The sequence below is a fragment of the Schistocerca gregaria genome, chromosome 4 (genome assembly GCF_023897955.1).
Source record: "Schistocerca gregaria isolate iqSchGreg1 chromosome 4, iqSchGreg1.2, whole genome shotgun sequence".
Classification (NCBI taxonomy): domain Eukaryota; kingdom Metazoa; phylum Arthropoda; class Insecta; order Orthoptera; family Acrididae; genus Schistocerca; species Schistocerca gregaria.
Window position 1 is genome coordinate 362,398,622 of NC_064923.1, and position 72,089 is coordinate 362,470,710.

Genomic DNA, 72,089 nt, shown 5'->3' on the forward strand with positions numbered 1-72,089 from the left:
CTTTACTAAATGACCAAAGTACAACAAAATAAAACTTGAAATAATGAGAAAACACAAGTCATCAGACAAATCAGATGTTTACAGCACTTCTGATCATGAAAGTGATGATGATTATGATAACCAGCTTGCTGACATGTTAAAATCACTACCTATGGACAGTAAAAAAACCTGATGAGTTCTAGTGCATCTGCAGAGTAGGTAAAGACAAAGAATTCAAGTGTCTTCAGTGCTCTGAATAAAATCAAGCTGCATGTATTGGAGAAGGCATCCCAATACTATGCTTGTGACAACTGATAATCCACGAACTGAATATTCTAAAATGGGTTGTAATGTGAAAATAAAATAATTACATCTCCCATGTTACTGTTTAAATAGTTTCAATATTTTAATTTCCTAACAGAAATTGACATATAATTTAAAGGCAATTATTTTCTTTCATTTATATTTGAAACATGCTTCCCTTCTCAAGTGCACAATTCTCCAACCAGTGATAGTAGTTATAACATGGGGTGGGGAATCTCACATTGTCACATCTTTGTGATATTTGTAGTTAAACTTCATTGTAATAATTTTATATTTAATTTCATTTAGTACAGTGAAAGTAGAGGAACTACAGCAATTTTATGTACAGCTTGTTTTAGATTGGCCAATGGCCTTGCAGCAGTGGTAACCCTGGTTCCTATCAAATCACTGAAGTTAAGCACTGTCAGGCTTGGCTAGCACTTGAATGGATCACCGTCCAGTCTGCCAAACACAGTTGGCAAGTGAGGTGCTCTCAGCCCTTGTGAGGCTGATTGAGGAGCAACTTGACTGAGAAGTAGTGACTCCAGTGACATAAAACTGACAACAGTGGGAAGAGTGGAGTGCTGAACAACACATGCTCCTCCATATCCACACCGAGTGATGCCTATAGGCTGAGGATGATATGGCGGTCAGTCAGCACCATTAGGGTCTTCTGAGACCTGTTCAGATGGAGAGAGAGGTGGTTTTAGGTTGCTCATCATATAGGTGTCAAGTTAATAATTTTGGCTCAAGGGCAAACTATTCCCTCACCTTTCCCTTATGTTGAGCTTCACAGACTCTTCAGAACATGTGTGTGGAATCTATTATGGAGTAAACTTGACAGTATATTATAGCATCATGCACCTTCAAGCTATTTCTCTACTGTTCTACTGCTAAACAGCATCCCAGAAAAACAAACACTTTAATCTTTTTGTGCAAGTTCCGATTTCTCTTTTTTTCTGATGATCATTCTTTCCTACTCAGATCAGAGCCAACAAAATATTTTCACACTCTGAGGAGAAACTTAGTTATTGAAATTTCATGGACGATTTACCACAATGAAAACCCCTTTGTTTTAATAATTGCCACCCCAATGCACATATCATATCTGTGAGAGACTCTCCCCAATTCTGCAACAGTACAAAACAAGCAGTGAGTGTTTGAACTTTTTCTATTCCTTTGCCAATCCTGTTTGATGCGGATTCCTCACTGCACAGCAGTACTCCAGAAGAGGATGTACAAGCGTAGTGTAGGCAGCCTCTTTAATAGATCTGTTGCATTTTCTCAGTGTTCTACTGAAAAATCATGGTCTTTGGTTTACTTTATCCACAACTTACCTACCTGATTCTGTTTTTATCATATTCAACCCTGCCACTCGGATGTGCTTCAAAGTATATTTCTTTTAAAAACAATAAATTCTCATTGATAGGGCCAGTAGAGGAAAAGCAAAAGGAATGTCTGATAACAAAATAACCAGAAATAAATTTTACATTAGTATTAATCAAATGTTATTTAACTGTGTGGCTCACATGTGACCAAACTTTAAATATAATGAGAGTTATTTTAATTAATTACTGCTGTTATAATTCTAACTATTGATCTTTCTGTTTTGTACTGGAGACTCATAGTGTGCAGCTAGATTACAAAGAAAACTTATTCTGCCAAATTGTAAGATACAATAAACTTGTATGTGCCAAGAGAAGATGACTTTTACTGGTGGAAAGAAATGCAAGTTGGGAAAAATAATAAATCTCATTATTCCTTTTCTGCTGATTGCTACCAAGTTGTTCTCTCAGAAATAATTCTAAATTAAGCTTGAGAATTAATCAAAGTTTTCTTATGTAATTAATTATTGCAATTAGAAGTTCTTGTAGATTCAGTATGGATGTTTACACATGCCATATGAAAAAGATGTTCGACTGACACTAAACTGTTTTTCTTGTACAGCTTCTTACTGTAGTATTAAGTGTTTCCAGTGAGTTACATAATAAAAAAGAGACTGATAATTATTAATTTCATAGTGATGACAGGGATGTAGATTCTTTTTCATTTTCTCAAATTATTTATGTTATGGTAAAGACTGCCCTCCGGACAAGATGGAACATTGTGGTAATAGTGACACTGTCTTTATCTCTGATGTAGGTGAATCAGCCATTCAAGCTAGTCAAGCAACAGATAATTTAACACAATTATTCCTAAAAATGCACATGTTAACATGGACAATGTCTCAAGCATTATACTGTGCAGGCAACCTTACAGCTATGAAACCCACTATGACAAAAGAAACTACAGAGAAACAAGAACAAATACTTAAGGAATTTGCAAAAAAGCTGGATGCATTACCATACACACAAACAGTAATGTTCACTGAAATTAATTAAATTAAACTGGCTAATCCAGGCCTGACGAAAGAGGTAAAGAAATTAACACATGAAGTGTTAAGCATAAACAAAATGCAAGTCATGTGGTTACAAAGTGATTGTCAGCTGGCTTATCAAGTCAATAATATGCCTGCTGAACATGAAGAAAACTATATATGAACAGTTTGATGTTCATAGGAAAAGGCTCACAAATGAATTCACTGAATAGACATTTAAAAAATAAAAATACTTAATGAGAAGCCTTTAAATATGTCTGCTTGTGTCTGTGTATGTATGGATGGATATGTGTGTGTGTGCACGCTCGCGAGTATATACCTATCCTTTTTTCCCCCTAAGGTAAGTATTTCCGCTCCCGGGATTGGAATTACTCCTTACCCTCTCCCTTAAAACCCACATCCTTTCATCTTACCTTTTCCTTCCCTCTTTCCTGACGAAGCAGCTGCCGGTTGCGAAAGCTCGAAATTCTGTGTGTTTTATTTATTGTGCCTATCTACCGGCGCTTTCCCGCTTGGTAAGTCTTGGAATCTTTGTTTTTATTTGTGTGTGTTTGTGTGTTTATTGTCTCTATCAACATAACACTTTCGTTTGGTAAGTTACAGCACATATATATATATATATATATATATATATATATATATATATATATATATATATATATATATATATATATATATATATATATGACCATTGTCTCTGGCCACTGAGACCAGGAGGAATACAGTGGATTCTAAATTTTTTACAGTGGTCAACAGAATACCCATTGTTTGACAACATACATGTTCCTAATTATTTTAATTTATAATTCTAGGAGCTTCATGACAATTGCTGAATTTGCCAGAAGATCATGTCATAATGAATAACTTACAAAGCAGCAGTGATAGATTTGTTTCTAGTGTCTATGGTGACTGACAAAATACATATTCCAAATGCTCAACTGTTCAGTTTATTTACTAAGTAGTCTTTGTGTACATCCCAGTTTAAAGTTTTATCAAGATTTACATCCTGGTCATTGCAATCTGTTTTCATTCTTCTGCTGTAATGGTTGATCTACTGATTGTAATAGAAGATTCAGTTTCATTGAGAAACATCTTGATTAAAATATATAAGTAGTTGAAGCTATGATACTGAATTACAAGGAGAAAACAATTTGTGGTAATTGACAAAATCTAAAAATAGATACCATTCATTGAAAAGCACTCATTCCACTATTTCTGAAACATGTTTTGGTTTGTTGGAAGCTAAGTAATTTGAAAGATATTTGTAATTAAAGCCAGAACCAGTTATAGTCAAATCTTCTCGCCACACCTTTTGTTAGATTCCAAAGATAACCTTTATAATTTTGTAGATTTAATTTTTCTGGGCTGAATGGCATCCTTCATTAAGCAATCAAGCCACAAATGAAAAACTTGGTAAAGTTTAACTATGGCTCCACACTCATAAATAGGTTATATCCCATGCAGATGCATTTGATGGTTCTATGTACATTTATAATTTTACTACTCTTTAACATGTTTCATAACTTTAAGCCTTTCTTAAAATAATTTAACCCCATTCAGAATCCTTACTCTGAAGTTGGATAATAAACATATAACATCCACATAGCTTAACATACCAGTTGTATTAGCAGCCATACAGCATCTGCATATCAGGTCATATCATCTTTCATGACCATCTTTAAGTTGTTCTGTGAAAAACTTCAGACTTTAGAATTGTATTGTATCAGTGACATGGATGTTTATTTGTGTTATACTGTTAAGAAGTATAATGTTTTCACAGCCTTTAACAGCTTAACCTATTTTCATGACATCATTTGGAGTGCACTGCAGTTGTTTTGCCACTGTCATACTGTTCAGCAGGATTCGATTACTGTCTACCTGTGATGAAATTTTATGTGAGATTGCTCAACACATCAAAAGTGAGAATAAAAATGAAAATCAGTGAAAAATATTTAAAGTTGTGTTGTGTACATTACTGGACACTACTGATAAAAAATAGTTTTCAGCAATTAATTGAACTTCCACTGATGATACTTCCAGTACCCTCACAGGTAAGGCATGTTATAGCTCCTTGGGAAATTGTTTTCCAGTTTGAGGAGTAATTGTTTGAATTTGAAGTTACAATTAATATTTGTTTCCTGTCTATTAAGTAAGAGTTAAATGATTGTAAAGCAGGTTCCCTGATTCCATATATATGTAATTTGAGAAGAAATAAGGGCTGGTTCGTTGAATCAAATGCTTTTGTCAAATCTCTGAATATTCTTGTGACCTTTTAACCCCTATCTAATGTGGAGCAAGCATACTGTTTGAGTGAATTCATTGATGAAATATACAGCACTTTTTACCTGTTATAATCAGAACTGATTCTTAAGCATGCTGTAATTTACAGTAAGAAACTTTTTAATTTGTTTTGATGAACTCTTTTAAAACACTTTAAAGAAGATCAACAGAAGAGAGATAGGTCAGTAATTTCCAGTATCTCGTGTTGATTCCTTTTTGAATAATGGTAATTTCAATAATTTGGTAAATGTCCCTTTTCAAAAGACTGGTTTACAATAAGTGATAGTGGCTGTGAAATGATATCATACACAATGTTTCTTACTGATATGGATATTGCAGACCATGCTGATTAGGTTTTCTTTTCTAAAGACAATATTTCATTTTCTACATACCGGTGCTCTGCAAACCGCTGTGGAGTGCATGGCTTAGGGCACATCCCAGTTAACCAGTTATTAGGGTTTTTCCCTCCCATTCACTTATCAATCAGGGGAAGATTGATTGTTTCAATGCCTTCATGCATTTGAAATTAAACAAGTCCTCGGAATCCATATGGGAGCAACATGTAGGGGGTTGCAGTATATTCCTAGAGTCATCATTTAAAGCCAGTTCTTTAAACTTTGTAAATAGACTTGCTTGGGATAGTTTATGTCTATCTTCAAGAGTCTGTCACTTTAGTTTTTTCAGCATCTCTGGATCAAATGAACCTGTGACCACTCTCACTGTCCTTCTCTATATATGTGCAAATCCACTGTTAGTCCTATTTGCTATTGATCCCACATACTTGAGCAATATTCTAACACTGGTCCCATGAGTGATTTGTAAGTAATCTTCTTTGTACACTGATAGCATTTCCCCAATATTTACCAATAAACTGAAGTCTACCACCTGCGTTACCTGTGCCGCAACCTATGTGATCATTCCATTTCATATCCACAGGTATTTGTATGAGCTGACCAATTCCATCTGTGACTCACTGGTACTATAGTCATAGGACACCATATTCATTTTGGTTTGTGAAGTGTATATATATCTTTCTATTTGTATTAGTTGGATTTTCTACTTTTGTTATCATTGTTGCCACAACTGTATGGGTATCCTCAAAGAGGTCAAGTCTGTTTGCTGATCTAGCTACATTTAAAAAAATCATTTAAATAATCTGATCCCTGAGTGAGGTTTTCTGTAATATCACTTTCAAACCCAGTTTTCAAAATCTCTTGACTTGTGAGTTTGGCTCCTAATACTGACTGAAAACATTCTTTACCATTTTCTCAGCTGCCACTACTAATTTCCTGAATTCAGCTTTACTATGTTTAAAATACACATGGAAATCAGGATTTCTGTTTGGTTTTAACTCAATGTGACAATGTACAACTTTTTATTCTGGTGAAATCCCCTTAAGTTTACTGCTTACTTTCTTTTTCCAAGATCTAGGAACAAAAGATTCATCAAATATAATCAACAAGCAGTTTAAGAATTTTTTTTGTTGCTGCTAGTGATTGATCTAATGTTGTCTGCAGAGCTGCTTATAGTACTTACTATACTACACAAAAAATTCATATTACTTTTCCTTTAATTCCTTCCTATATTCACTTCTGAAAGTGTTGGTTTCCTCCTTGCAGGAGTTCAATAAACAGACTGAATGATCTGAAATACTTTGGTGTATGCAGTATTTATTTACAGTTTCAAACTGGTAGTTTGTAGTATTTTCAGTGCAGGTAACTGATCTACTGGTTTTCCTAGTACTTTCAGAAAAGCTTAGTGTGAAAGTAGATTTCTGATTTAATTTGTGAAATTACTGCTTTCAGGCAGCACATCTCGGTTGAAGTTGGCTGTGATCAAAACTTTGTTCTTACTTTCTTTCTTAAGTTTTCCTAGGAGGCAAATGAATTTATCTATGAAAACTTTTGTTACAGCCAGTCAGGAATTCTATATGTTGCTGTAATTAGTTATTCACATCACTTAACTCTACAGAGCAACTTTCAAACACATTCTCCTCATTTAAATAAATAAAATTTTCTTGTGCTTTATAATTTAATGAACAATCAACAAGAATGCAAGTGCTTACAGAAGATTTGTTTCTCCTGAAAAATCTGCTAACTCTCTTAAAATATTGTACACTATTTAAAACTTTTATATAAACTCCTATTAACCAATGTTGTGTACACAGTTCTCAACAATCTTATCAGATCCCATATTTCACTCTTGATTCCTTCCTCACTACTGAGGTGGACGAAGTTTGTACACACATATATTAAAACACTTCTGTAATTGTCTGAATTCTTAGTTTTCATTACCATTTAGACCATGTTCTTTTTTTTACACTCAGTACATTTGGAAAATGTATTTCATGAATTTTTGATTCACGGCATGCCTAGCCTGTTGTGTTTGTGGCACTGCTGGCATTGTCCGATAGTGTAAGATATGAAACTATGAATCTCTTGCTCTGCTATGGAGTCAGTAAATCTGCTGGAAGCCATTGCTATGGCCATGGTAGTTTAAACTGTGGTGCATTGGCAGAAGTCAGCATAGGGTGTGGAGGACTGTGGTGATAGCCATGGTTGACCAAGTGGAAGAACCTTGACAAGCTGGTGAAATGTGGTGTGGTGTTGTGTGCCATATGTCAGAATGGTCAGCACAGGGTCTTGCTGTAGTCTGGAGTCAACAACCTGGTCTAGCAGTGGAACTGTGCTGTTAATTCATAATTAATTCCATGAATAGTTTCCCACCCCTTCCAGTTGACTGTGTTAGCATTGCTCTTGCACTAGCACATTGAAAGGAGGTGCTGCTGGCTGCATCTTTGATGATGATTGCGATGCTGGTGCTGCTCTGAGCCTTGGTAGACATGTGAGAGAGGGGAATGTTTCTCTGGATCCACTTTGAAGGCAGTACATCTAGTGGAAGCCAGTACCATGTCCACAATTGGATAACTGTTCACACATATGTTTCATGTAGCCATTATTTCCACTTCACACAAAAGATACCTGTCATAGCATGGTTTCATCATTCCATACATGGCAAACTATGTAATTTAACCTGTTCCCATTCCAGCACTAAACAGGCCTCTATTCTTTCCTTTCTCACTGGAACTGGAAAAGTGGAGAGTGTTGATGGAAGAAATGGTTGGTACCTTTTATGTAGGAGGGTGGGTTGTGGGAGATTTTGGTACATTCCCCATTTCAGTAACATTTCACATATATTTTTTTTTACCGCTGGTGGCTCATAAACTACATTATTAATGTGCAATGACACATTCCCCCCCTTGCCCTCCATCTAACCTCCTGACTGCACCTAACTGCCCTACCGTCTCCCTACCTCACCCCTGTATGCTTCCACAACCAGCACCTTACTGTGCATGCTTTCTACTCTGCTACCCCTCCTCCCCCTCCCCCCCCCCTCCCCACCAGCCTAGTCTCCTTCTTACCACCATCACACAGACTGCTTCTCCCATTATGTGCTATCGTTTGCAGTCTGGCTTTAACAGCCAGAGACTGTTTCTTGGTTGGTTGATATGGGGGGAAGGGACCAAACAATGAGGTCACCAGTCCCATCAGATTAGGGAAGGAAGTTGGACATGTCATTTCAAAGGAACCATCCTGACATTTGTCTGAAGTGATTTAGGGGAAATCATGAAAAACATAAATCAGGATGGCCGGATACAGGTTTGAACCATTGTCCTCCTGAATGCGAGTTCAGTGTGCTAACCACTGCTCCACCTTGCTCGATGCTAGAGACTTGTGATCGTATGTGTGTAGATTGTGTTTGCAAGTGTGTGTGTGTGTGTGTGTGTGTGTGTGTGTGTGTGTGTGTGTGTGTGTGTGTGTGTGTGTGTGTTGTCTAATTCTGATGAAGGTCTTTATGGCTGAAGCCTTACTTGTTTGACAATCTTTTCAAGGTACTCATCTGTGACTGGGTATCTCCACTATATGCTGAGTTGCAGCTATCATTTTCAGAATATTGTCATTATTTCATCCTGGATCTTACACTGTTTAAAAATCTTTTAGTTCTATTCAATGACATTAACTTCATACTTTCTTCTCATTTCAAATTCTGAAATTAATTTTATTTCTTGAAATTTCCAGCAGATTCCAGGCAATGAAAGATTTGTTATTAAATTCATCCTGTGACACTTTCCATGTGTATGTGTCCTCATGATATTTTAAAAAGAAAAGGACAATAAAAACAAAACAAAAATTAACTGCCATTTAATACCAACTGTTGACAGCATTTCAGTACTAAGTTGTAACCATAAATAATACCAATACCTTCATTATGTGTAAATGAATATTTACATAAAGCTGGGTCTTACACAACTGCATGCATATGTTCTATGCCAGCAGTTGCAGAAAAGAGAACACATGTGCACAAGATTACTTCTATGAAAGACACCAAGTAAAGAATACCACATTCACTCTCACAACCAAATTCCAGATGAATTACATTGTAGAAGTAGTCAGTGACCTTTTGCTGTATAAATCATAATCTGTAGGTGGATATGATCATACAGCATGGTATTATGGGCAAATATTGTTCTAGGCTGCAGCATTACTTGAACTTTAGAAACCAGTTTCCCTTTAAGATGCACAAGTAGAACACCAAATTCAGTGGGTAGTTTCATGACATGCAGCACTTCTCAGATATGATTCACATTCTACTATTTTTCATGGCTTATGTTAATGGTTTCTAGGCAAATGAAACAATCAGTTCCCAAGCATTTAACAAAATGGTATAAATTTGAAGAAAGAAATATGTTCCAAAATAATAAAATGGGACACAACCTACAAAGAACATTCAGCTGTTCTGTATGTTTACAATTTGTGTGGTGACTGTATACATGCTGCTGCTGAAGTGTACTGTTCATGCCTTCTAACATGTCAGATTTATGGTTCCCATAATTTTTAATGCATTGAGTTGGAGTGGTACTATCCATAATCTGCATGAGAGACCTGAAAAAAGCTGCAGATACAGCAACACACTCTTTAAATGAATCAGCATCAGTGTAGGCTTGCACTATAAGAAGATTATCTGCATGTTTCAACATTCTCCAAAGACATATATGACATATGTTACATGCTGAATGCTTGTACCCATTTCAATTACAGTATACACAACATTTTTTTTTTCATTATAACAGTGATAAGGAAGATTAGCTTACCCAATATCTAAATAACAGTCATGATATTCTTCCAGCATTAGTGTTTGTGTGGAAAACCATCTTCAGAAAAAAATCTATATCAATAACAACTCTATAATAATAATAATAGATTATTCTTCAATGATGACAAAGATTTAGACAAACATTTACATATGTGAGATGCAATGGTATGTCCTAACAATGACATTGATGTCCTCATAATGGAACACAGATATGTACTAACACAAGCAACACAACATATTCTCCTGAGATAAAACTGTCTATTAATTTTTTTTTTAGTTGGTATGATTTCTACAAAGCTTTTTTAATGGAGACATTGCATAATAGTTTACTTGCTGCATAAAATTTTGATAAAATCTCAAGGTTTTGCTGACAGCACTGTGAAACATAGCCAACTGGTTAGTTGCCAAGAGGCTGGAAGGACTGGGCAAAGAGGGTCTGAACACCATTCATGATACAAATAAGTACACTTTATTGCAAAAACTAAGTTCCTTGGAAATGTGAAATTAACAGTGAAAGAGAATAATGCCAGCTGGAACCGAAGAGAAAAATTTTAAGCCCCAACATCTCCAGCTAATTGGGGCATTCCACAATTTAGGCTGGTCAAGGAACTTAAGACACCCTTTCCCTCTAAAACATATGACAGATCAAGTTAAGAGGTTACACTCTGTATTTGGCAACAAGAATCTCTTTTTAGACCCTGACTGAATTTATTGTAAGTGCAGTCAATGTTAAAAGTACTTTAACAATACATGAGCATACAAAACAGAGATCAAGATTCATACCTTAACTCAAACATCTACAGATTTAGAATGCAAATTAGATATGCACCAAGTTTAATAGTACAAGGGTCAAAATTGTGGCAAATGCTTTTGCTCTCAAAGAAGGATTAGAATGCTCTCTTTAATCACTTAATATATTTGATAGACAAATTAAATACACACTTAAGATCATTTTAAAACCCCAGCAATTTTAATGAATATGGATGTAATCCCACTAGAAAAAGACAGCCTGAATTAGTTTAAAACAACTGTTGAGAGACAGCAATTAATAAACAATGTATTCGCACCCAAGCTACCATTAGGATAAATAACTGGAATCCAATAAGGATCAACTTCTTTAATAAATGTACTAAATTCCAATCCAGCATGCATGCCAAACCAGTGAATGAGGATTGAAAATGCATGTCCACTTTGTCATATTAACTACACTTGAGGCCTATCCTACAGTGAATTATAGTGTTAAGTAAGAATGGCAATGCCTGTCAACACTCAAAGAGGGAGCAGAATTAACTTGCCCAGTTTTCACAACCTACCCGGATTAAATAGTCCATTCAGATGAAGCACCATAAAATTTAAAAAGAAATAATTCTTTAAAAAATCTTATTATTACAGAAACCAGAAAAACTTGAAGAGAGGTTGAGTTGCACTGCACACATATCTAACAATTTAAAACCTACTTGTTCAGCCCTGGAAAACCAAATTTATAATACGCAGTAACACAAGTAGCAGAATGCATAGTATCATAAGTTGAAGCCACTGAAAGGATTGAATGAATTGGTCATATAGCAAGCTGTCTTGCCCTAAGGCTGCTGTGTGTGACAAAATGAATGTAACCACAGGGAAAGTTCTGAAATGTGCTCACCCATAATGAGCGTCTGACAAGTTGCTAAAGAACACAGGTTGATGTTCTTATAAGAGCCACTTTCACCCAGTGGTTCACTGCTAGCTGTCGCCCAGAAGAACAATGTTACAGTGTAAACATCAGGCACCCTGCTCTGCTCAGCTGGCTAACTCTCATTTGTCCAAATCATTACCATCAGTGTGCCCCACATGCACCAGGAAGGACTTCGGCAGTGAATCACCGACCCATAATACACTGAAGAGCCAATGAAACTTGTACACATGTCTTATGTCGTGTAGGGCCCCTGTGAGCATGCAGAAGTGCCACAGCATGATGTGGCATGTACTCACCTAATGACTGAAGTAGTGCTGGAGTGAACTGACACCATAAATCCTGCAAGGGTCTCCATACATCCATAGCAGTACAAGGAAGCATAGATCTCTTCTGAACAGCAGGTTGAAAGGCAGCCCAGATATGCTCAATACTGCCTAGGGAGTACAGTGGCCAACAAAAGTGTTTAAACTCAGAAGAGTGTTCATGGAGCCACTCTGTAGCAATTCTGGATGTGTGGGGTGTTGCATTGTCCTGCTGGAATTGCCCAAGTCTCTCAGAATGTACAATAGACATGAACAGCTGCAGATAATCAGACAGGATGCTTATGTACATGTCAGAGTCATATCTAGACATATCAGGAGTCCCACATCACTCCAACTGCACATGCCCTACATCATTACAGACCTTCCACCAGCTTGAACAATCCCACGCTGACATGCGGGGTCCATGGATTCATGAGGTTGTCTCCATATCCGTACACATCCATCTGCTCAATACAATTTGAAACGAAACTTGTCTGACCAGGCAGTATTTTTCCAGTAATCAACCATCCAATGTTAGTGTTGATGGGCCCAGGTGAGGTGTAAAGCTTTGTGTCATGCAGTCATCAAGGGTAAATGAGTGGGCCTTCGGCTCCAAAAGCCCATATCGATGATGTTTCATTGAATGGTTCACACAGTGACACGTGCTGGTGGCCCAGCATTGAAATCTGCAGCAATTTGTAGAAGGATCACTCTTCTGTCACACTGAACAGTTCTCTTCAATTATTGTTGGCCCCTTTCTTGCAAGATCTTTCCTGTTTGCAGCAATGACAGAGATTTGATGTTTTACCAGATTACTGATATTCATGGTACACTTGTGAAATAGTCGTATAGGAGATTCCCCACTTCATAGCTACCTCAGAGATTCTGTGTCTCATCACTCATGTACCGACTATAACACCACATTCAGACTCACTTACATCTTGATAACCTGCCATTGTAACAGCAGTAATCAATCTAACAACAGCATGAGATAGTTGTTGTCTTCTATAGCCGTTGCTGACCACAGTGCTGTATTCTGCCTGTTTACATATTTCTGTATTTTAATACACATACCCATACCAGTTCTTTGGCACTTCAGTGTATGAGGCCACTAGAGTGAACATGGACTAAAACTTTGACCCCTTACAGCTCTGTTCCTCAGCAAACCTCACTGTACAACAGCCAAACTTCAAGAGAGCAAGTCCCCTTCTGGTGTGGCTTATCAAACCACCACACACACATTCTGGCCAAAAACGTTGAGGGCACTTGAGAGTGTTATGCAACATTCATCGCACGGATTGCACTGCATTTTGTTAAGTGATAAATCACAGTTCTGCATTACAATGGATGACCACCATCAGTGAGCATGGTAGAGACCTAGAGAGAGGTTGGAATATAGCACAATGGAATTACTCCTGTTGCTACCATACTATTCCTTGGAAAACTATTTTTCTTGTCATTCAACTACATCTAATGCATATATCACTTGTACACAAAATAACCCAAATTATTAGTAATGTATTATTTTAAATGTTGTTCTTATTCACATTATAATTTGCAATTTATCTATATCTTTGTTAAGAGGAACTGATAATTGACATTGTTCCAGCAGCATGTAATCACAAGAATGTTGTTAACTAATAACTGTTTGGTCACAAAGAGATCTATCTCACCAGAAAAACTGAAGTTCACTCTCTCTAATAATCAGTGAAGATCCTCTGAAAATTCATTAACTTAAAATTGATTTATAGCTTTCATTATTAGAGCCCTTAAGCTGCTCTATTTGTCAGAGTTGACATTATACTTTCGTTGCCCTAATTTTTCTAAATCAGATAGTTCCTTTGGTTATCCAAATAAGTCACTAATTACGAAATTACATAAATTAGATAAACCTGATAATTCTACCTAAAATATGAGAATTCACATGTAAGTAAAGAGTGTATCACTCAAATAATACTTTGGCACTGATGCAAAAGACTCATAATCAACAATAAGTAAAGATCTAATGATAGTGGCAGTGAAACTGCAATGAAAGTTGTAGATGAACTGTGCAAGGACAGCAAGTTACTGAATAACCAATGAAAAATTAGGAAGAGGATGCTCTCTTTGAAAGGGCATCATCCAGAACGAGAACAAGAGATCTTATGCATGTTTTCTGGGTTTCAACCAATGGATAGTCCAGTTGGGAATTAGAGGCATCAGAACAAGAAGAAGAACAAGAGAATATGCAGTATTAAAGGTGATGTTACATCACCAGCAGCTGACTCCAAAGATTATAAAAGAAATGTAATCACCTTCTACAATGGCGAATTAAAATGAAAAACAAGATGTTTATTATATCAATTGTATTTTTGTGTGCCACTAAATAATATTATCCCAGAGGACTAAAGCCAAAGAACAAGTCAATCATGAGAATGAATACTCATTCTGTAGAAAAGTGTATGGTCGAATGAAACTTCTTGGCAGATTAAAAACTGCGTGCCAGACCAGGACTTAAGCATGGGATATGTGCTTAATACAAGCAATTGTTCTAGCTACTGAGCTATCTAGGAACAACTCATGACCCATCCTCACAGCTTTACTTGCACCAACACATCTCCTCTCTTCACAGAAGTTGTGTCACATAATTGTGTGGACTATGTGAAAATGAAACATGGTTTAGCCAAAACCTAGGGAGCCTAGGGAGTTATTTTCTGAATGAATTTTCACTCCGCAGAGGAGTGTATGCTGATGTGAAACTTTGTGGCAGATTAAACTACGTGCTGGACCAGAATGTGAAAGGCAGAGGTCCCAGGTTTGAATCCTAGCCTGGCAAAAGTTTTAATCTGCCAGGAAGTTTCACAGTATGTCAGCACCATTTGAACAAAACTTTGAGAAAAAGTCTTGCTTTGTCTTGGATTCAGTACCAGTAATAATAATAATTGGTGTGAAATAATGTTATATAAAATTTGAGTTAAACCAAGCAGGTAAAAAAGGTGGAATTTCTTTTAAAAAGTTTTCAAAAAAGCCAAAATAAAATTGTAGGTGTGATGATAAAAAATGGTCGGTAGCAGTAAAATCATGTTTCAAGTAAATTCCATACCATCTGTTATAGTTTTCTAGAATAATATTGATGACATTTGTCTGGTTTAATGTTAAAAAGAGAATCCTAGTTTCTAAATGAGAGCACCTTTTCAGCCAAAATATGTTAGAGTGTTAGGAAAGCTGAGAAGTAATAATTAATGATGTCAACAGCATCATTTATTAAGAAGAAAGTATGTCACTGAGTAGCTCTTCAGGCTTTAGTAAAAAGAAATATATTGATCAAAGTGAATTAATGTAAGCTTTAAATAATGTTTTGTGGTTATAAAATCAGAAGTTAAGTTTTGTTAATGATGATTTCTGTTGCTGTGAAGTGTTAGTCATTAATGTACTATTTGTGTGAAAACCCAAAGAATGGATGTTTGATAATCAATGATTATTCAGTGAAGAAATATATGGTGTAGCAATAATATGAAGCAAACAGCTTAGTGATGAAAAGCAATAACGTATATGGATTAATGAAGTCCACATCTATATCTGCATCTATAGCCTACAAACCACCCTGTTAAACCTATCTGGTATGGTTCCCACAAACTTGAGCAATTTTTCTATAACTGGTCATATGAGTGATTTGTATGTGATCTCCTTTACAGATTGATTGCACTTCCCCAGTATTCTACCAATAAACCAAAGTCTACCACTTGCTTTACCCATTACTGAACCTAGCAATCATTCCATTAATACCCCTACAAAGCGTTATGCCCTGGTATTTGTATGAGTTGACCAATTCCAACACTGACTCATTAATATTACAGTCAAGGAACACATTTTCATTTTTTTCATTTTGTGAAGTCCAAAATTTTACATTTCTAAATATTAAAACAAGTTTAAAATCTTTGTACCACTTTGAAATCTTATCAAGATCTGACTGAATATTTCTGCAGTTTCTTTCAGACAGTACTTCATTATAGATAACTGAATCACATGCAACAACCTGATTTTACTATTAATACTGTTTGCAAGGTCATTAATACACAACATGAGCAATAAGTGTCCGAACATGCTTCCCTGGGGCACACCCATTGTTACTTCTACATCTGATGATATATAAAAAAATTCCCAAAATTATTATTTGTAAAGTATTTCACTTAATTTATAATTCAGATTATAATTTACTACCTGCTAATTTTAATGGTGTATTTTTTTCCAGTATCATTCAATTGGGAAAATGTTGAAAAATATCATCTTCAAATCAACAGTGTTGTGTTTGCTATTGCTGAATTTATTTGCAAGTCCAAACAGTTTTCAACAAGAGACTAAATGGCTAGGAAGCTATGAATGAACACCAATCAGCAACCAAGTTAGTAACCTTATAAATTCGATTCTTCCAATGTTTTGGAAAGAAACAGAAGTGTTACTGTGGTGTAATGGTGTGTGGAGTCATCATGTGTGACTCCACATCACAGCTGGTAGTGATTGAGGGACCTCTCACGGCACAGTGTCTGAACATTCTGCATTCTCATATCTTACCCCTCATGTGACACTATCAGGATGCAATTTTTCTATAGAACTATTTTGTCCTCACATGACATGTGTCTCTGTGAAGTGTCTGTGTGATACTGAGATATCTCTATTTAGGTCCCCAGATTTTCTGCAACAAAACATTTGTGTGAGCAGCTCAGACATCAACTCCATCTCAGAGTCAGTATCAAGGATGTTGTAAATTTGGCTCGACATTGTAATCACTGAAATATCAAAAATTGAATAGCACTTCACCTGAGAAGTTTCATCCTCCTCTTCTGCACAATGTATATTTAATTTATTTAATGGAACTGGTGGAGTTGACACTAACTGGACCAAAAATGTGCCATGTATCAAGTAGGAGTGTGTGACAAGAGGGCTTAAAAAATAAAATAAAATAAAAATGAAAAAAGCAGAAACTAAACATGAATCATCAAAAAGTCTTTCAAAAGACTGTCATTGCTCTCATGTATATGAATAATCACCTATTACGCACAGTCCAGTCACATTAATGTGAGCACTGCCTATGTCTGATGCCGATGTGCAGCAACCACTCACAGACAGTGGGTGGGAACTCTGGCAGTGATGGGTATACAGTATAAAGCATATCAAGGGACATAGAAAACACTGCAGTCATTGTCATAATGGAGGAGCAGAGCAATTTTTCTGACATCAAAAGGGCTTTCTCATTGGTTTTTGGGCCAAGAGTGGAAGCATTTCTGAAATGGCTAAGTTTGTGAATGCTTCACATGACTCCACTGTTAAAGTACACTGTGCAATGCAAAACTGACACTGAGGCAAGTGTGATACACCCCAGGCAATAGAAAATAGGGACAAACAATGACTGCAAAGAAGTGTGTGGGTGAATATATGTGCAACTGTTGAGCAACTTGCCACCTGTAAGATCCAAGGGGCTACCAACATTGTCTCCTCAATGACTGTTCAGAGAATGTTGGTGCATACAGCCTTCCAGAGCAGCCTCCTGCTTCATGCACCCATGCTGACTGCTGTTCACCAGAGACAAAGGCTGAAATATGTAAGCCTCTACTGCAACTGAACATCCACTGAGTGGTGACAGGTGGCCTTTTCAGTTGAATTAAGTTTTATGCTCCATTAGACAAATGTCCATTGGCATGTACAGTGGAGGAGGTCATAGAAGGGAGTATTATGGTACGGGGGTATGGATTGTCACATTCTCTGGGCTATCTAGAGATTCTGGAAGACACAATGGATCAACACAAGTAAGTATCTATCCTTGGTTATCATGTCTACCTCTACACTCAATTTAACAATGTAAGATAAGATAGATTGCTATTTAGTATAAAGATGACACAGTTGAGTTGCAGACAGGCACAATTAAAAGACACTTATAAATAAGCTTTTAGCCACAGCTGTCTTCAGAAAAAGAAAGAGAAACGCACATCATTCCTTCACACAAGCAAGCAAGCACACCTCATACTTTCACAACTGCTAACTCTGGCAGCTCAGTCCAGAATTCAGTTTGATTTTCATTGGCAGCCTGGTGTCTAACATCAGAACAATGCAACATGTCACACAGCTTGCAGTTTGCATGAGTGGTTGAAAGAATGACAGGAAAAATTTACCACACTCATCTGGCCTCCCGACTCCCTGCATTTAAACACAATCAATAATCTGTGGGACCATCTTGATTGGGATTTTTGTTCCATGGATCTTCAACCAAGAAATGTAGCACAGATTGCCATGGTACTGGAATTGGTATGGCTGCACATCTCTTTAGGTACCTTCCAGAACTTTGCTGACTCTCTTCCTGAATGTTTCAGAGCAATCCACTTTGTAAAAGATGGTTATTCAGGCTTCTGATAGGTAGTCACATGAATGAGGACTGGCCAGTGTATTTAACTAAGGGTGCAGTTATGGGCCTCCACATTTATGCGAATTTTCAAATTTAAGAATCAATATCAATTTAATAAATAGACCCAGCTCCAAAATATTTATAATGTCTGTTTCAAAAAAAGCTCTTGCTAATGTGTCCGAAACAATCTATATTCAGGTACATAAAATGAAAGTGGAGGACCCCCTAAAGAGAATATGAAGCAAAGTTAAAAGTTAAATCACAATTTGCTAAAAGTAATGCTGTACTCCATTTACAAGAATTTTGTTTTTCATTTCATAAACTATTATGGAGATAATAAAATCTGTACAATAAATTATTGCTGCTGCTTTTGAGAGAACAGAAGGGGGTATGGGCACAGGTGGAGAGAGAAAGAGAGAGAGGGGATGGAGAGGATGGAGGGTTATTCAGTGTAAGTGTGATGTTCACTCATGATTATCTTGTTGGCACCTCTTAGATCGTCTACAGATTACAATCAGTTTCACAAAATGTACCAGTAACTTTCAGAAGTGTGGCACTACTCTGGTGGTTCTTTGCCACACATCGGACTTAGTAGTCCAGCCTCATGCCATATTTGCTTAGCTCACTACTGCCAACTGATAATTCATTCTTTGTATATGTACTTGTGTCAACACCTCTTGATTCTGCCAAGTGACCAGATGCCCTTTGCTGACTAACATGGTCTGTAACATAGTTCTTGACCCAGCTAGGCCTCTATTGTCCTAACCTCATTCTCAGTTCAGATCTTCCCTTCAAGGTTACAACATTGGCTTTTGGTCCTAAGCACGCATGCACACACACACACACACACACACAACACACACACACACACACACACACACAACACACACACACACACACACACACACACACACACACACACACACACTCTTCAATGGGCATGTCATGTGGTGAGGCACTTTGTCCGAGGATATTCCTCACAAGGAATTGAGAGTCACGCATACCATACCATGCTACCTCTAATGCTACAACACACAGAGATATTTAAAACAGTGTTTCATACATCAAGGCATTCCATATGACTGGCAAGCTTTTGTGTCCAAGTAGGTACTAACAAAATATCTAGGTCATCCCCTTCATAGTTGGTAGCCTTGCATGATAACTGTATTAATTTATTTGGTGTTTGTTCTGGATATTTCTCCCATGACAGATATTCATTTCCATGTTTCATGTCACCTATAATCATATTCGTGTCCGTGAATAGTTGGTAATGAGATAGTGACTTGTTCTGTGTCTCATATTCACATGGAATGTGTATAGAGTGTTTGTTTTTGGGATGAGTCAGCATTAATGATGCTGTTCTTACCATTTTACTTCTTTTTTTAGTATTATCATATCAACAAGTGACTTTCAGTAAGAACTATTAAATTCTGAGATCATCCAGTGCACACTGTTGTAATTGAGTTTTCTCAATAAACCTGTTATTTTTCTTATCTCCTTGCAATCACTGTAATGTGCAGTATCTGACATGCCTGTTCTCACACTCTCAATTGAAGCAAAATTTTTCTGGTTATTTTATTCAGTTACCTAGCGATGTATTCCTCCTACGCTGGTAACCTGATGATAAACTCAAGTGAATCAGTTTTCAAATTCAGCATGATGCTGGTTACCTTATCCTGTTAGGTGTGCATAGAGGCTCCCACCAGCTCCTGTATGAGAGTGCCTTTATGATCTTCATCCTCCATAATGCCCAAAGACAGTATCATTTCCTGGATGGTATTTTGCAAGGCTGTCTTTGCTGTTTCCCCTGCTTCCGTGACATCCCCATTTTCTCTGTGATGCTTGAAGAATACTATGAAAACCTTGGCATAATCTTTAAATGTGTCCAGGATGCTGGCACTATTGTCATCACAGCAAAGTGTGTTTTTGGTGTCAGCAAGGTGATATTGCTAAGATCAGGCACCTCCACCATAGGCTCTCATCCCTGACCAACATGGCGCAAGCCATCCTTGATTTCCTTCACCCCAAGGCATTCAAGGACCTCCATCATCACTACAGCAAATTAAACTTCTTCTGTCACCCACTGAAGAATGCTGCTGGTATGCAGGTGCCACTCAGCAACACCCTTCACAGTTCAAAACAAAGGGGAACAGTGCAGCACTGTTGACACCACAAGTGGAAGACAGCTATGCTGCCACCAAGCACGACTTGGCAGACGCTAACCTGCTCACCCACCCACAAACCACTGTCCCATTTGCTGCTGTGGCGAATCACAACCAGAAAGTCAGGGGCACCATGCTGCAGTAGTACATCAGCAGCACCTGGCAGCCAGTTGCTTTCCTCTCCAGCAAGTTCTCTACCACCGAGTGGTACTGGAGCACATACAACAGAAAGCTCCCTCCCATCTAAGAGGCAACCAGATACTTTCAGATGTCAGTAGAGACCTATAACTTCATGGTCGTCATTGGCAACCTTCATCTTGAAAGACAACGACCACTTCTTGCAACATCAGTTTACCACCAACATACATCATTCTGTCACAACTGACAATGCTGTCACTGACTGCCTTGGTTGAACCTGCCCCCTCACTTCATCCATGGACTCCAAAGTACTGAGCACCATGCAGGAACAAGACCAGGAACTGCTTGTCTCTGCCTTGATGCCTTTACCAGTCTCCTACTTTCATAAATTTCAGTTCCCAGCCCAGACAGCAGTATCTGACATAACATATCAACCAGCTCACTGCACCTGTCCCCAACCACATTCTATCCCAAGGCTGCATTTGATGAGTTACACAACCTGGCACACCCCAGTGTGAGCACTTCCATCCAGCAGAGTTTCCTGTGGCCAGGTATTCAAAGGGACTACAAGACCTGGACCCACACTTGCCTCACCTGTCAGCATGCCAAGGTCAGCTAGTACATACATGCACCTAATGCCACCTTCCCAAACATCAGGCAGCACTTTGTTTGCTTTCACTGTACATCGAGCTACCATCTGTGAACAGGATTGTGGAACAGCACAACCATACCTTAAGGGCCATCCTTCCCTGACCCAAAAGCATGTTGAGCACTGCCCTGCTGATCGTATTTTTTGGCCTCTGCATCATTCACGTGTCTGACATAATGTCAGCTGCTGACCTCATCTATGGCCAGTTGCTCACTATGCCAGGTGACTTAAGAGCCCACTGGTCTGTCTGTGGATGATATTGTGCCTGAGTTTGTCACCAGCTTGCAAGACTGCATGACTTGCCTGTGAACTCCACCCCCTCCCGCCCCCCGTTCCCAGCTCCATGGACCATACTTTCATTCACAGCAACAACCTAGCCTCATGTGGTCATGTCAGTGTGTGCATTGAAATTCATAGTCCTATTTCGGCCTCACTACTCTAGCCCCCAGCTGTTACTGAAGCAGGAGTGCAAGACATTCAGTCTACATATTTGTGGCACCCCTATACGCATTGTGATTGACAGCTTAAAGCCACTCCATAAGCTGAAACCCATTCTCATCAATAACCCACAGACACCCACTGCTGCAGATAGTGGTGCCACTTCCAAAACCACAATAAGCAATTCTGCCGCCAATGATGCTCACCACAGCAAACCAGCCTTCTGCACCACAGCTGAGGACTCAGCCAGAAATCTACCAAGCTGTGACACTATTCCAGAACTGCCACTGACAATACAGACACCAGCTGACTATGCTGCTGACACCAGACCAACACCCTAACTGCCTTTGCCACCCACAGTTGCATTATTTTATGTATTCACAGCACCAGCCTCAGACCTCCTGTTGCTTGTCTTCTTGCTGGAGACATAAGCAATACACTCTTGCATTGGTCAGCACATGCATTTCCATCTGTCAAGCATGGCCACTCAGCTGTCAGCCTATCCACACAGTAACCTAGCAGTGCTACTGTGCTTCAACCCCCACTACGTTGCACTGGGAACCTCACCCAGCACCTGGTCACTTTTAGACACAGGCTGCTCACCAGCCACTTTCCTTTCACCATGTTGCTCTGCCCAATCTGCCCTGGAACCCCCACCTCGAATGCCACCGGATGACATCTCACTGTTGCTCACTGCCAGCTTCTTGCTGGCTTTCGCTGTCATGCACTGGACTGACACTACTGACAGTTGGCAACTATGCCTACCGCATATCTGGTGCCTTGACATCTGGCACCCACCTGTCACATGACTGGCATCAGCAATGTCAGTGACTCTGCCCTTTGTCTACTGTTATCCTCAATCTCAGTACTAGCCTTGTTTGTCAAATCTCACTCCTCATCCATGCTATGCTCACGAAGTTTGGGGGGGGGGGGGGGGGGGGAGACTGTACAGAGGCCTTTCACCACTCATCCATCTTAGCAGCATGTCTTCATTCCGTATTTCCCAAGCTCTCTACTGCCATCTACTAATGCAGTGAGTTTCTTTCTTCATATCCATGTTTTCACTAACAGCTCTTGATTCTGATATTTGACTGGACACCCATCCACTACAGTCACCTACTGCTGGAACCTAAACAACAGTTCTGGACCTAGCCAGGTTTTTTCTGGCCTAACCTTGCTCTCATTTTGGATCTTCCCTTTATGGTAACAACATCAGATTTTGGTCCTGCACACACACCACAATAGACCTGCCACTTGGTGATGCACTTCATATCTGAGATATGTTAAAAAATGATGAAATTCCTCCAGCTGTATTAAGGTGTTGGTTTTATTGGCGACTAGATGTTGTTACAATATCATCTTCAGGTCCAGTTGTTGACAGCAGCCATATGTACCTAACACTAGATGTCAGTGGTGAGATAGGCATGTTCTATGCGGAAGGCACATGGAACATGACTATCTCACCACTGACTACTAGTGTTAGACACATATGGCTGCTGTCAACAAGTATGGACCTGAAGATGATATTGTAACAACATCTAGTCGCCAATAAAACCAACACCTTAATACAGCTGGAGGAATTTCGTCATTTTTTAACATATATTAAACTAGCTGACGTCCCAAATTGTCCATTTCAATTACAGATATACGAAGATCATATCTGAGATGCTTGCCTCAAGGTGATAGAGACTCACCTGTGCACATGGCCTCTAATCCTGCAATGCAACACAGTATGTAAAACAGTGGTTTGCACTGTGAGATATTCCCTCCAACTGGCATATGTTTGTGCCCATATGGGTACTAACTGGGTTTCAAGCTGGCAGCTATCACAACCAGTGCAATAACTGTATCATTCCTTTGGCCATTTCTTACGACAGGGACTGTCAATTCTGTATCTCCTGTTGGCAAAAATTATGTTCATGCTGGTAGATACTCAGTGATGAGGTAGTGACTTGCTTCTGTTTCCCAAACTCAGATGGAATGTTTATTTCTGGGGTGAATCAGGTTAAGGACACTGTATCACTATAATGCTTTTTAATTAAAGTATTACCATTCAGTGAATGACTTTTGGTAAGAACTGTTAAATTTTTTAGATCCTTCAGTGCTCCTCATTATGAGGGTCATTTTTAAAGTGAGAAACAATTTGTAATGGTGTAATAGAAACGTTATTTATGAATGTAAACTGTATCACAGACTACAACACACTTTTTTTCCACTTTTGAACATAGTCACCATGAATATTTAATTATTTGTCAAGTTGTGCCACCAACTTTTGAATCCCAGCATTAAAGAACACTACCACCTGACCAATGAAGTAGTTAGTAACAGTTTCTATCAACATGTCATCATTTTCCAAGAGCTTTCCACCAAGAAATTCCTTCTTTTGGAAAATGACAGATGTCTGATGATGCTAAGTCAGAGCTTTATGATGGATGATCTAGTAATTCCTAATAAAACTTGTCTAGTTAGTGTCTTTCTTCTTGCCACAATGTGAGGCCAATCATTGTCATGAAACAAAATGCTGCTGCTAGAGACCAGACCCTGCCGGCGATAGTGAATAGCGCACATAATCTTTAATAATGTTTCGCAGTACCCCTCAGCATTTATTGTTATTCCTATTGGCAAGAAGTCTGACAGAATAATGTCTTTCCAGTTCCAAAAACTGGTGGCCATGGTTATCTATGTTGAAGGTTCTTGTTTGAATGTTCATGGTTTTGTTGGGGAGTTTGAATGATGCCGCTCACTGGATTGACATTTATTCCCTAGACTGTAGTGCACAATCCACGTTTCATCACCGGTCACAATGTTACTCAAGAACTCATCACCATCCTTGCAACAACACTCCAAAATGGGCAACAAATGTGCCATTTGTTTTGTTTTGTGTTCTTCTGTCAGCACACATTTTTCTGTAGTGAAGTAACAATATGAAGAGCTACTGATCTTGAAACTTATGGAAATGCTACATGCAGCCTGTCAATAGTGAATCAGCTATTTTGGCAAACTGGCTCATCAACTTTTGTGTCAAGTCTTCATTCATTACAGTAGGCCCTCCAGATCATTCTTTATCACGGACATTCATCGTTCCTTTATTAAACAGCTTACACCATTTCCATCATTAATTACACTTGCACCATAACTTTCAATAAGCTGCTAGTGAATTTCAGCATCACAAATCTGTTTTGCATTTAAGAAATGAATTTCACAATTAGCAGGATTAGTGATTGACGTGGTGACAAATGAAGCTGTATAATCATACAGCCAACACTAGCAGTGATGGGATACTTAATGGTGGCATAGTGACAGACTAGCCAAAAGTGGCTGACCTTTAATGGATGTCACATGGCAAGATGTATTGACATGATGCTCTGTTGGTCCTTACTTTAGAAATGATCATATAATTTAATTATTTGAATAAACCTGTTGTTATTCTTAACTGTCTGTGAACATCACTCTTTGCATAGCATCCAATATTCTTGTTCTCACTCTGTCCATTACAACTAAATAATTGTGATTATTTTATTAAGTTAGGATGGAATACATTCCTACACTAGAACTCTCAATTTGTATTGCTACTTCAGCTTAAGTGGCAGTGACTATGCTGCCATTAAACCCTCTAGTCATTTGCCCATTGATATAACATATTTATCAAACAGGAAAGCAAGAACAGCAAGAAAAATAATTCGTTGAGGACAACTTCACCTAAACTTTGGATGATCTCCTTATCAGAATCATGTAGTATACTGATTGAAGAAGTAGATGCAATTACATCATATTTAAACTAAGCACCATGAAGTATATTGTGAAGAAGGTACCGTAAGTTTGGCATGTTCCACTGCATTGGAATATATCACTATCATCAAATATGGAACAGTTATCCAACTAAATAGCATTCTATATGATGACACAACCAAATGACAGATTAAAATGCTACTCTATTTTTATATTTGCCATTAGACAGATAGCTTTTCTAATGAGTGACAGTTGGTTACTGGTGTTTCTTGTCAAAAAGTAGTGGTAACGTTTGTATAATATATTTCAAATATATCATATCTTTTGAACAATGAGATTTGTATAAGATCCCCTTAATTTTAGATCTTAGGGACGAATTATAGTTCTACAAAGTTATTTCTCAGTAAAAATTTCAAGCATAATCCTTTGTGTACTTGGATCTCCACAGGGAATGAATTTCATGTATAAGAATATTTTTCTTGCATTGGCTGTAATTAACTATTGTTGCTGGTTCCAAAACAACAGTAACTGCCTTAATTCAGAGCAGTGTACATATAAATGCCTCCTTCAGTCATAGAAAATAGCGTTTTATGGATGAAGGTAGCTATTACAGTGTGCATACACCATTCCATATTATCATATACCTTGCTATCAATTTATAGGAACACTAATGAAGTACATGTTTACATGTTTTCTTTTTATATAAAGGTCTGTAGTGAAGGAAATTCTACATTTACAACAGTATCTTTCTTCAACAGATGTGCATCCTTTTGTATAAAGGGTCAGAGAGTAGCAGTGTTGTAACCTCCCGAGAGCTGCTTCTTAACTGCCATTTTACTCTGGACCCTTAACTGGCACGTGTGGGCACTGGTCACATGTCCCATTCCTGATGAAGTTGTAATCTGAAACACAACGTAGATAGCACACTGTAGAAACAGGACACCACTGATTCACTGCAGCTCCATCCACTGTACTGTACTGTCAATGTATGTCATTTGAGGAATGTAGATGCTCATTTGAATGGTTTGTTAACAACAGCATGAGCATATTATGTAACAAAATTTAAATATATCTCAAGTGACTCTATGCTGCATTTTCCAATATTGCCCAGAAATGTTTGAGTACATAAATGTCAATAATTTCATTTTGCAACAGAGTAGTAAGAAACAGAATGAAAATTAGGTTTAAATGCCCCATCATTCACAAGGTCTTTAGAAATAGAACATAATGTTAGAACAGACAATTTTGTAATCTTTTTAAAGTAACCATCCCAGCATTTACCTCTTGATATTAAGGTAATGCATGAAAACCTGAACTTTGATAGCTGTAGGAGGATTTGCACTGTCATCCTCAAGAAAGTGGGTCCAATGTCTTACTACTGTGCCCATAACTTGATAATGATACAAAGAGAGTACATAACTGCCAAAGATCATCAGAGTTCCCTACCAGCCTTGTACCCACATGTTCTTTTTAATATATCATATTTATGGTTTTTTCCAAAGACTGTAGTTCTTCAAACAAGCCTATCCTGTATAATCACTGTACTCTAAAGGCATTTCAACTTACTTGCTGTATTTCTACATATTTAACCCCCCCGCCCCCCAATACTTCTCTCTGTTATTAAAGAAATATATCTGTAATGCCTTGTGATAGGTCCCACTAAGCATAGGGCTATATTCCATATAAATATATTCAGACAAAACTTCCACTTTTATCAGGGACTGGGGCTCAGTGAGAAGACAAGGCTTTTATGCTGCAGGACAGTGTTTTGAATCCCTGCCTGGTCATTTGGATTCAGATGTGCCATAGCCTCCCTTATATCACTTAAGGCACGTTCTGCAACTTTTGGTTTGAAAAGGACAGGGGTGATTTCCTTCATCAGTATGTGCCATCTCTACTGGTGTTGTTGTCAACAGAACATTAAAGCCTATTCTTCCTTTCTTAATATATATAGCTCTTTTCTTGCTATTATCAATCTACATTTTGTAACCTGCTATCATCGGTTACTTAGGTGCCTGGGCCTACATGTCATAGCTTGCCTACTGCTTTCAACATCTCACTTCCTCTTGTAGCTCATCCATCATTACTGGATTTATTTTAATTATACTTTTTATTTTATAATTTTTTAGGACAAAAATAAATTTTCCTATTTTGCCAGTACTCTTTTACCTTATCCCAACATTGTTTTTTTCTATTTTCTGTCTGTGCCGTTTTCAACTTTTCATTTCTTCTGCCTTGAAAGCCCTCTAAATTTAGCATTTCATCCTTTAAAAGTTCTTTATGTTAATTCTCTTCCAGTTACTTGATGTAATTTGTTTCTAGTTCTTTTTTCCATTTGTACCCATGTTATTGTCAATTCCTTTTCCAGGAATACAGAAATATTTCTTTTTCACTTGCTGTTCTTGTTTATTCAGTTTGCCATTTCTTCTGATTTTTCTCTATATTTTTGTAGATCTTGTCATTACTTCTCATTTTCCAACCATATGTAGCTTGTATTAGACCCACTGTTTTCCTAACAATCCATCTTCCAAGTACATCTGTTCTGTTCAGGTTATAGTCTAGCATTCACATGCATGTAAACATTCTGGTCTTACCACTGTGGCATAGAGTTTTCTTTTCTGAGATTCAATGTTGCAGATTTTTTGTTGAATCATATGCATACATCTACAGAGAATAACTAGGGGAAATATAGGTACCACCCACAGGAAAATTAAAGAAGTATTTGGAGAAAAGAGAAACAGCTGTATGAATATCATGATCTGAGATGAGAAACCACTACCAAGCAAAGAAGGGCAAGTGAAAGATGGAAGGAATTATAGAGGGGCTATACAAGTAAACTGAAGTTGAAGGCTGTGTAATAGAAAAGGAAGAAAAAGTACGTGAAGTTGAGTTGGAAGACGTGATACTGTGAGAAGCAATTGACCCAGTAATGAAAGCCCTAAGCTGAAATGGGATCCCTGGAATAAATGAAATTCCCTTAGAAATGCTGATATTCTTGGGAAAGGCAGTCATGACTAAACTATTCCCTCTGGTGGGCAAGATACATGAGACAGCAGATATAATACCAATTCCAAAGAAAGCATGTGTTATGAACTATCAGTTTAATAAGTCTTGGTTGAAAAATACTGACATGAATTATTTACAGAAGAATGGAAAAACTAGTTGAAGCCAACATTGGGAAAGATGGGTCTGAATTCCAGAGAAATGTTAGAACATGGGAGGCAACACTGAACCTATGACTCATCTTGAAAAATAGTTTAAGGAAGCACATTCATGGTAATTGTACATTTGGAGAAAGCTTTTGACAATATTGGCTGGAAAAGACTTTTTAAATTTTTAAAGGTTGTAGGGGTAACGAACATGAAGCAAAGTATATGGAAAACAAATAGCCATTATAATAAGAGTTGATGAGAATAAAAGGGAAGCAGTGATTGGGAAGGGAGTGTTGCCTTTCTCCAATGTTATTCATCCATAGTTTGAGGAAGTTGTGAGGTAAAGTAAGTAGAAACTTGGAAAGGGAACTAAAGTTCAGACAGAAGAAATAAAATCTCTGTGGTTTGCCAGTGACATTGTGATTCTGTCAGAGATGGCAGGAGAGTCAGAAGTGCAGTTCAACAGAATGGACAGTGTTGGATGTTAGATGAATACCTACAAAAGCAAAACAAGTGTAATGGAATGTAGTTAAATAAAAACAGGTGATAGTGAGGGAAGTGTATTAGAAAATGAGTCACTTAAAGTAGTTCATAAGTTTTGCTGTTTGAACAGTAAAGTAACTTATGATGGCTGAAGTGCAGAAGATATAAAATGAAGAATGGCAATGGTAAGAGGAAATTTGTTAACATTGAATACAAATTTAAGTGTTAGGAATTCTTTTCTGAAAATACTGGACTGAAATGTAACTGTGATAAAGTTAATTGTGGGTGATAAGCAGTTCAGACAAGAAGAGAATAGAAGCTTTTGAAATGTGGCACTACAAAGGAATACTGAAGATCAGATGGGAATATGGTAACCTATGAGAAGGTACTAAATGGAAATGGGGAAAACAGAAATATGTGACATAACTTGACTAAACAAAGGCATCATTTGACAGGGCACATTCTGAGACATCAGGGAATCATCAGTTTAGTAATGGAGGGAAGTTTACATGGTAAAAACTGCAGAGGAAGACCAAAAGATGACTACAGTAAACAGGCCCAAATGCTTGTGGATTGTGTAAGTTATTTGGAGATGAAGAGTCTTAGGATAGAGTGGCATGGAGAGCTGCATAAAATGTGTCTTCAGACAGAAGATCTTAATAAAAGAGGTGTGGTCCAGATTTCGCTGGAAAAATTAGGTGACAGGTAACAGTTCATAAGTGCTTTCCAGCCCAGTGAGTGTCTTAGCCAAGTGATATAGGATGTAGGATCACTGTGGATGGGGTTTACAAAGCAAGATCATGTTGAAGTAGTGGGTGGAGTGGGAAACAGTATTGGTAGAGGTCAGGGCTACAATATTGAGTGTGACCCACTAAAAGTAGCATCTGCAACAAACTACACAAATGTTGGCTTGGTTCCTATGTTCCTGCAGTATGATCAGCCCCAAATGTAAAGCTCTATCAGGTGGGTCAATATGGAGCTAGATCAGCTGCTTTGGTTGGCTACTTTGTCAGGCATGGGTTTGGTTCTTGTTGATGGTATTGGTAGGTGGGACTTCACAAGACATGGCCTGCATCTCAGTAGGAAAAGGAAGGGTAAACACCTGGGGTGATAGCAAATTCTTTAAGGAGGGCACTGAAACTCATGGGAGTATTTCTTTTTTAGGCTAAGATCAGCGTCCAGTCAACCAACATTGACTGAAATTAAGCTTAATGAGAAACTCAGACAGGGAGAAACTCATAACAGTACAGTGAAAATTAGTGCTAGTATGTCACAAGATTCTCATAGAAGTATCATGAAAAATAAAGTTAGTATATTGCATCAGAGTATCATGGGATTAAAGAACAAAAAGTAGATGAGCTTCTTGTTTGTTTTGAAGATTTAGAAACCGAGAGTGGAGTAGATGTACTATGCCTGTTTGAACATCATATAGTCTCAGGTATGGAAATGGTAAATGTAAGTGGATACAAGCTTACAGCACATGTAAGCAGAGACACCATGGAAAGAGGAGTTGCCATATATGTTAAATCTATCATAGAGTGAAAAATTTAGAAACACAAATATTTTGTATAGAGAAACATATAGAAGCATGTGAATGTGAAATTAAACTAAATAATAGCACTTTTATAATTGTAGCCATGTACAGGGCCCCATTGGGAAATTTTCAACTACTTTCAAAAAAAATTTGGTTCTCTGTTGAGCTATCTATCAGACAGAGGGAAGCAAATTATTGTTAGTGGGGATTTAAATGTAGATTTTCTGAAAGAGTCTGATGGAAAGCTTGACCTTGAAGTAATACTTGGTTCCTTCAATTTGACATCAGTTATTGATTTTCCTACTTGAGTGGTACAGGGAAGCAGCACATTGATAGATAATGTTTTCATAGACCAAGATAACTTTAATCAAATAAAAACTTCTCCTTTTAAGAATGGTCTGCCCGATCATAATGCACAGCTAGTTATAGTATATGACATAGCTCCATACAGTAATGCAAAAAAGTCCTCCAAAATAGTGTGCTCAATTAATGATTTAACAATTGAAAATTTTAGGGAAACTTTGCAACAGTTAGACTGGGATGAAGTATACAGGGAACCTCATGCTAATTAAAAATTTAATCTATTTCATGATACCGTTGTGAGTATATTCGGAAACAGTTTCCCTAAGAAAATAGTGAAATACAATTGTAAGCAACCACTTAAAAAGCCATGGCATGCTAAAGGGATAAAAATATCTTGTAAACAGAAAAGGGAAATGTATCTCATAGCTAGGAGGAGTAATGACCCCAAAACAGTGAAACATTATAAAAACTACTGCACTGTATTAAAATATCCAGAAGCTGAAATCATTATAGGTACAGAAAGCTGGATGAAGCCAAAGATAAATTCTGCCAAAATTTCCACAAAGACGCAGACGGTGTTAACACCGTTTACAATAATTAATTGAAACAGTGAAAATGTGTATGCTGACATCTGGTCAACTTACAATACAAACGTCTTGTGGATACTGTACGGCAGCTTGTTTCAAACAGTAGCTTTACTGACAACATGACTCGTGCATGTGGTGTGATTTATATGTATTTGACGATGCTGGTGCTGATTCCGCATTTAACATTTGATGATGCCATTATGGCTGCAGTACATTACGACTTTGTTTTTATGAAACAGGTATGCCTCTTCATATTTAAGTGCACAAAGGTAAATTTTGTCAGTACTATTTTACAATGTGATCTATGTATTGTTCTTATGGTGTACACATTTTTGCGAGTGTATTTATACTTTTCCCATTTTGGCTGCAGATCTGATGATAGTCATTAAAGATCGAAACCGGTAATCAGTTAAACAAAAGAGATTGTGACCATAGACGTAAATTAAAGGAAACTTATTATATATACGGGTCAATGTTTTTTTTTTTTTTTTTTTTTTTTTTCGCGACGATGTCGCAGCTTGTGTTAGGAGACCTTACATTTGGGATTGCCCTCGTGTATGCATTCGAAGCCTTCTGAATGGCTACGGGAATTACGTTCATTTGCGTGCAAAGATTTGTTGATTGATACTACTTTACATGCTATATGGCTCAACCAGCTTCATGCAAAGTTACGTCCCGTGTTAGCTGCCGAAACTACTCTGCTACTCACGGATTTAGCTAAGAAGTCGGACACTATCGCTGCTTATTTTAAAGACAGTATTTGTTGCGATCAATTTTCTTGTGCATCAGAGAATGGCCCCAGACCGCGCGTGCCGTGCGGTAACGACCAGCAGTGCTTCAATGCGTATGAATACAATGGACAAAGCTAGCTCTTATGCGTGCTGCTGCCACATGTACACAATTAGTAAGTGATACCTGTGCTGAATTTCAACGTCAGTTCGCATCACACAACAAATCTATACGACGCAAAAAAAACCTATTCGAGCAGTAATGCAAGTGACTCTTCCACTTAGTATTAGTTCCACTTAGAATTCCACAAAATGTTTTGCACAAATGAAAAAAATATATCCTGCATCGTGTACACATGCAAATGCAAGTTACGAGCTATGGTGGGCATTCCTCCTCATCATCCAGACGAAATACGTCCAACCACAACCAGTGCTCTACATTACGTCAACGTGATGGTTGCAGCGCTACAACATCCCAGCAGGGTGTTTATCAAGGACAACAACACTTATTATAAATTTTTGTCAACTCTGGCTCGGAAATTAGTGTTTTCCCATCGCATCTGTGTTCTGAACCAACTTTAGTCACACCCCATACGCTGACTACAGCAAACAATTCCCACACCAACGTGTATGGCGAACACGAAATTCCACTACACTTCTCCCCTTCCTTCTACCCATCGTGGAAGTTCGTACTCGCTGACGTTAGTGGTCCAATTACTATATATGATTTCCTAATTTTTTTTTTACAAGGTAATGCCGGCTGTCTAGTGAGAGTGCACACTGATCATTTTCCACCTGTCACATCATTCACGCCTCTTCACGAACAGTGTGCTGAGCTCACTTTGGCTCGCACAAAGATCTCCACAGCGTCCTGCACTAAATGCGGACCGCACACGTGCCTGGAACGCAAGAATCAAACCGTTCTTTCTGATGCGGTATCCATGACAGATATGAACTCTATGCCGCCTGCAGCGACACTGTTGGTGCTCAGTTATTGCGTGAATTTCTCGCTCTCACAGACCCTGCCAAAGCATATGAAAAACATTTGCACACCACGCATCATCACATCAAAACAATGCCTGGACAACCTATCTACTGTGCATGTCGCTTACGATCAGATAAATTGAAAGCAGCACATCAGGCAACCAACAAAATATTATAAGAGGGCATTGTATCTATGTTAGACAGCGATTGGGAGTCGCTGCTACAGATGGCAAAAAAGGATGGTGCGTGGAGGCGATGGGATGACTAGTGAGTTCTAAATGCTCGTGCCATACCGGAGCGTTATCTGGTCCCCAATGTTGCAGACTTCAGCTACATGCTTAATGATGCATCGTTATTTAGTGTCACTTATTGTGCCAAGGTGGTTTCCCAAATTCCTATGGCCAAAGAATACGTAAAAAAAAAAAAAAAAACGGCCATCATAACTATACCAGTACAACTTTACACTCTATGAATTATGTAACGCCACACAAACACGGCAAAGATTTAAACATTTTTCAGGGTTTTCAACGTCTTGAGGATTACGACATTGTCATCAATCCCGATAAGTGTGTGTTCACCAAACCTGATGTTTCCTTTTCGGGCTACAAGGTTTTCTGTTATGGCCTACCTCCACTGCGGGAAAAGTTTTCTGCCATTCTAGATATGCCATTGACTACAACATAAAAAAAGTCCTACAGTTCATTGGAACGATAAATTATTATCATCATATACCGAATGTACAGGGTGTTTCAAAAATGACCGGTATATTTGAAACGGCAATAAAAACTAAACGAGCAGCGATAGAAATACACCGTTTGTTGCAATACGCTTGGGACAACAGTACATTTTCAGGCGGACAAACTTTCGAAATTACAGTAGTTACAATTTTCAACAACAGATGGCGCTGCAAGTGATGTCAAAGTTATAGAAGACAACGCAGTCTGTGGGTGCGCCATTCTGTACGTCGTCTTTCTGCTGTAAGCGTGTGCTGTTCACAACGTTCAAGTGTGCTGTGGACAACATGGTTTATTCCTTAGAACAGAGGATTTTTCTGGTGTTGGAATTCCACCGCCTAGAACACAGTGTTGTTGCAACAAGACGAAGTTTTAAACGGAGGTTTAATGTAACCAAAGGACCGAAAAGCGATACAATAAAGGATCTGTTTGAAAAATTTCAACAGACTGGGAACGTGACGGATGAACGTGCTGGAAAGGTAGGGCGACCGTGTACGGCAACCACAGAGGGCAACACGCAGCTAGTGCAGTAGGTGATAGAACAGCGGCCTCGGGTTTCCGTTCGCCGTGTTGCAGCTGCGGTCCAAATGACGCCAACGTCCACGTATCGTCTCATGCGCCAGAGTTTACAGCTCTATCCATACAAAATTCAAATGCGGCAACCCCTCAGCGCCGCTACCATTGCTGCACGAGAAACATTCGCTAACGATATAGTGCACAGGATTGATGAGGGCGATATGCATGTGGGCAGCACTTGGTTTACTGACGAAGCTTATTTTTACCTGGACGGCTTCGTCAATAAACAGAACTGACGCATATGGGGAACCGAAAAGCCCCATGTTGCAGTCCCATCGTCCCTCCATCCTCAAAAAGTAGTGGTCTGGGCCGCCATTTCTTCCAAAGGAATCATTGGCCCATTTTTCAAATCCGAAACGATTACTGCATCACGCTATCTGGACATTCTTCGTGAATTTGTGGTGGTACAAACTGCCTTAGACGACACTGCGAACACCTCGTGGTTTATGCAAGATGGTGCCCGGCCACATCGCACGGCCGACGTCTTTAATTTCCTGAATGAATATTTCGATGATCGTGTGATTGCTTTGGGCTATCCGAAACATACAGGAGGCGGCGTGGATTGGCCTCCCTATTCGCCAGACATGAACCCCTGTGACTTCTTTCTGTGGGGACACTTGAAAGACCAGGTGTACCGCCAGAATCCAGAAACAATTGAACAGCTGAAGCAGTACATCTCATCTGCATGTGAAGCCATTCCGCCAGACACGTTGTCAAAGGTTTCGGGTAATTTCATTCAGAGACTACGCCATATTATTGCTACACATGGTGGATATGTGGAAAATATCGTACTATAGAGTTTCCCAGACCGCAGTGGTATCTGTTGTTGACAATTGTAACTACTGTAATTTCGAAAGTATGTCTGCCTGAAAATGTACTGTTGTCCCAAGCATATTGCAACAAACGGTGTATTTCTATCGCTCCTCGTTTAGTTTGTACTGCCATTTCAAATATACCGGTCATTTTTGAAACGCCCTGTAGCACTGATACAACAGCACCTTGAGCAACTTCTCTTGGGCAAAAACACTTCCAGCAGCTGGAAGATCCCATGGAATGCGAAAACAGCCACAGCATTCGACAATCTAAAAACACCACTATCTGAGGCTACATTGCTCGCACCTACAAAGCTTGAGGCACTGATGGTCTCTTTGTTGATGCCAGATAGGCAGTGGTGGGTGTGGCCTTACAGCAACTAGTACATGGTTCATGGAAACCCTTAGCATTATTCGCTGAGTGTGTAAAAGAAGAACAAATAAAATGGAGTGCCATAGAGAGAACTGCTGGCCATTTACCTTGCCGCCAAACACTTTTGACCTGTACTGTAAAGTGAACACTTTACAATGTTTACGCACCATTGGCCTTTCATGTCCATTCTCCATCAGCGAATGGAACATGCCACACCACATCAAGACTGACGTGCAGGCTTCATGGCTCAATTCACAACCGACATTTTCCACATCAAAGGCAAGTATAACATTGACTCTGACTGCCGCTTGCAAGTGGGATGAAGTATTACTAAGGTGGACTGAACAACGACAGAAGGTAGCCAGCACACAGACACCATCATTCAACAATACATCCACAGTGCGAACTCAGCCTCACCTTAATTAGGGTGAGAAGTTTAGATGCTGCAATTTGTGAGCAACTAAAAATTCGATTAAAGAAAAAAAATCTGTGCAGACCATACAGTCTACGTGAGCGAAGCAGCGGGCGTGAAGGTAGTATAAAACATGTACCATTGTAAGCGCATCTTTAGAGAGAAGAGAATGAGAGGAGAGAATAGCTGGACTTACCAGGAGTGTTGTGGCAGTTGTAGTCACGCAGGTGGCACAGGGAGGAGAAGGTGCGACAGTAGACGCTGTCGCAGGTGCAGCCGCAGACGGGGTCCCAGATGTGTGGGCACTTCATTTCGTGGCAAGGCGGTCCTGGCGGCGGCGGTGGCGGCAGTGCGGGTTTGTTCGGTTTGTGGTACTCAACCACTGGGTCACCGGCGGCGGCCATTGCCGACACCACTGCAGCACCAAAAGTCCCACCGGTTCAGGATTTGGTAAAAGAGCGTGCGTATTAAACATCCCGTCGACACTGCGGGTACCAGAGACTATGTAGTAACTCATTTCGACTAGGACGAGCGACAGAATGGGTTCCTGTCTGACGGGACTGCGCCGACAGTGAAATTAAATGATCGTGTGGCATTATTGGCCGGGAGACACCATGTGGCGCTATCCGGCAGCCTGATGCAAGTCTTTCTATTCGACGGCATTTCGACGACGAGAGCGTCCTTACATGAAGAATTAATCAAATAATTAGGACAATACGAACGCTCAGTGCAGAAGCAAAGAAAATCTCCCATGAGACTACGCGCTGACGATGACCATTTGGAATTATTCAAACAAGCCAAACAGGATATAAATCAGAATGACTAAAAGAGCTTTACAGCTTTATCAACGCCGGAGCTGTAAGATGAACAGATAAACTTAGCAGACAGTATAGTTATTCTCGCTGAAATGCTCGAACACTTCGAAGAACTGTTGAAACCTTATTATCTGGAACTGGTGTACACCGGAAGAAAATTTCGTAGTCCCCAGAAGACGTCATGCTTGTACCGTGCAACACTGCATTTAGTCTTGACAATAGCTATGATTCGGCGAAGGTATGCCATATCCAGATGCTGGCATTCATTGATAATTAGGTACCATAGAGCAACAACAGCAGAGGGATTTTGATTACTACGGTCAACCGTCCTTCGAAAAAGACCTAAGCATTGTCTGCGAGATTGAAACGTGTATAGACCAGTGAACATCGCTGTTCTCATCTTGGAAGTTGTAACTGTCCACAGAAATGGATACAATTTCCTGGCTAATGTCGGCTAGTATAATGGCTGAGATGGATCTGCATTCACTGATAGCAACAATTCTTGACGGATTTGATACCCTTTGTCACTGGCAAAGTAAGACCTTCGTCTCCCATCCCTGACGGTTAGGACAAATTTTTTGCGACCACTGTCTTTTCTTTAATTTTGGCATCCGAGCAGAACTCTTACAACCATAATTACGCATACAAGTTTTAATACATTGCACAGCAATGTACAGATTGGATTTAATACATCGGATATCGTAATCAATATAAAATTATAGTAAAAGCATTTTAGAATCTGACGTGCACTTCTAGCAAAACAGCATATAAAAGACGATATATTCTCAAGCGTTTCAAGCAGAGGAGTACCGTGATACCAGTCGGCAAACAGCAACCCATGCTGACTGGACACTGTAGGAGGTGACTTGTAGCTGTGTATCTGTGCATGCAGCCAAAGAATTGACACCGACGTCTTCGCCACATTCACACAACGGAGGCGTAACCAGACCAATACGATCTCATTTCCAAATATGCCACCTTGTGCTTTTACCCAGCACGTAATTTCGTGATTCCTATTTGTAACATCAGAGTCGTGATGTCATATGCTACTAGGTGGCTTGATCTTTCGCTGTGAAGATGTCTTAATACTTTCAGCGCTTATTTCTGATCGTAAAGATAACGAGCTCAGAGCCCAAGCGCCTCTCGAAGCATGGAAGGGTTCGAAGAATAGCCAAAAGCTCAGCTGCGATAATCGCAAGTTCCTTGGGGAGCTCGAATTTCACTCCATTATGGAAGCTGCCTCCCTCCATGAACCATGGACTTTGCTGTTGGTGGGAAGGCTTGCGTGCCTCGGCGATACAGATAGCAGTACCGTAGGTGCAACCACAACGGAGGGGTACCTGTTGAGAGGCCAGACAAACGAGTGGTTCCTGAAGAGGGGCAGCAGCCTTTTCAGTAGTTGCAGGGGCAACAGTCTGGATGATTGACTGATCTGGCCTTGTAACAATAACCAAAACGGCCTTGCTGTGCTGGTACTGCGAACGGCTGAAAGCAAGGGGAAACTACGGCAGTAATCTTTCCCGAGTGCATGCAGCTTTACTGTATGATTAAATGATGATGGCGTCCTCTTGGGTAAAATATTCCGGAGGTAAAATAGTCCCCCATACGGATCTCCGGGCGGGGACTACTCAAAAGGGTGTCGTTATAAGGAGAAAGAAAACTGGCGTTCTACGGATCGGAGCGTGGAATGTCAGATCCCTTAATCGGGCAGGTAGGTTAGAAAATTTAAAAAGGGAAATGGATAGGTTAAAGTTAGATATAGTGGGAATTAGTGAAGTTCGGTGGCAGGAGGAACAAGACCTCTGGTCAGGTGACTACAGGGTTATAATCACAAAATCAAATAGGGGTAATGCAGGAGTAGGTTTAATAATGAATAGGTAAATAGGAATGGGGGTAAGCTACTACAAACAGCATAGTGAGCGCATTATTGTGGCCAAGACAGATACGAAGCCCACACCTACTACAGTAGTACAAGTTTATATGCCAACTACCTCTGCAGATGACGAAGAAATTGAAGAAATGTATGATCAAATAAAAGAAATTATTCAGATAGTGAAGGGTGACGAAAATTTAATAGTCATGGGTGACTGGAATTCGGTAGTAGGAAAAGGGAGAGAAGGAAACGTAGTAGGTGAATGTGGACTGGGGCAAAGAAATGAAAGAGGAAGCCGCCTGGTAGAATTTTGCACAGAGCACAACTTAATCATAGCTAACACTTGGTTCAAGAACCATAAAAGAAGGCTGTATACATGGAAGAAGCCTGGAGATACTGACAGGTTTCAGATAGATTATATAATGGTAAGACAGAGATTTAGGAACCAGGTTTTAAATTGTAAGACATTTCCAGGGGCAGATGTGGACTCTGACCACAATCTATTGGTTATGACCTGTAGTTTAAAACTAAATAAACTGCAAAAATGTGGGAATTTAAGGGGATGGGACCTGGATAAACTAAAAGAACCAGAGGTTGTACAGAGTTTCAGGGAGAGCATAAGGGAGCAATTGACAGGAATGGGGGAAAGAAATACGGTAGAAGAAGAATGGGTAGCTTTGAGGGATGAAGTAGTGAAGGCAGCAGAGGATCAAGTAGGTAAAAAGATGAAGGCTAGAAAAATATTGAATTTAATTGATGAAAGGAGAAAATATAAAAATGCAGTAAATGAAGCAGGCAAAAAGGAATACAGACGTCTCAAAAATGAGATCGACAGGAAGTGCAAAATGGCTAAGCAGGGATGGCTAGAGGACAAATGTAAGGATGTAGAGGCTTATCTCATTAGGGGTAAGATACTGCCTACAGGAAAATTAAAGAGACCTTTGGAGATAAGAGAACCACTTGTATGAACATCAAGAGCTCCGATGGAAACCCAGTTCTAAGCAAAGAAGGGAAATCAGAAAGGTGGAAGGAGTATATAGAGGGTCTATATAAGGGCGATGTACTTGAGGACAATATTATGGAAATGGAAGAGGATGTAGATGAAGAGGAAATGGGAGATACGATACTGCGTGAAGAGTTTGACAGAGCACTGAAAGACCTGAGTCGAAACAAGGCCCCCGGAGTAGACAACATTCCATTGGAACTTCTGACGGCCTTGGGAGAGCCAGTCCTGACAAAACTCTACCATCTGGTGAACAAGATGTATGAGACAGGCGTAATACCCTCAGACTTCAAGAAGAATGTAATAATTCCAATCCCAAAGAAAGCAGGTGTTGACAGATGTGAGAATTACCGAACTGTCAGTTTAATAAGTCACAGCTGCAAAATACTAACGCGAATTCTTTACTGACGAATGGAAAAAGTAGTAGAAGCCGACCTTGGGGATGATCAGTTTGGATTCCGTAGAAATGTTGGAACACGTGAGGCAATACTGACCCTACGACTTATCTTAGAAGCTAGATTAAGGAAAGGCAAACCTACGTTTCTAGCATTTGTAGACTTAGAGAAAGCATTTGACAATGTTGATTGGAATACTCTCTTTCAAATTCTGAAGGTAGCAGGGGTAAAATACAGGGAGCGAAAGGCTATTTACAATTTGTACAGAAACCAGATGGTAGTTATAAAAGTCGAGGGACATGAAAGGGAGGCAGTGGTTGGGAAGGGAGTGAGACAGTGTTGTAGTCTCTCCCCGATGTTATTCAATCCGTATATTGAGCAAGCAGTGAAGGAAACAAAAGAAAAATTTGGAGTAGGTATTAAAATCCATGGAGAAGAAATAAAAATGTTGAGGTTCGCCGATGACATCGTAATTCTGTCAGAGACAGCAAAGGACTTGGAAGAGCAGTTGAATGGAATGGATAGTGTCTTGAAAGGAGGATATAAGAGGAACATCAACAAAAGCAAAACGAGGATAATGTAATGTAGTCGAATAATGTCGGATGATGCTGAGGGAATTAGATTAAGAAATGAGACACTTAAAGTAGTAAAGGAGTTTTGCTATTTGGGGAGCAAAATAGCTGATGATGGTCGAAGTAGAGAGGATATAAAATGTAGACTGGCAACGACAAGGAAAGCGTTTCTGAAGAATATAGATTATAGAGTATTATAGGTATAGAGTATAGATTTAAGTGTCAGGAAGTCATTTCTGAAAGTATTTGTATGGAGTGTAGCCATGTATGGAAGTGAAACATGGACGATAACTAGTTTGGACAAGAAGGGAATAGAAGCTTTCGAAATGTGGTGCTACAGAAGAATGCTGAAGATTAGATGGGTAGATCACATAACTAATGAGGAAGTATTGAATAGGATTGGAGAGAAGAGAAGTTTGTGGCACAGCTTGACCAGAAGAAGGGATCGGTTGGTAGGACATGTTCTGAGGCATCAAGGGATCACCAATTTAGTATTAGAGGGCAGCGTGGAGGGTAAAAATTGTAGAGGGAGACCAAAAGATGAATACGCTAAACAGACTCAGAGGGATGTAGGTTGCAGTAGGTACTGGGAGATGAAGAGGCTTGCACAAGATAGAGTAGCATGGAGAGCTGCATCAAACCAGTCTCAGGACTGAAGACCACAACAACAACATATGGAAGCTGCTGTCCCAGTAAGCACAACAACATCTATTTTAATTCTTCGAAGCGTTGGTGTAGATCAGGGATGCACAATCTATTTTGGACAAGTGACCCCTTTTCCAAACTGAAATGTTACCTCAGACCCCCATGGCCAAATTACCTACTTTTAAGATCAACCCCCTTATTCATAATGGTTCGCTAATTTACAAATACGTTTATACCTATCTATGTAAAATATGTTGTATGTTGTGTTTACCACTTTTTCAGTTACTTTACTTCACTTAATTTAGCTATGTAATAACTTTGTAATCTCTTGAAATAAATGAGTACTTATATGAGTTATTATCGTTCAAGCTCCAACGAATTTCAAAACGCAAATGAACTTTCAACCTGAATACAAGCTCGTTAAATAGTAAAATATCAGGAACATGTTTGGACTTGATCATGAATTCGTTCGTGTTATATGGCGTAAGCGTCAAATAGAGAGCAAGTCAAAATGCGCCTGAGAGACGTACGCTCGAACTCATTATCTTGCACAAACTTGTCCACACAGACTTGCCGAGTATTTCATCTTGTACGAACTTGAGACTTTACATTACTACAACAATGCTATTTCCTACAAAAATATTAATTATTCTTAGTACACGTAACAGAACATAAACAATACAGTACCTACATATCTTGAAAGTTTTAAATAAGAACTTGTGTTAGTTTAATAGGGATCGATTTTTAGACCTCGTCGACCCCCAAAATCATTTTTCGTTTATGTCGACCCCTAGGAAACCGATATCGACCCCAGGGGGTCGATATCGACCACTTTGGGAATCCCTGGTGTAGATGAATCTTGCGTTGCTATGTTTGCAGAGGCACTCCGTCAAAATGCAATTACCTGAATAGCAACAGCTAAGATCCAGGTTAAATACAATTTGTGGTTCCAGTACACTAATACTGTAGTCTACTTCAAAGCAGAGTAATCGCTGTGCAAATACGCATCGTTTTGGAAATGAACTGGTTTCCACGTATGAGGCCACGAGTGGATGACGCTTTTATTGAGCCTGTACGGTATAGATGTCTTGAACATCTGGTCTTGTGCGAACTATGACCGTTTGGATAAAAATTTATCACTCATATACTCGAGGCGTATTTGTAGGGGAAGCCCATTTGCTTCAGCTAAAACTGTATTACTCGGGGTAGACTGCTTTGCCCCCAGACTTACTCTAAGTGCTTTACACTGACATTTTTTTTAATCGTCTTAGACAAGTGTCGGCAGCTGACCTAAAACGAGGATAAGCGTAATCCATGTATGGACTTACCAAAGCATGATAAAAATTTAGTCCAACGTCCGCATCCACTCTGCAGCTCAGACCCAAGATAGTTCGCAGAACATTAGTGCACTTTTCTCAGTCTGCAAAAAATTCTGTGGTACGTGTCTTCCATCGAAGTTTGTGATCGATATGGAGTCGGAGATCTTTGGCTATTCTCTTGATTGCTAGTTCATACGGCAGAAGCTTTAGCCTCTTCGTCGGATTAATCGCGTGTCTCATGAAGACTAGAACCGAAGACTTCCTACGTGATATATCGAAACGAGTTTTTGTCATATAAGTATGCAGTGTGCGAACCTTCAGGGCGAGTACCAATCGCTGAATATATACATAGGTCATCAGGATACCGCAAAATCGTTATTTCTGTAAGAAACAGTCGTGCAGATCCAACGTAAATATATCGAAAAGCAGGGGGGGAAAGTGGTCCCTACAGGAACTCCACGCTTGCTTGTCATCCTCGGACCCGCATACCCATTCCCGCTTCTTACTATCGGCGATCGATGGGAAAGTACGACCACTGTCCTTACACTGTATTACATGGCTGTGGGTAATGCATCTTGCGTTGTAGACATGTTGGACACTTAGCGGGTAAGTTCAGTGGTCTTATATTCGAGACTGGACTACTTTGCTAAGAATTTAGTTACAGAAAAATGAAGCAAAAAAGTACAAATGCGATGAACAGCTGCTGAAACGGAGAGTAGAAGCCTTGTTGAACATCAAAAACATCAAATTTATATGAGAAGAGGCGAAAGAACTTTGCAACGTAGTAGGCATACTACTGAAAAGGCTAAAGGAAGGAAGACATCATAGGGCTCTGCGGAAACTTTCTTCGGCAAAAGAAGTGCTCTTATCGTTCATTGACATGAATGGAGTTGGAGTGGGAGAAAATGAATCCGGTGACGCTATACAGCATGCTACAGAGCCCAGATACTGGCGCAGTTGAGCATTTTCATGAAACAGTCTGCCTCGAAGAAAGTTTTGAACGACCGCTAAACAACAACGTTGCATGGATCGGTGATGAATACACTGAAATAACCTGGGAGTTTAAATCAATTGTACCGCCAGGTCTGTAAGCGTTCTGTCGAAAATTAAACTTGTATTCATACGTCAAGAGTGCCCACTTTCAGTCAACTCAATGTGACGATACACATTGGTGCTGCATTGACTCACTCAGTGTCCATACTGGCACCGTAATGTAAGATAACAGAGAGAAGACAGAAATACTGAATTTTCATCACGAAAGATCGTAATACGGTCCTTCCTTTCAACCGTCTTAAAAGCGTCGAAATGGCAGATATTGCGATAACCGATCGCGGAACAGAGAAACAACTACAATTGCTTAGTACTGGAAAGGCGTCAGGACCAGATCAGATACCTATATCATTCTACAAAGATTATGCGAAAAAACTTGCTCCTCTTCCAGCAGTAATTTATCGTAGATCGCTTGGGCAAAGAAGGGTACCTAGCGACAGGAAGAAAGCACAGGTCATCCCGTTTCTAAGAAGGGCCGTAGGACAGATGTACACAATTATAGATCTATATCATTGACGTCAATCAGTTGTAGAATTATGGAACATGTTTTATGCTCGTGAATTATGACGTTCTTGGAGAAGGAAAATCTCTTCTATAAAAAAAAACCATGTGTTCCGCAAGCAGAGATCCTGCGAAACTCAGCTCGCTCTGTTCCTCAATGAGATCGACAGCACACTACACAATAATGACGCTCAGGTTGATGCCGTGTTCCTTGACCTCAGAAAGACATTTGACACGGTCCCGAAAAAAATAAAAAAAAGAACTTATCGAGTATTGGAGCAGATTCGCGACTGGATTTAAGACTTCCTTCCACATAGAACTCAACACTCGCTCTTAACGGAACAAAATCGACAGATGTAAAGGTAATTTCCGGTGTACAGCAAGGACCGTTACTGTTTACAATATATACGGTTGTCTGTAACAAAGTAGCAACGCCGGAAGAAAGTGACGATTTGCACAGAATGACCTCCAGAGAACTGATGAATGGTCTATGTACTGGTAGTTCACCCTGAATGTCAATAAATGTAACATATTGCGCGTACGTAGGAAAAGAAGTCAACTAGAGTATAGCTTCACTATTGATGACAAACCGTTGGAAACAGTATCTACCGTAAGACATCTAGGAGTAACTATCCAGAACAACCTTAAGTGGAAAGATCACACAAAACAAATAGTGGAAAAAGCAGATGCCCGGCTGAGATTTATAGGAAGTATCTTAAGAAAATGTAACTCATCCACGAAGGATGTGGCTTATAAGACGCTTGTTCTACCGATTCTTGAGCATTGTTCATCTATCTGGGATCCCTGTCAGATAGGGCTAATAGAAGAGATAGAGAAGGTCCAATAATGAGCGGCACGTTTCGTCAAGCGACCGTTTAGTTGGTACGAGAGTATTACGGAGATACTCAAAAAACTCCTTTGGCAGACGTTACAAGAAAGATGTTGTGCATCACGGAGAGATTTACTTTTAAAATATCGAGATAGCACTTTCCGGGAAGAGTCTGGAACATAATACTTCCCCCAATACACATCTCGCGTAAAGTCATGAGGAGAACATTCGAGAATTAGAGCCATTACAAAGGCTTACCGTCAGTCATTCTTCTACGCGCTTTTCGCGAGTGGAACGGGATTGGTAAGCTCTGTTAGTGGTACAAGAAGTACCTTCTGCCACACACCATTAGGTGTCTTGTGCTGTATTATGTAGATGTATACTCCTGGAAATGGAAAAAAGAACACATTGACACCGGTGTGTCAGACCCACCATACTTGCTCCGGACACTGCGAGAGGGCTGTACAAGCAATGATCACACGCACGGCACAGCGGACACACCAGGAACCGCGGTGTTGGCCGTCGAATGGCGCTACCTGCGCAGCATTTGTGCACCGCCGCCGTCAGAGTCAGCCAGTTTGCTGTGGCATACGGAGCTCCATCGCAGTCTTTAACACTGGTAGCATGCCGCGACAGCGTGGACGTGAACCGTATGTGCAGTTGACGGACTTTGAGCGAGGGCGTATAGTGGGCATGCGGGAGGCCGGGTGGACGTTCCGCCGAATTGCTCAACACGTGGGGCGTGAGGTCTCCACAGTACATCTATGTTGTCGCTAGTGGTCGGCGGAAGGTGCACGTGCCCGTCGACCTGGGACCGGACCGCAGCGACGCACGGATGCACGCCAAGACCGTAGGATCCTACGCAGTGCCGTAGGGGACCGCACCGCCACTTCCCAGGAAATTAGGGACTCTGTTGGTCCTGGGGTATCGGCGAGGACCATTTGCAACCGTCTCCATGAAGCTGGGCTACAGTCCCGCACACCGTTAGGCCGTCTTCCGCTCACGCCCCAACATCGTGCAGCCCGCCTCCAGTGGTGTCGCGACAGGCGTGAATGGAGAGACGAATGGAGACGTGTCGTCTTCAGTGATGAGAGTCGCTTCTGCCTTGGTGCCAATGATGGTCGTATGCGTGTTTGGCGCCGTGCAGGTGAGCGCCACAATCAGGACTGCATACGACCGAGGCACACAGGGCCAACACCCGGTATCATGGTGTGGGGAGCGATCTCCTACACTGGCCGTACACCTCTGGTGATCGTCGAGGGGACACTGAATAGTGCACGGTACATCCAAACCGTCATCGAACCCATCGTTCTACCATTCCTAGACCGGCAAGGGAACTTGCTGTTCCAACAGGACAATGCACGTCCGCATGTATCCCGTGCCACCCAACGTGCTCTAGAAGGTGTAAGTCAACTACCCTGGCCAGCAAGATCTCCGGATCTGTCCCCCATTGAGCATGTTTGGGACTGGATGAAGCGTCGTCTCACGCGGTCTGCACGTCCAGCACGAACGCTGGTCCAACTGAGGCGCCAGGTGGAAATGGCATGGCACGCCGTTCCACAGGACTGCATCCAGCATCTCTACGATCGTCTCCATGGGAGAATAGCAGCCTGCATTACTGCGAAAGGTGGATATACACTGTACTAGTGCCGACATTGTGCATGCTCTGTTGCCTGTGTCTATGTGCATTTAGTAGCCTCTCTAAACTCCTAGAAAATTGCTTGCAAGGTCGAAACTGGCCAGTCGACATGTATTATTAAATTCTGGTGTTTGACAAAGCGCTTACAGATTCGCTTGACTCATATTCAGAAGTAGTTTCCACTTTGCAGCGGAGTGTGCGCTGATGTGTTTGGAAGGTAGGAGACGAGGTACTGGCAGAAATGAAGTTGTGGGACCGGGTCGTGAGTCGTGCTTGGGTAGCTGAGTCAGTCAGGACTTAGTTTCTGTATTATTGTCAGTTACTTTTGATTGTTTTCCGATTGTGTATAAGTTTTCTGTACCCGCCGGCACGATAGCTCAGCGTGTTCCGCCAGAGAGTTAAATGTCCTCTGTAATAAAGAACTGAGTGAACGGATCAACGATTAACTTGAAGAGGTGACATGGGACGTCCGCACCGGCCAAATGCAACAAAAATGTTAACGAACAACATGAGTTAAAGGAAAGGTCGGTAGAGCACTTGCCCGCGAAAGGCAAAGGTCCCGAGTCTCGGCCCGGCACACAGTTTTAATCTGCCAGGAAGTTTCGCTGGAATCATATTTTATTTTCAACTTTAATAGTTTCATAGCGACAACTGAAGGAAGTCAGGTAGAAAAATAAAGAACTTAAGAGGAGACGAAGCAAATTGGACGAAAGAAACATTGTAAACAAAAGAGAATACGAACTTTGGATATGTGGTGCTGCAGAAGAATTCTGAAGATCAAATGGGTAGATCGGGGTAACCAATGAACAAAGACCGAGGAATCTGCGTGAAAAGTGGTTTATGCCGCAACTTCAATACAAGAAGGGAGATATTGACAGAATACATCCAGATAATCAAGAAACAATTAATTTAGCAGTGGAAGGGCGTATGGGGGACAAAGATTGTAGAACTGGAACAAAGGATGAATGGAGTAAGAAGGTCCAAATGGCTATAGGCTGCAGTTGTTATGCAAGGTTGATGACAGTCGTGCAGGATAACTAGCATGGAGAGCTTCATCAAACAGCAATATGAATAGTAAATCAGTAGAAATACCATACGGACTCCTTACGTTAAGAATGGGCAGCTCACAAGTATTGAGGTAAAACATCCAGGACAGGAAGAAACAGTAAAAGGGTACAATTGTTCTTAGATGCAGTTATTAGAAAATGTACAAAACATATCAAAGATGTTCGATACAAAAGAGATGTAGAGACGAAAAGAGTTGCTCAAGATGAAGTGTAGCACCAAAGTAGCCTAAGTAGTGATGACAAAAACAACAACAATATAAAATAATAGCACTCCTGAACATAAACTACTAATACAACCAATATTCCCTCTGACTCGGCGTCCATCTTCAATTGAATACCCTTGAACAAGAGAGACGCAATACTATAGGAACATCATCGAAAGAGAGTATATTTGACCATACAAGTTATTAACAGTGGTGAATAAAAAAAGAAGGAGCTGTTATTATTGTCCGCTGACAAGATACCATGTGGCTGATGTCATAAGACCAGACGGAGATATGTTTCCCATTCACTACTAAGCTGTTAATGCTCCAAATGTTTCGCACTCACCTCTCACAGACAATCATTTACTTTATTTCCTTTCTTGGCAAAAAGAAATGGGTTCAGGTTCTAGGTATAATTAGTAGTGAGTGTCGTAATCACGCTACGTAGATTTATTAAGTCTGATGTTACGATTAGTGCTCTTGTATTCTAATTAAAGGAATTACGAAATTAAAGGATTCAGTTTTCACAGTCGAAGTAGTTACTGACATTCGCCACCTCAATTTGTTCCAAGACTAACTGCCTCTTTCCGCAAGGGCATCGAATCGGCCTTTTGTTCGAATCAGTGTCATTTTAAAACGTGTTCTGAGGAAATGAATGCGACTATGCTACTGGACAGTATCATTATAATAAAAATTTGTCATAACAATTTGTTTGTTGGAATACATAATCTTTGTCCAAGCAATAGCGTATCAAATACTGTTGTTCTAGAGCAGGATTGCCATACTGACTGATTGGAAAGAACTTTTCCATGCCGAGGAAATTGATTCTGATGACCTTGCTGCCGACAGGATGTTTTGTAATTAATCGTAAGAAGAAGGAAGCAGCTTATTTAATATTGGCAAAAGCACTATCGAAATTGTCGTTAGTGTGACGTTATTGGTTACTACATGTACTGTTCAAACTTACGAACAAGCAGCAGACAGGTGAGGGCCCTCATGTCGATACGACACTTGAGACAGAAAGGTGAGGAGCACAGTTTATATGGCTGGCACGACAGGCGTAGCTGACTGAACGGTTGAGCGACTGCACGACAAAGATAATAGCGCCACCTCAGGAAATGTTGTTGGTGAAAACACGTATCTTTGTGTTAATGCCCCGTTTGTTTTTACTGTTGCCACGAAGTGAAGTTATCATGTACTTCTGAAACTTGCCTATATGGAATTTGTGTTGTTGTTTTGAATGTATCTTAGTTATGGTCATTATGTTTAAGCTAACGACGGATACTAAGTTCTAATTTAACTTCAACTCATCAGTTGGGTCACACCGTGTCATCAGTGGTTAAGACATAGGCTCTATCTTCTGGAGGGGTAGATCTGAGCTCACCATCCTTCCATACTGATTTTGATTTTCGGTCGTTTACCTAAACCACTCTGAATGAATGAGAGGATCATGAAGTCGCTAATGTTCGTGTTCTGAACTTGCACTTGGGAGGACGGCTGATCCACCTCCAGCCCAGCAATTCGAATTACGTTTTCTGTGGCTTCCCTAAATTTCTTAAAGTAAATGCCCGAATTCTTCTTCCAAGAGAATATTTCCGTTTCCCTCCGTAGCCATCACCAATTCCGAATTAATGTTCCAACCCTAGTGAGCCGTGCGGTTCTAGGCGCTGCAGTCCGGAACCGCGGGACTGCTACGGTCGCAGGTTCGAATCCTGCCTCGGGCATGGATATGTGTGATATCCTTAGGTTACTTAGGGTTAAGTAGTTCTAAGTTCTAGGGGACTGATAACGTAAGATGTTAAGTCCCATAGTTGGGGTTGTTTTGGGGAAGGAGACCAGACAGCGAGGTCATCGGTCTCATCGGATTAGGGAAGGATGGGGAAGGAAGTCGGCCGTGCCCTTTCAGAGGAACCATCCCGGAATTTGCCTGGAGCAATTTAGGGAAATCACGGAAAACCTAAATCAGGATGGCCGGACGCGGGATTGAACCGTCGTCCCACCGAATGCGAGTCCAGTGTCTAACCACTGCGCTACCGGTGCAGACCCCCGTGCGCAGTAGAGGCAGTGATTAAAACCAAAATTTAACAAAAGTGACAAACTGCCTATTGGCAAAGCCTTAACAATTTTGTATTCACAAAAAGTATTTTTTCTAAGTGTGACACATACCACATGCTTCTGTTTTGGTGTAAACTGCCGATCAGTGTTCCGCAATGTATTACATTTACCAGCAATCCATTTGTTAAATTCGTTGAAACTTTAGTCCTATATGATATATATGAATATGGCGTGAAAGATTTGCTAACATGTTTTGTTTGCCTATAGTTTTAATTATTTTCCTGTAAACTTCGTGGAAAGTCCAATACTAATTTATTACGACACTAGAGCCAGTACATTCTCTGACACTTTCCATTGTCTGCCTGACAGTTCTTTAATTCTTACATGTTTTTAATGAAATATTACAAATTTTCCAGATTAAAATGTATTCCTGTACTTTGCGTGGAAGCTACATAGCAACAGGTAAATGCAATATTAGACAAATCGAGGGATGTGGCGCGGTGGTTAGCACATTGGGCTCACATTCGGGAGGACGACGGTTGAAACCCGTCCCGATCTCGGTTTTCCGAGATTTCACTAAATCGCTACGGGCAAATGCCGGGATGGTTGCTTTGAAACGGCATTGCCAGCTTCCTTCCCTAATCTGAGGGAACCGATAACCTCTCTGTTTGGTCCCCACCCCCCAAATTAACCAACAACCAACCTATGATTAAACAAAATAAGTCAGCTTCACTCTCTTTCTTTAAATATGGGTTCGTTACTGCTTTTATAAACAATGAAATCAGTGATAGGGTAGCGTGGTCTGTTAATAATAAAGTAAGCTGATTTACTTCGGTTCTTGTAATTACTATGGAAAAGACTTTCTGCAGAACAGGTATTAACCGCGCTACACAGTCCAGAACTCGGTTATGTGATCTAAAATTCCACATAGTATGCGTTTTGACACAACTGCACTTGGTAATTAGACTTGGTTTTTTTAAGAGCCATCTTTAGTTCTGGAAGTATCAGCAGCCTTTTCATGATTATTTAGGCTCTATTTTTTACTGTCCGGGTGTCAGCGTGCGACTGCGCGTGTGCGTTGTGTTTGTGGAGCTGTGATAGGAAATTTCGAGTCGTAGTTAAATTTTTGTGTAGTTCAGTAGTTTATTTTCTCGTTGTGATGGCCTACAAAGTCAGCGACACGGAGAGGCCAAGACAAGCTCCCACGTAATGGAGTGGTACTGACCAGCCATCATGAGAACTGAGTTGTGTTCTGCTGTCTCAGTACTGCAGTTGTTTAAGAATTGTTGCTTTCAGATCAGAAACTGAAGTACCAAAGAAACTGGTATAGGCATCCGTATTCAAATGCATAGATATGTAAACAGGCAGAATACGGTGCTGCGTTCGCCAACATCTATATAAGGCAACAAGTGTCTGACACAGTTGTTAGATCGGTTACTGCTACTACAATGGAAGGTTACCAAGATTGAAGTCAGTTCGAACATGGTGTTATAGCCGGCGCACGAACGATGGGACACAACGTCTCCGAGGTAGCGATGAAGTGGGGATTTTCTCGTAAGATCATTTCACGATTGAACCTTGAATATCAGGAATCCTGTAGAACATGAAACCTCCAACATCACTGCGGTCAGGAAACGATTCTGAAAGAATGGGACCAACGAGGACTGGAGAGAATCGTTCAATGTGACAGAAGTGTAACGCTTCCGCAAGGTGCTGCAGCTTTCAATGCTGGACCATCAACAAGTGTCAGCGTGCTAACCATTCAACGAAGCATCATCGATATGGGCTTCGGAGCCGAAGGCCCAATCGTGTATCCTACATGACAGCACGCCACAAGGCTTTACGTCTCGCCAGAGCCCGTCAGCACCGGCATTGGAGTGTTGACGACTAGAAACATGTTGCCTGGTCGGACGAGTCTCGTTTCAAATTATATCGAGAGGATGGACGTGTACGCGTATGGAGACAACCTCATGAACCCATGGACCCGGCCTGTCAGCAGAGGACTGTTCAAGATGATGGAGGCTCTGTAAAGGTGTGGGGCATGTGAAGTTGGTGTGACATGGGACCCCTGATACGTCTAGTTACGAGTGTGACAAGTGAAACGTACTTAAGCATCCTGTCTGACACCAGCATCCATTCACGTCCATTGTGCATGCAGACGGATAGGAAAATACGGCACCCCACACGTCCAGAATCCCTGAAGAGTGGCTCGAGGAACACTCTTGCGCTGGCCACCAGACTCCCTAGTCATGAACATTATTGATCATATCTGGGATGGCTTGCAACGTGCTGTTCAGAAGTGATCACCATCCCGTCGTACTCTTACGGATTTGTGGACAGCCTGCAGGATTCATGGTGTCAGTTCCATCCAGCACTGCTTCAGACATTAGTCAAGTCCATGCCACGTTTTGTTGCGTCACTTCTGTGTGATTGCGGAGGCTCTACACAATATTAGGCAGGTGTACCAGTTCCTTTCGTTCTTCAATGTATGTGAAGCGTAAAGTTGTGTGTACGTTTTCTTAGTACCGGGTGCGTGTATTATGTCTATGTACTATATATTATTCAAGACTTATCACATCACGAACACGTGGAAACGGTATTATCGCAATCGTGCTGTATGCGGAGCTTCCAACGTTCTCTATTGTAAACAGCAGAGGGAGCGCAGGCTTGGATTAGGTAAGAAAGTGGAGGTATCCGTCCGTGTTCTTCTCTGTAAGGAACCAACAAACCAATCTGGCAGAAATTCCACACCATGCTGCAATACTACAGAACATAACTGACATACTTAGCGAAGGCAGTCTTATTAACAACTTCTCAGCATTTCTAAGTGTTCTGGCAACAAAATGTAGTCTTCTGCACGCTCCTGCGCGTGACCTAGATACTAACAACAATAACGATATTTCGATCGTTTCTCTGTATCTATAGACAGAACAAGAAATATAGAAAGGGCTGCGTAATTACACTCCTGGAAATTGAAATAAGAACACCGTGAATTCATTGTCCCAGGAAGGGGAAACTTTATTGACACATTCCTGGGGTCAGATGCATCACATGATTACACTGACAGAACCACAGGCACATAGACACAGGCAACAGAGCATGCACAATGTCGGCACTAGTACAGTGTATATCCACCTTTTGCAGCAATGCAGGCTGCTATTCTCCCATGGAGACGATCGTAGAGATGCTGGATGTAGTCCTGTGGAACGGCTTGCCATGCCATTTCCACCCGGCGCCTCAGTTGGACCAGCGTTCGTGCTGGACGTGCAGACCGCGTGAGACGACGCTTCATCTAGTCCCAAACATGCTCAATGGGGGACAGATCCGGAGATCTTGCTGGCCAGGGTAGTTGACTTACACCTTCTAGAGCACGTTGGGTGGCACGGGATACGTAAGGACGTGCATTGTCCTGTTGGAACAGCAAGTTCCCTTGCCGGTCTAGGAATGGTAGAACGATAGGTTCGATGACGGTTTGGATGTACCGTGCACTATTCAGTGTCCCCTCGACGATCACCAGAGGTGTACGGCCAGTGTAGGAGATCGCTCCCTACACCATGATGCCGGGTGTTGGCCCTGTGTGCCTCGGTCGTATGCAGTCCTGATTGTGGCGCTCACCTGCACGGCGCCAAAAACGCATACGACCATCGTTGGCACCAAGGCAGAAGCGACTCTCATCGCTGAAGACGACACGTCTCCATTCGTCCCTCCATTCACGCCTGTCGCAACACCACCGGAGGCGGGCTGCACGATGTTGGGGCGTGAGCGGAAGACGGCCTAACGGTGTGTGGGACCGTAGCCCATCTTCATGGAGACGGTTGCGAATGGTCCTCGCCGATACCCCAGGAGCAACAGTGTCCCTAATTTGCTGGGAAGTGGCGGTGTGGTCCCCTACGGCACTGCGTAGGATCCTGCAGTCTTGGCGTGCATCCGTGCGTCGCTGCGGTCCGGTCCCAGGTCGACGGGCACGTGCACCTTCCGCCGACCACTGGCGACAACATCGATGTACTGTGGAGACCTCACGCCCCACGTGTTGAGCAATTCGGCGGTACGTCCACCCGGCCTCCCGCATGCCCACTATACGCCCTCGCTCAAAGTCCGTCAACTGCACATACGGTTCACGTCCACGCTGTCGCGGCATGCTACCAGTGCTAAAGACTGCGATGGAGCTCCGTATGCCACGGCAAACTGGCTGACACTGACGGCGGCTGTGCACAAATGCTGCGCAGATAGCGCCATTCGACGGCCAACACCGCGGTTCCTGGTGTGTCCGCTGTGCCGTGCGTGTGATCATTGCTTGTACAGCCCTCTCGCAGTGTCCGGAGCAAGTATGGTGGGTCTGACACACCGGTGTCAATGTGTTCTTTTTTCCATTTCCAGTAGTGTATTACTAAATTAGTCAAGAGAAGTTACTATACAGTGCGCTATTGATGAGAGGATACGCTCTTAATGGAACGGAAGACATCTGTGTCGATGGTTTAACGAGACCTTGGCTGCATCCTAGCGGCTTTAACCTGCAGTTCCAGGACCAGAACCGGCGCCGCTGCCGAGGACTTGGACAGTGGTACAGGCACAGCGCGACCACATAAAAAACCTGTGGTCATTGTTAAATATGGAACCAGAGGCTATCAGTGTCATTTGTTTTGAAAATGACACTAAGCGTCCACAGTTCCATTGTTATTTAGCGAGAGTGTATTTAATTTTGAAAAGACGTCTGTACACGATGCGATGATTTATAGTGCATCAAAATTTTTTGGAACGTTTATATACATATGCAGGCGATGTACAACTGTCAAACAAGCTATCTCACTTGGATTTTTTGTTAGTTTTACACTTAGCTCGACACTGGTGATTTCTTCCGTAATTAGCAGCTTTTCTTAAACGATTAACTGCTGCATACATGTCCGGACCAACCCACAAACTTTCCTAAATGTTTTAAATAAATAGATAATGCAATACGCCAGCTACATCACCTGGATTTCTTAATTTCCCACCGTTTTACAGTGGGTTAAGTCTCATACTTTACGTATCCGATGTCTTGGTTACCCTTAGACACTGCGCAAATTATTCGAATGGGGTAATAAATATCAGTGATGAGAATCCTACATAAACAAGCACAGCATGCCCCAGTTGGATGATAATTTACACTGATAAGGATAATAAATAGGGTAATGAATTAGAGGACAAATAAAAACCAAATAATAGCTCAAATAAGCTGGAGAGGTGGTTTAGGGGAAAGAGGGTGACAACGGGTCATAAATTTAATCCTAAATAAACACCCTTCACAGCCAACAGGACAACAGCCCACTATTTATACGTAAGGCAATTAGCTTAGAAGGAGAAGGAGAGAGTGGAGGGAGAAAGATGGGGTTGGGGAGGGAGGTCATAAACCATTCTGGACCCTCATGGCGCAGACGTAGATGGTGTGGAAACTGACCTTGTAGCCTTTTTGTCCTATTACTACCCTTGGCAATCACCAGTGCACCAGTGTCGATTTTTAAGTATCCAAATAAAATATTTTCCCCGGAAGGGATATTCCAGGGGTTTTGGTACATATGCCTTTCTCAAATGGTCTGAATGGCCATTCAAATGGCTTAGCGCGTGCCATAGTCGAATATCGTATCACAGTACGTCAAGGCCTTTATTCTTTGTCTCTATAATGGTTGTCTCTACAACGTTACGACTGAGGACATGTGCAGCATCTGATGATCTTGTGCATAGCCAAGAACTTTGACTACTTCAAATATTTTGGTGCATGGAGTTTCTATTTCAGATTAAGGTCAGTTGTATAACCATACTGTATCTTTAAAAAATAGTATTATACAACTTTTTAATCACGTCTGCTGGTGGCAAAGCTTTTGAAATAATGAAATGGTGCATAGAAAATTTTTATTTGCTTGATATTTAATTCTACCGTCTAACATCAGATTCCCATCAGACCGACGGCATTGTTTAGAAGCTAGTGACCTATCTCAAAATTAAGCAGTTTGCGTAATTATGTTGCCGGGATACTGATAGAAAAATCGGTAAAAGAGCTCTCAGGAACACTGAAATAGAAGTTTGATAAAGTAAATGCCAAGTGAACACTATTAACGTTCGGCTGTGGCCATCAAACAATTCGTCGACAACTCTCCTTCGCTAAAGCCTGAAAAGTTCTAAAATGCAACATAATAAATTGAGATGTGACATTAATGGAAGAGGAAAGTATATTTCTTGATTCAAACGCGGCTGTTATCATTAAATTACCGTAATTATTCAACCAAAAGTTACGGATACGAGAGTGACACATTTTGTGAGGCGGTAATCAATAACAAGCGAGAGAGAGAGAGAGAGAGAGAGAGAGAGACAGACAGACAGACAGACAGAGAAGGAGCGCAGCTCCTGCTTTTAAACAGTCAAAACAAATTACGGCGACTGCCTTCAGCTTGCTTTACGGAGCGTCTTTTATCAAGTTTCGATTATAAACATATGTCTGAACATCGTTTATATGAAAAATATAAAAATTCATTTTTATATTCAATTACGAACTTTTCCTGTTTCATTCACAGATTTATTTACACAGAGATAATTTGTTCTTAATGTATTCTAGCATTAATTAAACGTTTGGGGCATATCTTATTAATTATTCAAAAAGCAACGTTTCAGTTGGGTAATAGGTTCAGTATCTGAACATGACGACACCCAGCTATTACTGCCTTTTTCTGTTTAGGAAATAACTTTTAGGAACAAGAAGACAGGCACCATTTGCGTTCTGGAATGCACGGGTGTGAGGCAAATAAAACAGGCCTTTTTATTATTTTCAGCACACAGAAAATAAGTAGGCAATCTTATAGTTATTAACGATTGACTTTTATCTGAATATGTTATTAAAATCCGTAATTCATAGTATCAGTGAATGGATGTGCTTTCTAAATACTCTGGTGCGCAAAAATAAAGAACGAAAGAAACTTTGGCGTGATGTATCATCGTCTGGTATCATAGCTTGATGAAACTTGGAACATATATAGAAACAACTGCTACGGGTACAGTCCAGAAAGTAAGTGACAGAAATACGTAAATACATAATGGAACGAACGGAAATGACAGTTTTCTTCAAACACAATAATTACGCTTGCGAAACACCCCTCTTTATTAAAGAGTGGGAAATGATGCTAGTTATTTGTCTATTAGATCTCTTCGGAACTGAACTATATTAATTAAACTATGAACAAAGTAGTTAATGAACAATAATTTTCGGCCCAGCAATGGAGAAATAGGTACATAGTTTCCTTAATTATGAATGGGAATGCTTAGCTATGAAATGAGGCCCTTAGAAGCCGTGTGGTATAAGTGACAAATTTTAAATCTTGTAGGTAAGTACAGATATCAGTAGTTAAAGCAGGCACAAATCTGTGTAGCCAAAAGATACATGTAACAAGCAGTCTGGTTCTGTCATCTAGTGGCTGACAAAATAACTGCTAAGGCATTCTCGCAAGTTCTTTGGAAGTCAAAGGATATAAGTGCACTTGTATCTCTTCACTACCAAGTGGTTGTAAACAGCTCTTTGTTTGCCTGGCCGAGTCTTTAATAGAAGCTGTTTACCTGAAAATTGTTATATTGGCTCATTGTGATTAATTTTTAAAAAATGAGTGGACATTTGTGTAAAATGTCTGACACAGAACAGAACCCCAATTTAACATTTGATAACTATTGGAATCTAGGAAGTTGGACGCTGCAAACGTCGGTAATTAACTCTTCAGTTTCAGTAAAAGACCCAATGCAGACAAGAAAAGATACCATGCGTGCGAAAAATGTAAGTTGCACCTAAATTGTGAAACGATTCAGAGTGTGTAAACAGCTTTTTTTGGTAACTTTGGATATAAGTAACAAACGTGTTACCAATGTCTTCCCTAAGAAATCTCTCTCTGAAGTTCCTCCAAAATACTGTAGAGGACATAAAAAACAAGGAAGAAGGATTCCCGATGTAGAAGTTCAGATTGTTTATGACTATATAAACTCATTTCCAACATACAGCAGTCATTACATTTTAAAGGAATTTTATCAATATTTGGGTCCTAGGCTAAGTACAACCGAAATGTATCTGCTCCAAAAAGAATTTCGTGCAGAAAATAATTTACTACATGGTAAAGAGAGTTACTATACATATATGTTCAATAGGTTTCCGTACACTTAGTGCTGATATTTGTGTGATTTGTGACAGGCTGCAGAATTTGATAGTTCTTGGAGACCCAAAAAATATTCAGACGCTGACACTTGAAAAGGAATTACATTTGCATAAGGCACAGGCACCTAAAAAAGGCAAAGGCAGGGCAGAAGAATGTTCAAACTATGACAGTTCGCAATCTATAATGTGTTTAGACCTAAAGAAGACAATTCTTCCATCTCTGCTTTCTTGGAGCAGAGCGTGTTATGCAACACAGCTGGGGACCTACAATTTTTGTATATACGATTTAGCCTCTGAAGTTGCAACAACGTATATTCGGCATTAGAGTCAAGCTGCTTGTAGATACCAAGAAATAGCTTCCAGCCTAATACGCTACGTCAGTAGATTGCCCACATCAGTTAAACACATCACAGCCTTTAGTGACAACACTGAGGGTCAAATTAAAAATAAATATATTGTAAAGTTCCGACATTAAACTACCGGGAATAGACCCATTGAAATCGTAAATCACAAATTCATGATTTGTGGTCATTCCTATATGGAGTCCAACCAAGGTTTTGAAACTATTGGGAAGGTTGTCAGGAAAAATGCTCGGATTTTTGTACGTTATGAGTGGGCGTAGCTTATTTCCAAGAGCAGTAGGAAATTTAAGACAGTCCAGATGGCTGACAATGATTTCTTCACACTAAGTGGACTCAATGATTATCTCAAGGACTGAGTTAAAGGCTTGATAAAAATAAGGCCGTTGCCTTTTAAAAAAAAATCACCCTTCGTAGTGTTTTACAACGATTCTCTCAATAAAGAGCTGGAGGATTTTCAAAATGTTCATGAGAAGAAAGCACATCGTTGCGGCAGAAATATCAGTGTCTTCCTTGCTGTAGAAATAAATAATGGAAAACATAAGCTAAAATAAATACTGAAAATCTATGTTAAAATATCTGAAATGCAGTGGCCTACAGACTCTACTTCCCTCTGCTGTAAGATCAGTGAAGCAGTTAATCGAAATGAAGAAGTCGACTGTTGTTCAGACAAGGAGGAGGAGATTACGGGCGCTCAACACCGAAATTATCAGTGGTTATTCAGGAAAAAACATGACAGGAAGTCGGAAATAGAACATGAGTACACTCAGAATCACGTTCAACTCAAGTAATTAACGCAATGAATGCCATTTAAGTGTTCCTATTAATGTCACTGTGATCCGTGATTTTAATTAATAATAAAATATTATTAACTGACAAACTATTGGGTGTTCTTGATAAGATAGGCAATAAAGCTTCAGGAGTGTGGAATTAATTATGTTATCCTGGAGTTATTCATGAAATATTGTGGAATGTCTCAACTTTGAATATCATTTACTCAAAACTAAAATTTTGTTACTTATACCCCTTGGCTTCCTGAGTTTATTAGCACAAGCTGATTTCATTAAAAACGTTGCCAACTCGTTCTATAACAGTTACTCCAGATGCAGCGACAATGGTAATAAACACAAAATAAAATAAAACTGAAGTGACATTGTTCACAAAGTTATGATAAATTCATCAAGCTGACAGACACCAACCACATCACACAACATTTCAAGCCCTTTTTGGGAGTTTTTGTGGTCATGGGTCCTTTCAGACAGATAAACGTGCAGGGACGCGGTGGACTGTGCGTACTCCAGACTTGGAAGACTGGTCTCTACAGACACTGAGATGAATCCTAGTAGAAGCTCCAGTTAGTGGCCCGCCAATGTGGTGTACGCCAAAGTGCGATTATGTAAATTCTGCATGACAGCCGCTGCTATCCCTATTATCTATAATTCCATGGAGACCACTTTCACATCTGTTGTGGGGTGGATGTGATGCAGCTCTGTACTGTGTTCCAGGGCGATTTGTTCTCGTTGCACGCACACCGTCCATTTCCGGACACATGTTCATAGGACCTTTTCTCCGTTTCCAGTCGGGAATCCGCCCCTGCAGTTTTATTAATGTTCACCCTATATAGATCTCTTCTCTTTTCAACAAACCATTTTCCCAAATACGTGAGAGTCCTTTTGTATGTCTTGTACTTGTATTCTGTCGAAAGCCAAATTGCTCCGTAGCCAAATGCCGCTTCATTACCTCGCCCAGTCTTTTGTTAATGATTCTTGACATAACTTTCGGTGCATGTGATGTGAGGCCAAATGTCCTGTGCTCACTGCATTTCGTGGCTCCGAGCTTCTGCGGTATCGGATACATTACCAATATCACAGAATAGTCTAGCCATTAATCACTTCCGTTAGTATTTGTCCTCGCATCGCGTGTGTACCTGCCGTTTGCCTATATTTCACTGTAGCTGCCGCACTCTTTACGTCTCCCACAATGTTTGGTGTTCCTTTCTCACCGCCATCATTACTGTTCAAAGATTCAGATTCCAGAGTTGTTGTATGGTGGTCAGTGTCATATAGCTCCTTTTAATGGTCTCACCATTTCCATAGGACGTTCACACGAGCTCTGTACACTATGTTTTCATCGTTACCGAAAATTCCTACAGCAACACTTCAGTCTGCTTTGATCCCATGCTGTACTCTTTGTTATACAATAAATCATGTCTTCCCTTCCTCTTCAGTTCTTCAATCGCTTCGCAATCCCGTTTTAGCAATGTTTTGCTAGCCTTCCTTGCACCGCTTCCTATTCAGCCTGCTGGATATCGTCTTTCTTCTTCATCTTGAAGTTTCTTCTCTCCTTCATCTTGGAGAACGTTGCCTTTGTAGCCCACGTTTTTTTTGTCCTATTGCCGTTTACGTATCCTATACTGTTCCGCCTCGGTGTAATGATTCCTTCTTTCAGCATAATCAAATACACGTAGTCATTACCAGGTTTGTTCATTATTGTTTTATAATGTATTAATAATCTCAAGTGATATTAGTTTCGTAATTATTTCTTTCAATAATCTTATCTTCCATGAATCCCATTTCTTAACCTCAGGAGAATTTTTCAAGGTTTTAATTTTTATTTCCGCAACAAACAAATTGTGGAGTTATTAATATTTGCAACTGGTGGTATGTACGACTTCTTTATTCCATTTCTGCACCTTTCTTCTGCCAGTATAAAATTAGTTTGGTTTCTCCGTTTACTCTCTAGTGATTTCGAATTCTAGATGTTCATCTTGAGATTTCTGAACCGCGAATCTATCACTACTAGCTGTCATTCCCTACAAAAGTTAGTGAGCCATTCACTTCTGTCATTCCTCATTCCAAGATCATAACTGCTGCCTGTTATGCTTCTTTCTTTCCTTCTCCTACGACTGCATTCTAATCTCCCATTACTAGGTCTATTCTGCAGCATCCGTGATTATTGTCCATTATTTGCTCTTTATGGTATATGATTTTTCCAGGAGCTGGTCATCATGTTATGCAGTTGGCTTATAAACCAGAATAACAGATATTCGTACATCTTTCTACAATGCTTTCTTGCACTGTATACATTCCAAAACTCTTATCAATTTACTTTGCTATAATGACTCCTACTGCATTCCTTCCTTTTATTCGTTCTCCTGTGTAGCGTATTACATGTTCATCTGACAGCACCATCCCATCTTACCTCAGCAGCTTCTATCGGATTCATATTACTTTTTCTATCTGTCTTATATTACTTTTTCTATCTGTCTTTTAATGTTTTTCTTCATGCTCGTAGCAGTGTTTAGACATTTCAGATACTGAAATGCGCCTTCTTTACCATTTTACCTCCTCCGGACATACGTTTAACATGTGAGGAAGCCACATCTCATGAAATGGAGACAGCGTTAAGCAGGGAAAATCTTCTGCCATTATAGCCTTCAGGAACTCTGGGGGCCGCTCCTAATTTGGTACACAGACACCTATCTTGAAACGCTCAGACTTCGTATTCCAAACTCTGCAGTAGTCGCTGTATGTTGAGAATAAAACAATATGTTCAGTTCCTAAAAATAAATGTGATTATTTTTCAAACTAACGCGACGTATATTCGTGCTCTCAAATACAATGTCTGCTCACATTAACATATCTGTGTAGGGAACGCCACAATAATCTCAGCGTGAAATGTCAAACTGAGAACTCGATATGCAGCCACAGAATGAATACATCTGTGAAAGTTTACAAGATTCTTGTCTTGTCTTTGAAGACATATTCAGTATTGTCACGGCACTCCCTTTTCCATGTTGCACTTAGCATGCTCAAACCAAGACACCGCAGCACGGAAGAACTGAACGTCTAGCAGGTACCGCAAGTTATGGTAAAGGTGCTGCTGTTGTCTCACTTTGAAGACGCGCGGCTTCCATCCGCACCAGAGTACATGCAACAACAGTGACAAAAACATCCACACAGTTTGCGAACCTAAATTACTTAACAAATAAAACAAAAAAATACTCTTAAACGTCGCTATAACCACTCGACGGTTAGGTAGACGTTGGGTAATACGTCACGTTACCAAAGTGATATGTTGCACCACATGATAGCTGGCAAACCCCCCCCCCTCTCTCCCCCCCCCCCCCACCTCCCCTGCTCATCTCTCCTCACAAGAAGGACAGTATTTATAAAATAGTTATGCGTGTAATATTTGTGACTGCCATGAAATAATGAAGAATCAATCGGCGGAAGATGGTAATCGGGGTATGATGCCTATTCACCCGTGTTACTTTACTGTGTCAAGAGAGCACAACGCATAGTTGTGCACTACATCCTTGAGTTCAAGACTTGAGGGGCAAGCGATAGACGCGGTTCTAACGGATAATTTTCAGCTTTGGGAGCAAGGAAACTGTGGTTTTCGTTAAAATTTATCCTGTAAAATAATCTAAGACGTATTTAAAAACAGTAGAATGATTTCTATACATTTTTATCGGTTCTGACTGTGTGTTTATAATGTAATCTACATCTCAAAGTGCATCCAGCTACTGCCCGTTTGCTGCCGTATTGGACTACATATTTCAGCCTGCATTTCACCCCGATACCTAGGAAAGGCGCTATATTTTATTTGGGATAACTTCTTTTTGGATTTGTTTGCAGACGATGCCCCGGAATCACGTGAGAACCACAAACAGAAGCCAGTGGAGTGCGGGGAGCCTTCAGTTAGCTGTCGAGCGCATCAAACTGGTGGCGTCAACTGTTTTCGAGCTTCTCAGGTGTATGGGACATGAGCAACGATTGTGCTGTAAAGCAATAAATGTCAACCATACAACGGTCAGTAACTGCAATACAAACTTTAATTTTCAATACCTGGTAATAAAGTATGTAATAAGATTGATGACGGTATCAAATTTATTTTGCTGTATTACCCTGCTCTTCGGGTGAGATGCCTTGTATTCAAACTGTAAGAAAACAATAACGATCGGGTACAGATGTTGTGATTTTGTTATATATGTCGGTTTTTAATTTGAAGAAACCTTTCCAAACATGTACGATTATTCTCGTTTTGAGTATCTGTAAATTTCCAGCCATTACTACACGTGGAAGAAAAAGTATAGCGTCTTCCTCCGACACACTGTAAATGTGGCCGTAAATATATTTTTTAATTTAACCATTTATTTGCTTCTTTGCACTTGTCTGATTAACATTACTCAAATTCTGACAATGGCATCGGACTCCCTGTTAGTCTGAATTCTAGACACAGAGTGATTTAATTTGGTACATCACCTTTGCCTCTCTTCTTGTTCCTTTTTTGATGATAAATGAAACTGAAGCGCCAGCAGAGATTTAAAAGTTCGAGCAAGCTCCCAATACAGACGGATGTGTAATAGGACAGCTGACGAAACATAGTAACAAAATGGTTCAAATGGCTCTGAGCACTATGGGACTTAACATCTGAGGTCATCAGTCCTCTAGAAATTATAACTACTTAAACCTAACCAACCTAAGGACGTCACACACATCCATGCCCGAGGCAGGATTTGAACCTGCGACAGTAGCGGTCGCGCGGTTCTAGACTGAAGGTCCTAGAACCACTCGGCCACAACGGCCGGCCATAATAACAGTCATATGACATACAGCGTTACGCAAGCTCACAGCGTTCGTTCTGGTTGTCGAAGCTAAGTAAACTCCGTCCGAACAGGCTTAGGAAGGTCCATCGGTACCGACTAACCATCGTGTCATCCTCAGGCAACAGACGTCACTGGATACGGGTGCGGAGAGAGACGTGGTCAGCACACTGCTCTCTCGGCCGTTTTCAGTTTTCGTGGCCGCAGCCGCTACTTCACAGCCAAGAAGCTCCTCAGTTAACCTCACAAGAGATTAGTGCATCCCGCTTGCCAACAACGCCTAGCAGCCCGGATGGTCACCCATCAATTGCTAGCCAAGCTCGACAGCTCTTAATTTCTATGATCTGACCGCGACCGTTTTTACCATTACTGCGAGGCCGTTGGCGCAGTTCTCGTTGTTTTTGTATTTGATCGTGAATAGATGACCTCTTACGGTAAATGGTAGAACTTCGCTGGGAAAGCGGTCTGCGTGGCGTCACCTGGGGGAGGTGTGTTGCCTTCCGAAACTGGGTTAAAACCGCCAGGAGACCCTCTGATTCCTGGAAATCCTCAGACACGTCTGAAGTGCTCTTGGCTCAGAGGAACCTGAGTGGGGCGGGGACCGCAATGTCCTATCCCGTGGCCTTGACGTGGCCCTGGCGCTCAGTAGCTCCGTCGAAAGGAGTGAAGCTAACACGGGAAGGGCCGTCCATGCATGACGTTAAAAGGCTAGCCCTTAACTGGGTGCAATCCTCACGGTCTGCACTGGCCCACCGTGAACTAGCAAAAGCGGTGGGTGAGACGTGGTCGGTCATGATCCCCCGGTACGTGTGGAGACCCCCATGGGGAACGTAACTCGGGCTTGAGTGCCGCACCGTCTCGATGATGTCGAACTCCACAATATAAGACCCAGTCATGTCTATCTCTGGGCTGTGGATTCGTGAGGGTTGTCGTGTGTCAAGGAAGGACGTTAAACTCCCGTCATGGTAGGACGTAAAACGCCCCCAACCCAGGCGAAAGCAAAGGGTGCATGGCGCAGGGGTAGCTGCGTTACGGGAGACACTCCACCTGTCTCCCTTGAGTTGAGCCCGGTGGTCGGGCGAGGGTATGAGGGTGAGCCTCACGGCTTTCCTGGGGCCCTGCAGTCCGGCTGCCGACGTTCCTCACGTCCTGGACGACGTTAAATGTCTCCCAACCCAAGGCGAAAGCAAAGGGTGCATGGCGCAGGGGAAGCTGCGCAAGAGGGACACAACATCTGTCCCTGGGGAGGGGAGGGTCGAGTGGGGCTGCTCGGGGGTGGGTGATGGCGCCTTGGCGACTCCCCACCACTGGGTAGCTTCTGCTCCCCTCCCCTCCCCTATTTTTACGCAGGGCACAGACCATCAGGTGCCCCGCATGCTGGCGACCTCTTTTGTCGGCGTGGGACCTCGGCGCGATTCGGCAAGGGTGCTTCGCCGCGCCTCTGGGTAACCGAGGCGTGGTCCGCCAAACCCAGATGGTGGTGACATCGTCTGGGCCAGGTTAGCTGGGTCCAGACCGCCGAAAGACTGGGTGACCGGCCCGCCACCTGAGTAGGAGCGGGTCCTTGGCCGAAAGGTGGAAGCTCGGGCGAGTAGGCGGCGAAGGGCGAGAAGTGCATCCGCTTCTCCGGAGTGCGGGGTGCACTTGCCGGTGATCGCTGGGTGAAATCGTCGATGAGGAGGCCGCTGAAGAGGACCAGTGCGTTGGAAACGGTGCGCTGAACCTGACAGCTCAGGAATGCTCTTGACCTAGGGGCGAGGTTGGTGAGCGAGCTGCAGTCTTAGTCCCCCCCCCATGCCAGAGGAACCGGTCCGGGGAAAGAGACGGGTTCCCAACCCCTTTTTTTCGCTTGTCAAATAATGATGATGGCCACAAACGAGACAAGCGATTTGAGTGCGCCTGCGAGGCTTTCGACGCTAGCTGATCCCTCGCCACAGGAAGGCCTGGGTCAGGCAATGGTAGAATGCAGCATGGAAAGGCATCTCAGATTAAGCCAGTTCCTGGACCATAACGTAAAGAACGGTAAAATTAGTCAAACCGCGGTACAGGCATTGAAAAACGAGTTGGCGGCATGGGCAATAGCCAACGCCAAACTCGAAGGACGACTAGAGGAGCTCGAAAGAGAGAATGAAAGGCTACGGAAACAGCCTGCTAGGACATGGGCCGGGGTCGCGGCGCAAGCTGCACCCAAGGCTCCCACAACTAGAGAAACTATCGTCAAAGTGTCCAAGCGGCCGGAAACAGCGGTCTTTATGAGACCAATGCCTGGCCAGAACATAAAGAAGGTCCAAGAAGTCTTCGCGACTTCAGTCAACCCAGTTAAGGACAAAATTAAAATTAACAGGATTAAGGCTACAAAGAATGTAGTGATTGTCGACGTTGCCACTGAGGAGGACAAGAACAAGCTTTTGGCGAATCAACAGCTATGTAAGGCAGTCAGATGTGAACCCCCCCGTAAGAAGAACCCCTTGGTCATTCTTTATGATGTGCCAAAGTCCATAACGGACGAGGACCTGTGTAAGACGATCTATGAGCAAAACTTTGACTCAGAAAGCAACATGGAAACTTTCCTAAAAGACTTTAAACTTAGGTTTAAAACTGGGCCTAAGGATAAAGATACAGTCCACCACGTAGCAGAAGTCACAGGATCCCTATGGAGGAAATTGACAGCTATGGGCAGGGTATACATAGGTTTTCACTCTGTTAATGTCAAGGACTACCTTGTTGTCCCCCGGTGTCAGAACTGTGGGGATATTGATCACATACACAAATACTGTAGTAGGAAACCTGCTTGCTCCAGATGCGGAGAGGAGGAACATATGAGGAAGGAATGTAAGAAGTCCGTGGTGTGCATTCCCTGCACACGGAGAGGAAAGAAAACCTGTGGTATGGCAGGAAGAAACTGCCCGACCTACAAACTGCTAGAGCAGAGACTCATATCCCGAATTGACTATGGCTGATGCTGGTAACATAAGAAGGACGAACATCAAAAGGAAGTCTCCCAGCAAAAGAAAAAGGGACGCTGGAAGGGCAGAAAGGTTTAATAAATTTTTGAAGTCTCTAAAACAAATGCAAGAACGAAAAGCAACGATGATTGACTTCAGTACACAAACTGACTCTGATCCGAGATTCGAAGAGATAAGAGAAATAATGCACGAAATAAAAGAAATTGAGGTAATTGTAGACGACTTCTGGGCTGCTAGTGAGTCTCCACCCTCAACATCTCCAGCTCCTCACTCAAAATTAAACCCTGAAGCTGAAACTTTCGTCTCAAAGCTTGAATTAAAAGGGACACAGGAAGTAAAAATGGTTGATCTTTGTATTCAAACAGAACCTGAAGAAGAAAATGAGGAGCATGACGAAAAAGCAGTTAACCCAGGCTCACAGCCTCAATCTTTACCCAGAAGGAACAGCTCTGCTCCTGTCCCAGGGAGTCTTCCAACTTTTACCCTGCAAGACAGCACAGTCACAAGCACCACTACGAGCACAAGTATGGCACAGCTGCAAGACGATAAACCGGCTGTAGGAGCGGACCCAAGACGGATCTATCCCAACTTGGAGTTCGCGATGCAGCTATCGCGTCTGGAGCAACCAGCGATCCTCACTACAGCTTTGAGGCACGTCGTACGCGTAGGTCATGAACATGGCAGAATGGTCACCTTCACGGCGATGGAGGCTGTAGATAGAATACAGCTGAAGTCAGTGAATCTTCCCACTGATTTCGGAGCCCTGCGTGACCTGGTGAAGAAAGTATTTGAGAGAAGAGGTGAAGAATTCAAGCTGGACGAAATTTATGCACAGGCTGTCCTAGCTAATGGTAGAGTAGCATTCGACTTTAACAAATCATGGCCTGAATGTTACTTTCACACTTATTTTCCTTAATGACAACCCTAAATTCAATCACGGTAGGGCAGCTAAACACTCATAATAGTCGGTTGGTCATGCAGGAACTCCGAAAAGTAGTGGAGGAGAGGAGACTAGATGTACTCTGTCTACAGGAGCCATACTACTGGGCCGGGCAAATATCATTCATGTCGAAAACATGGCAAACCATCTTTACAGGAGAGGAGCCAAGGGCGTTAATAGTAATAACAAATAAGGCCCTCAGAGCCACAAAAATAGCGCAACTCTCTGATTGCCACTGTAACGTCATCGAGTTGCAGTCACCCGCCGGGATATTATATATTGTCAATATGTACTTTCAGTACGGGGGAAATTTCGAACATTTCATAGAACATCTCTCTAGGGTAATGATGGCGTTACGTGGGCGTAAGGTAATAGTCACAGCAGACATGAACGCGAAATCCCCCCTATGGCACAGCGGCACCAGGGACGAAAATGGTGAAAGGGCAGAGGAAGCAATAATGGCGTCACAGCTGGTGGTAGTAAATAAAGCAGGGAACCCCCCCACCTATGCAGGAGGAGGGGGACAAGGCACCAACATCGATGTGACGTTAGCATCACCGAATGCTATAAACCTCATCCACAGCTGGAATGTGATAGAGCACGCTACCACAAGCGATCACAACCTGATTACTTTTTGCATAGGAGATGAAGAGTGCCGCTGGGACCTGGGGTGGGAGATTCAATATAACTATCACAAGACAAATTGGGAATGCCTGGCTCAGGAGTGTGACGTTCCTCCGTTGCCTGAGGGTGGCCTGGATGTCGACAGGTACGCCGAAGAACTGGTAGGCTCCATCGTTAGAGCGGTAAAGGTCGCCGTGCCAACCAGGAGGAGGGCCGTGGCGGCCTCACCATCACCATGGACTGCCGAACTGGAAGGTATGCGTCGGTCTGTTAGACGGGCGAGGAGGTACTACCAGCGAAGTGCCGTCTGGCAAGAGAAGCAATACTGGCTGCAGCGCTACAGAGATGAGAAAGAAAATTTTCAAAGGGAATTAAAGGAAGTAAGAACAAGGAGTTGGGAGAAGTATGTGCTAAATCAGCTCGATACCGATCCCTGGGGAATACCCTACAAACTCGTAAGGGAAAAGGTTAAATCCCCCGCGGTTCTCTCGACCATCCGAGATGGAGACCGAGTGACAGAGTCGTGGAAGGAAACTGCTGAAGTTCTCCTGCGCACTCTGCTACCGGACGATGATGAACATGATGATGATGACTCTCAAAGGCAAATCCGCAGGGAGGATTCTCTAGAATATACCAATAATACTAGAGTGTACCCTTTCTCTGAAGCAGAAGTCGCAGCACATATCAAATCATTAAAGAAGGGGAAGGCGCCAGGACCGGACGGCATTGTAGCAGAGGTGGTACAGTTCCTCGCCCCACAGCTGGTGGCTCCTCTAACGCGGCTCTTCAATGAGTGTCTCACAGCTGGGAAATTTCCGAGAGTATGGAAGACTGCAAATGTAGTAGTCATACAAAAAGGAAAGGACAAGGACCCTATGGATCCCAAATCCTATAGACCTATATGCCTGTTAGACACCATGGGGAAGCTGCTGGAGAGGCTGCTGGCGGACAGACTGACCGCACATAGGATGCTGCGTGGAATGAGTGACAGGCAGTTCGGCTTTAGGCCGGGGCGATCAGCGTCTGACGCAATCGCCCTGGCGGCTGAGGTCTGTGGCTCATCCACGCACAAGTATGTCGTAGGCATCATGGTGGACATCAGTGGCGCCTTTGACAACCTCTGGTGGCCCTCGCTCTTCTCACGTTTGCGTGAGATGGAGTGTCCAGGGCCCCTGTATGGCTGTCTGAGGAGCTATTGCATGGACAGGGAGGTCTGGCTATCATCGCCTAGCGAGAGAGTAAGTAAGACCTGTACGAAGGGGTGCCCCCAGGGATCGGTCCTGGGGCCACTCTTTTGGGACGTAAACATAGAGCCCCTGTTAGTCAGGTTACAACAATGTAGAGATGTGCTAGACGTGATAGCCTACGCTGACGACCTCCTCCTGCTGGTAGGTGGCCGTAGCCGAGAAGACTTAGAGCCAAAAGTGGAAAGGTCAATGCAAATTCTCCAGGAATGGTGCCGAGAGGCAAAAATGAGAATTGCACCACACAAATCAACATATCTTCTACTAAAAGGCAGTCTGATAAGAAATCCAACTGTCAGGATTGCGGGAGCCCCAGTTCTCCGGCGACGCGAAGCTAGGTATCTTGGAGTAATAATAGACGAAAAATGGAATTACGCGACGCACATAGAAATGATTGCACAGCGCGCGATAGAAATCCTTAATAACTTAATAAACATAGGACATAAAAGATTTCACTTACCCCCCCACCTAATAAAATTATATCATAATAGTATTCTGACTTCCTTAGTAGGGTATGCCAGCGGGGTCTGGGCACACAGGCTCACGAGGGTGGCGCCTGCCATGGCCGTGAGGAGGGTGCAGCGAAGTATGCTACTAAGATCTGCTGGGGCATACAGAACTACTCCTGGGGGGGCGTTGCTAGTTATTATGGGATTATGTCCCCTTGATATAAAAATTAGGGAGCAGGCAGCGTGGTATTGGGTAACAAAGGGGAAAGTTGAAAAGACTAGGGAAATCATGGGTGTGCAAGTAGGGGACAAATACGCAATCAAGAGAAGGGGGGAGGAACTATGGCAGAGTCAGTGGGAAGGGGAAGGAACTGGGAGACGAGTTTTTGAGCTACTCCCAGATGTTGCAGAAAGATTAAAAATGGGATACTTTCAGCCAAGTAGGGGTCTGCTGCACTTCCTGACAGGACATGGGCCATATCCGGCATACCTTTGCCGATTTGGTAAACAGGCGACACCAGCGTGTGACTGTGGTGCCCCGGAAGGAACTCCCGAACACGTCATCTACAACTGCACGTTGTATGATGGAGTGGCAAGTGAACTTAGAGCGCAACTTCCTAGCCAAGATACATATACCTTGCTGCGGCGTGCCGACACTTTCAGAGTCCTCAACAGTCTGGCAAATGAGATCTCGATGAAAGTCATGAGGGACTTTATTAGGGCAAGGAACTAATCAAGTACCAAACCGAACTTGACCGAGCTGCACCTGCACTACCGCCAGGCGCGGATCTGGCCAGCCATTTCATGGCTGGAATCCGCCGCGTCTTCGGACAAGGATGGCAGGTGCACTACCCGGAATTGGAATTATCGCACAACTATTTCTTGAGTAGAAAGTAGTTTAAGTAAGAACTAGAAATACTAACATACTAACAAGGTAGGGACTGCAGTGAAGTTAAAGTCGTAGCCAGCCCAGTGCCAGGGGCACGCCCACTGGGGTTAGCTCGGTGGGCAGGCTAAATAACAGTAGGTTTGTATGCATAACTTCTGGCACATACTGTAACACTGCAGATCACACTAGAATAGTCATGTAAGGTAGTCTAACAAGTAACTTATTAATCATGCCCGTAGTTAGTGCCACACAAGTAATACACTGCCAATTAGTAGTTTGTAATAAGGACCCACTAATTATTTGAGGTGGTGGGTTAATAGTATGGGAATAGTTTCTTGTATATTGACTTTTGTATCATACTTAGTTATATATTAAGATGTTGTATAATTAAATTAATGTTGTATTATTAATAAAGTTTTTTTTTTTTAAAAAAAAAAAAAAAATGGTAGAACTTGATTGTCAGTGATCAGGAAGTCAATAGTTCACCAAACTGGGCGGAGTTGAAGAGGAGTACCGAGGGGTCGCAGAGTTAAGCCATGAACCCAGCGTGGAAGAGGTGGCTCTCACGAAAACTGAGTGCCCATGAAAATGAAAGCGGATAGATGCAGAAATTTCCAGCAGAAGTGAAGGGGGTTGGGCTGTA

At 41.4% G+C, this 72,089-nt stretch overlaps 1 protein-coding gene across 1 annotated transcript; it reads right to left on the reverse strand.

Annotated features, from left to right (window-relative positions):
- Positions 1 to 23,800: 23,800 nt before the first annotated feature.
- LOC126267659 (uncharacterized) lies at positions 23,801 to 49,217 on the reverse strand. The gene is made up of 3 exons (XM_049972958.1): positions 49,119 to 49,217; positions 36,437 to 36,655; positions 23,801 to 26,464 (listed from the first exon to the last, which is right to left on the reverse strand). Exons 1-3 carry the CDS (start codon positions 49,147 to 49,149, stop codon positions 26,397 to 26,399), a joined length of 318 nt encoding a protein of 105 aa, XP_049828915.1. The 5' UTR covers positions 49,150 to 49,217; the 3' UTR covers positions 23,801 to 26,396.
- Positions 49,218 to 72,089: the final 22,872 nt, after the last annotated feature.

Coding starts and splice junctions, on each gene's coding strand:
- LOC126267659 (XM_049972958.1), bottom strand. CDS start 49,149: ATGAGGGCCCTCACCTGTCTGCTGCTTGTTC. Junction 36,656..49,118: donor CACCTGTCTGCTGCTTGTTC/GTAAGTTTGAAC, acceptor TTGGTGCTGCAG/TGGTGTCGGCAATGGCCGCC. Junction 26,465..36,436: donor CAACTGCCACAACACTCCTG/GTAAGTCCAGCT, acceptor GTTGTGTTTCAG/ATTACAACTTCATCAGGAAT.